This window comes from Carassius auratus, linkage group LG44F (assembly GCF_003368295.1).
Source record: "Carassius auratus strain Wakin linkage group LG44F, ASM336829v1, whole genome shotgun sequence".
NCBI lineage: Eukaryota > Metazoa > Chordata > Actinopteri > Cypriniformes > Cyprinidae > Carassius > Carassius auratus.
In genome coordinates this window covers 4821896-4893984 of record NC_039298.1, presented here as the reverse complement: position 1 = coordinate 4893984, position 72089 = coordinate 4821896, and the positions used below count along the sequence as shown (strand labels likewise).

General features: G+C 41.5%; 2 protein-coding genes across 3 annotated transcripts; both read left to right on the top strand.

Moving 5' to 3' along the window:
* The first annotated feature begins 24676 nt into the window (after positions 1-24676).
* LOC113068225 (sperm acrosome membrane-associated protein 4-like) lies at positions 24677-35870 on the top strand. The gene is made up of 3 exons (XM_026240884.1): positions 24677-24784; positions 34693-34803; positions 34892-35870. The coding sequence occupies exons 1-3, from the start codon at positions 24733-24735 to the stop codon at positions 35116-35118; spliced, it is 390 nt and encodes a 129-aa protein (XP_026096669.1). The 5' UTR covers positions 24677-24732; the 3' UTR covers positions 35119-35870.
* A 9635-nt stretch (positions 35871-45505) lies between these two features.
* Positions 45506-66702, top strand: LOC113068365 (chloride intracellular channel protein 1-like). Of its 2 annotated transcripts, XM_026241089.1 has the most exons (7): positions 45506-45849; positions 49200-49309; positions 49603-49728; positions 49860-49966; positions 51158-51339; positions 51413-51600; positions 66685-66702. In XM_026241089.1, exons 1-6 carry the CDS (start codon positions 45811-45813, stop codon positions 51572-51574), a joined length of 726 nt encoding a protein of 241 aa, XP_026096874.1. In that variant the 5' UTR covers positions 45506-45810; the 3' UTR covers positions 51575-51600; positions 66685-66702. The 2 variants fall into 2 exon arrangements, with proteins under 2 accessions (XP_026096874.1, XP_026096873.1); XM_026241088.1 differs by lacking the exon at positions 66685-66702 and having other exon boundaries at positions 45507-45849; positions 51413-52543.
* Positions 66703-72089: the final 5387 nt, after the last annotated feature.

Here is a 72089-nt window from a genome sequence, read left to right as displayed (position 1 = left end):
CTGGTTTCTCCCAAGGTTTTTTTTCTCCATTCTGTCACCGATGGAGTTTCGGTTCCTTGCCACTGTCGCCTCTGGCTTGCTTAGTTGGGGTCACTTCATCTACAGCGATATCGTTGACTTGATTGCAAATTAAAACAGACACTATTTCAACTGAACAGAGATGACATCAATGAATTCAATGATGAACTGCCTTTAACTATCATTTTGCATTATTGAGACACTGTTTTCCAAATGAATGTTGTTCAGTGCTTTGGCGCAATGTATTTTGTTTAAAGCACTATATAAATAAAGGTGATTGATTGATTGATTGATTGATCCACGGACACTCCAGCCGCACTGACCACGTGGCCCAAAAAGTTGACTTCTCTCCGTAGTAAGTGACACTTATTGGGCTGTAGTTTCAATCCGTACTTCTCCATGGCCCGAAAGACTTCCTCGAGGTGCCTCAGGTGTGAATCAAAATCTGGGGAGTAGACAATCACATCATCCAGGTAAACTAATACTGACTCCATTAACTGACCTCCCAAGCACCGCTGCATCAGCCGCTGGAAGGTGGCCGGAGCGTTACAGAGCCCGAAAGGCATCCGGTCCCATTCAAATAGTCCAAACGGGGTTGTAAAGGCAGTCTTCTCCCGGTCTGCTTCGGCCACCTGCACCTGCCAGTAGCCACTGGCCAAATCTAGGGTAGAGTACCATGCCGACTGCGTGAGGCTGGCAAGCGAATCTTCGATCCGCGGCAAAGGGAAGGCGTCTTTCTTAGTCACGAGGTTCAGCTTACGGTAGTCCACGCAGAATCTCCAAGCCCCCGTCTTCTTTTGCACCAGCACTATGGGGGCCGCCCACGGGCTGCTGCTTTCCCTGACAACTCCTTGCTTCAGCATGCCTTGCAGGAGTGTACGTACCTCGGTATACAAAGTGGGCAGAATTGGGCGATACCTCTCCCGGCTGGGCCCTGCATCCCCGGTAGGTATATGATGTTGTACCACCTGGGTGCATCCGTAGTCTTCATCGTGGGTGGCGAACACATGCTGCCATCTCCGAAGGAGGGCCTGTAACTTCTGTGTCTGTGCTTGTTCTAAATCCTCCCCTTGTAATGACTCACCCGCCAGGTGGCTCGGCACACTCCTCTCCATACCACCCCATGGGGTGTCTACTTGTGTCAGGGCCACCTCGATGACAGTGGGGCACACCTGACGAAAACTAATATCCCTCTCTTCCCTTACTTGGTGGGGTGTAACCGTTGTCAGACGGGCTAATCGTTGGTGTCGATGTAGTTGCACCGCGTATGGGTGTACATTCCGTATCCTCACGGGGACTCTCCCCCGCCGGACCGTCGCTAGTCCTCGTGCCACTTCCACTTGTGGACAATCCACATGGGGCTCCACCAGCACCCACTCTTCTGGGCCCGCTCTTCGGGGCGGTACTCGCACCCACACAACAGCCTCACTTTTTGCGGGGACAGACAAAGCAAAACGACACATCACTCTTCCTACCTCTTCCTGTTCTCTGCGGACTTGGCTCATTTGCACCCTTCGACAGTCAGCTACCACACACTCCCACTTGGGCCTCTCTGCAGGTGGTATCTTCGATACGGGCCTAGCCCGAAATAGCTCTTCCTAGCAATCAGCGAGGACATTCATGCCCAACAGGGCTCGATATGCACCCAGACAATGGTCTTGCACGATAATCACACCTTTCTGGGGGACCATCACTCCGTGAACCTCTAGGTCCGTCAATCGGTAGCCAATATATGGGATGTCGAGGCCGTTTGCGCCCTTCAGAGTAAGCCAGGGGGCCTCCGCCCCTGGTGCCCCTTGTTTCCCAAACACTTCTTCGGATAAACTCTCAGCAAATAACGTCACTTGGGAGCCTGTGTCTACCAGGCATTGAATCTCCTTGCCGCACACTCTCACCTTCGCCACGGGGCTACGCCCAATCATCTGGCTCCTAGAGCCATATCCTCTTCCAGGGTCTTCTCGAGGGGTCCCGGCCACAGTGGCCGGCCGACCTAAAAACCCCCTTCTGACGCCCTGCGGGGCCCACACTGGCGGCTATAGTGACCTGGTTTGCCACAGCGGTTGCAGATGGGTCGCCCTTGCTCGTCCCATTCAAAACGGGGCCGATTAAAGTGGTTCGGGAGCCTGAACGGCTCTCGGCCTCCCTCTGAGTACACTCGGTCTCGGGGCGCCGGCCGTGGTTCCTCCCGCGCCCGTCCTTGGCGCAATTCTCCTACGAGGGCTTTAGACAGTTCAGACATCTGATCGCGGACATCTTTCAAAAGTTCAGCCTTCAGTGCTTGCTTCCAGTCAGGGCCTCCGGGTTGTGCTGGTGCTACTTCACTGACGGCCGCACACACTGGGGGACCACTCACCTCAGTCTCATCACCTTCCAGGGCCAGTGCCTCTTTCTTCAGATCTTCGAACGTAAGACCCGGGTCCCTTCGAAACTGGATACGTAGGCTCTGTCTCACCGGACCCTCCTTCAGCCCCAGAAGAAACTGGTCCCGCAATAGAGTCTCTCCATCTCCCAACCTGTGGTCCTGACGGGTCTGTAGTCGGGCGAATTGCTCTCGCAACCTCAGGGCGAAAGCTCTAATCGGTTGACGGGGGCCCTGCTTACAATTGAAGAACTGGGAGCGAAGGACAGCTACGGGGGTGTGGTCACCATACTGTTCAGTGAGGAACTGGAACACGGTTTGGGCGTTGGCTCTAACGGCTTCGGGGGCGGCATGCACCTCTCGCCGCGCTTCTCCATCCAGGGAGTTTAACACAAATTGAAGCCGCTGGGCTGCACTAAGGCCCTGTAGGTCGGCCAGGTACTCTAGCTGGGCCTTCCATTCAGACAATCGTACCTCGGATTCTGTCCCCCCATACTTTTGGATCCAGGGGCTCCCCATAAAAACGGGCATAGCACGGGGTTGGGCTGAAGGCCCCGCGTCGTCGGTCATTGGACGACCTTGGTTACTCAACTCGAGGTGGAAACCCTGCCGACTACGCCAAATCTGTCACACCCAGGGGCGGCTATGCTTTGACTAAGCCACACCCCTTTTCAACTTCCACCTCGAGGAGGTCCCCAATGCCAACCCAATGGCCAAACAACACGAGAACAAGTAAGTGATAAAACAATCTTTATTTAAATATTTAAAAATAGCTTGGGGAATAGGGAAAGGGCAATTAAAACTAAACTCTGACTCGGCCCTCCAGATGGGCTATGGCCGGGAAGAGGTCAGGGAGCAAGGGGGCCACGGGGATCCGGGGCGTGGGACTCGGGGCCCGGCCAGAGTCTTAGGTATCCGTAGCGCCCTCCTTCTTCCTCCTCTTCGCTGAATACAACTCACGGTAAGTACTGGTTCACACAGTTCGTTCTCGGGGTGCTCACTCTCTTTCTCTTCCTCCACAGGCAACGGCTGGGACGCAAAGGCACAGTTAATTCGGCTTGGTATTGCTCTCACCTCTTCGCTGATTGCAGCTCACAGTAAATACTGGTTCACACAGTTCGTTCCTTGGGTGCTCACTCGCTTTCTCTTTCTCCACAGGCAGCGGCGTAAGTACAGGTTTCCTCGGTCTCTCCTCGTGTTACCCACTCTCTCTCCTCCTCTCTACAGGTATCAACTTGGACACAAAACACAGTTACTCTGCTTTGGATGGCTTTAACCTCTTCGCTGATTGCAGCTCACAGTAAGTACTGGTTCACACAGTTCGTTCCTTGGGTGCTCACTCGCTTTCTCTTTCTCCACAGGCAGCGGCGTAAGTACAGGTTTCCTCGGTCTCTCCTCGTGTTACCCACTCTCTCACATTTTCTCTCCACAGGTATCAACTTGGGCACAATAGCACAGTTAGTTTGCTTTGAATGGCTCTCACCTCTGGGCTGGACACAGCGTACTGTAAGTACAGGTTTCGCTCTATTTCTCCTCGCGTTATCCACTCTCTCTCCTCCTCTCTACAGGTATCAACTTGGACACAAAACACAGTTACTCTGCTTTGGATGGCTTTCACCTCTGGGCTGGACACAACGTACTGTAAGTACAGGGTTCGCTCTATTCCTCCTCGTGTTATTCACTCTCTCTCCTTTTCTCTCCACAGGTATCAACTTGGGCACAATAGCACAGTTAGTTTGCTTTGAATGACTCTCACCTCTGGACTGGACACAGCGTACTGTAAGTACAGGTTTCGCTCTATTTCTCCTCGCGTTATCCACTCTCTCTCCTCCTCTCTACAGGTATCAACTTGGACACAAAACACAGTTACTCTGCTTTGGATGGCTTTCACCTCTGGGCTGGACACAACATACCGTAAGTACAGGGTTCGCTCTATTCCTCCTCGTGTTATTCACTCTCTCTCCTTTTCTCTCCACAGGTATCAACTTGGGCACAATAGCACAGTTAGTTTGCTTTGAATGACTCTCACCTCTGGGCTGAACACAGCGTACTGTAAGTACAGGTTTCCTCTCTTTCTCCTTGTGTTACTCACTCTCTTTTTCCTTTTCTCTCCACAGGTATCAGATTGGACACAAAGCACAGTTAGTTTGCTTTGAATAGCTCCCACCTCTGGGCTGAACACAGCGTACCGTGCTATCTCCGGAGATCTGAAGCACGCTCACAACATATACTGTACTGAACTAGGCTAGAACCAGCAGTCTCCTTGTCCTCCCGCGACGGAGTGCGTGAAGGAGGGGGTTTATCTGACAGGACACACGGCAATACACAGCAACCCACAGCAATATACAGCACCACGTCAAAATTTTAGGTTTTCACAGCACGAAGACTCACCCACCACACTCAGTGTACGAAAAGGACACCCGTCTTCCTTCACTTCGCTTGGTTCGGATCTGGCGATGGAATATGCGGCCTAGCTAGTGATGTCGTCGTTGTGACTACTTCAATAAGTATTCCTTCGGCTCTCCCACCACGCTATATTAGGGGTAGGGCCGCCCTCCTCCTCCTGGGGAGATCTACACAACGCCAGGTCAATATACAGGGCACTTTCGGCTTGCTCTTAGTACTCACATCAATGCCGCTTCCAATCCCCTTTTTCACGTCGTCTCAATTCGCCGTATAATCCGTTCACTTCTCAACCTTTAAGGTTCGCGATGTCTTCACAATCATACAATTCCAGCCTGAGGGAGAGAGAGAGTTAGACAGCCACCAGCAGCGCACCAAGACGGGCACGACACAGTGCTTCACACACACCAGAAAGAGCTCCCAGACTGTGAAATAACTTGGCCTTAAGTACTGCCTTGTCCAGCGTATCCTCCAATCACCAACCGCTGTCCCTAACTAGGCACAGGTGCATCGAATTCCCTGATTTTCTCTCTTACGGCGCTACCGGACGTTCCGGTGTTCTGTTTTTCCGGTCCGGGCGGAACCAAACTTTCCCGAATTTTGGTTCCGCCCCTAAAGATCGTCACCTTGTGACACAAACACGTGCCACTCCCGCTAGTTCGGCAACTTGCTGTGTTGCATCGGGTCGCGTCACCCACTCATATTGTTGAACAGTCGAGTTTTCACTGTAATTCCCCTCAAGCATACGCTGGCACAAATGGTTTCTGTACTACTGGTTCATTTGATGGCTTTTTTTTCTTTTATGTTTGATGGCTTTGAAAACTAAATGAATACAAACCACATGAACTTAATATAAACTAAAACATACATTAGCAAACAAACAAACTTTTAGACCTTCAAAATACAAATATAAAATGACATACCTCAGATCTATGGGTCTATTATATCATTTCACTATATCCTCTATATATATATATATATATAGAGAGAGAGAGAGAGAGAGAGAGAGAGATTTCCTTTCTTGCTTACCCCTACTTCTAAAATACTTTGAGATATTTCTTCCAAACCAATTTCTCTTAATTCTCTGTATAGCTCTTGTCTTTGTTGGTCATACTTTCTACACGAAAGCACCACATGTTCCACTGTCTCAGATTCCAAACATGAACACAAGCCACTCTGATGTTTTCCTAAAATAAATAAAGTGCTATTCAAAAATGTGTGCCCAATCCTCATTCTAGAAATAATAACTTGTTCCTTACGACTAATCTCCCCTTTATTATAAATATTAACCGAGTCAGTTACTCTACTCGAAAATGAAAATAAGTGTCTCCCTTTGATTTCCTGCTCCCAAAACTGTTACCATTTTAACATTGTTTCCTGCCATACTATACTTTTACCCTTTGCCTTAGATAGATTTATGTTTACATCTATAGTCTCCTTTTGAGCTGCTTCCTTGGCCAATTTATCAACCTTTTCATTTAATGCAATACCTACATGGGCTTGAACCCACACAAATGATATCTCTTTTCACGTCTCTAATTGCCAGAAGAATATCATACACAAGATCTTGCCAACTCTTTGAAAACCTATACTATTTATAGCTGACACTGAGTCACTACATATTAACACTTTATGGTTCCTAATCTGCTCAGTTCAAAGTGAGAAACTTGCAGGCAGTCAGCCATTAAATACAACCATCGACATTTCAAAATAAAAGTTCCAAACCAAATAACAAAATTAATTCACAAATAATAAATGTAAATTACTTTCTTCATAACAAAAATCTTAGAAAAACGTAAACAACTTATAAACGTAATACATATACACACACAATATAATAACAAACACTTTCCATTCTATCTAATGAGGGAATTAACAGCCTTACTGCTTGTTGCTGTTTACATTACTCTGAACTCCAGCAACAGGAATGATACACTAAATGAACTGTACCAGCACATCAGTGAGCAGCAGACAGCCCACCCTGATGCTTTTCACATCATAGCTGGGGATTTCAAGCATGCAGACTTAAAGAGTTTGTTTCCTAAAATACACAAACAAATTAACTTTCCAACCTGAGGGAATAACATTTTAGTCTTAGTTTACACTACACAGAGAGGAGTCTACAAAGCCATCCCCCTCCCCCACATCGGTGCCTCGGACCACATTACTGTCATTTCACTAGCTATTGTAACGGGAAATGGAAATTTTTATATTGACCCTTGAGGTACAACAACAAAAGACATAGGTGTATAGGCTCAATTTATTTCAATCTCTCAATACATAAAACACATACTATATAGATGTATACACACTAGAAAGGGAGATTAATAGCGTAACCACGCTAGAGATCACAGATAAAGTGCAAACAAACAAGTAGCACTACTGCTATAAAACCAGTGGTAAAAATATGGCACCCTCTAGGGGGAAGTAAAGTCCCAAGGTCACAGTTATCTCAACGCTGATAGACACCCTTAATAATTCTACACTCGTGTACAAAATCACATCACACACATAATCACTTTCATGAAAACAAGGGTTGAATAACCATAATGTGAATAAAACATCTCACAAACTACTACCACGTAAAAAACACTGTTTACCCGAGAAATACCCTTTCACCATATTCACTGTTCAAGAAAGTATAGCGAGCAGCCAGACCTTACAACCTAACCATTGTCTGCCTAATAAAACCCCCAGTTTCTATACAAAAATTAATTAACAGCCCCACAACCACTCACGGCCGGTCCACAGTTCAAAATCACAATACAAGGGAATCGCCGCCGTCTCAGTCTCTTCGTTCCTTAAGATGATGCAGGGTATCTCGCACCTCCCGTCGACAGCGTTCCTCCACGGATAGTAACCGTGGAAACTCCACCCAGAACTGCGAGGAGGGGAAAGTGGATCAGTCAACTCTTCACAACAATATCGTGGGATAAAGCCCACTCGTTCTTAAGACAGTCGCAAAACCACTTCCCTTTCATACGAGGAATAGAGTGCGTTGGGATGATTCTTTCGCCGTCTTCACTGCGTCCCGACAAATAGTGGTCAGCTCGCGGCTATCTGAGGAATCAGAGGCGGAGTAATACCAGCCTTTCCGCTCTCGTGTGTTGCGGTGCGTGAAGTCGTGTTCGGGCTCCGGCTACCAGCCCAGGTTTTCAGAATCCATCAGCTTTTATCCTCTCCAGCCACTAATCATGAAGGCTGCTGATCGTCCCCATTATCAGCCGCACCTGTGCATAATCGTCTCACATACACACATATACAGACATGTGCACAACCCCAACCCCCAGACAGTTTAGTCGACATATCAATTACGTGTAACCCCGCTACACTATGACCATGCCACAAACAAGCTATGAAACTGTTAATTGAACAAAGAGTTGGGGAAGAGTAGAAAGAGGATAAAGGGGTCGAGGGAATAGGATGAAGGGGTCGAGGGAATATGATGATTGTCAGGTAGTTCAGGGCATCTTGAATTGATGGCTCAGAGAGACTCAGGGTGGGGGTACCGTTACTAGCATATATTTAGGCCAGACAATGAGGACCCTCAAAGTTGGGAAGAGCTGAGTTAAGCGTGAGCTCAGAATGCAGACTCTGAATAGTTCAGGCATTAGATGGTTAATGCAGGTTCTTGTTTTTGTAAGCCTTTAGAAGTACACATGTGTGAGAATGAGAGAAGCTGGGCAATCATAGCTAGTGGTTATTCAAAGGAATAGTTGATCCCCATGTAGGTTTAAAATGCACGTGGGGATCTGAGGAAGGAATGAGCCTAAACTATTAAGTTGTGAACGAACGGTGGGTCAGTTGATGGGAAAGAAAGCTTTAAAATTGTTCCAGCCAAGAGGTATTCTGGAGATCATGCTTGGATCAAGACAATTAAGAATGGCTTCTCGGGAAGCCTGTTTGGTGTTTGATCTGTGGTGATGTGGATTAACATCTACAATTGCAGTCCAAGATGGCGGTTGTCACAGCGAGCTGTGAAACGCTACTGCAGATTAACATAAAATAGCTGGTATTACAGATGTCTGCAGGTCTGTTTTTTACCATATTTATTGCGGTTATAGTACTATTGTTGTTTCACATGCTCCAATGCCATAAAGTACGGGTCAACCACTTTGACTGGACAACTTACAAAAGCCATCACCGGCACTCTTTAACAACTAAAGCACAACTTAAACCCGGCAAGGAGCCTTTACTGAATCAGCTAAACTGGGTCCTTCACTGTGTTGTTGCAGTGGCGTGTCTGTGTGGCTTAAAGGGGGGGTGAAATGCTATTTCATGCATACTGAGTTTTTTACACTATTAAAGAGTTGGATTCCCATGCTAAACATGGACAAAGTTTAAAAAATGAAAAAAAGTTTGTTCCCAAAATACTCCTTTCGGTTTGTCACAAGTTTCGGAAAGTTTTTTTTCCGAGTATGGCTCTGTGTGACGTTAGATGGAGCGGAATTTCCTTATATGGGTCCTTAGGGCACTTCTGCCGGAAGAGCGTGCGCTCCCGTACAGCGAGGCTGAGCACAGACATTTCACTGATCAGAGCGAGAGCGTCGCGAAATGTCACAAAAGAAGTTTGTTTTTGGTTGCCAGGGCAAGACAACCCTGCACAGATTACCAAAGAAAAACAGCATTAAGGGACCAGTGGATGGAGTTCATTTTTACAGAGCGTCAACGGAGTTGTGCAAGTGTTTTTGTTTGTTCCCTGCATTTCGAAGATGCTTGTTTTCCAAACAAGGCCCAGTTTGACGACGGATTTGCGTATCGTTTATTTCTTAAGGATAATGCAATCCCAACGAAAAAGGGTCACGATCGTGTGTTGGAACCAGTGTTAATTTTGACACTAAATTTTAATTTAGTTTTAGTCTTAGTCTTTTGACTATAATTATTTTTAGTTTTAGTCAAGTTTTAGTCATCTGATTTGTTTTAATTTTAGTCTTATTTTAGTCGACTAAAATTGCTTGGTATTTTAGTCAACTAAAATAAGACTAAAATCAATAACAGATTTACTAGACAATTTTTTACAGCTGGTATAGGAAACAAACTTAACCAAAATATATAAAACACAAATTCAACTTTATTTCAACACAACTGTGTCTTTATTTCGATTCAAAAGCTTTTATGCAGCAACAAACACTGTCATGATAATGTAAACAATAACTAGCTGCCAATTGACCATCAATAAAAGAAAAATAATGTTAGGTCCAGGACCTTAAAGCTTACAGGTGAGCTGAACAATAAGTGCATACATTTAAAGTAAATATTTAATAAGTTGGCAGCTAGGTGGATAAAAAAGTAACAAGATTTTATAATGTATTCATTTGTCTAGCAATATTGTATGTTTTAAATACTACATTATTGCTAGATTTGTATGTATAATGATAGGATGTGAACATTCATGTTTCACATGACTAATATAGAAATATTTGTGATATTGTCAACAAGTAGAACATTATAAAATATACTAAACATTAGTATTAATCAAATGTATTTATCATGATATTACGTATTAGTATTGTGCTCGCATCTAATTTGAAGAAGGGGCTATTTTACAGTACTTTTCAGTTCGTAATATTTAATGCTACAACATCTACGCACTGCACTATTCCAATTTTGCTTAGCTCAATAAACAAAAGAACATCGTTGTAAAATTACATTTCAGAAAATGTCCGGGTGGCTCGTCTGTTAATGTCTTTTCAAATTGGTTGTGTTCTTGCCACGAATGAGTGCTCTGCGTGCTTTACACTTTGTTTTGTTTTGTTCGTCGTCAAACGTGAAGTGAGCTGTGGATATTTTGTCGCTCTTTTAGACAGTAGGGACTTTAAGCAACAGCTGCGAATGGAACGGCTACAGCGACCGGAAGTTTGCCGCTGTAGCCAAGAACGTAAAAGTCACTAAGCAACGGTAAAACAGAACAGCGCAACGCAGCATTAATTCATTTATTGAGATCCAAAAAAATATATAATTTAAAAAAGCAGGAGAAGGATTGCTTTTGGCGTTAAATGACAATCTTTTGTCAGAAGAGGAGTTTTTAATATTGTATGATGTAAATAAGTCTAAAAACATAACATTTATTTACCTAACCTCTCACGTTGTAGCGACTCTGGCAAATCAGCTGTTCTCCCGTAGTAGACCGTTAAATTAGAACGTCACAAAGTAGCAGTTAAATTCGCGCATGCGCAATACAACGCCAGAATGGCGTTGCCGTTCCACCAGAGGCTGTTGCTTAAAGTCCCTATCACCTCTTCGAATGCCGACTTCCCGGGAGCTCATAAAAACTGAAAACCTTCGCTTCACGTCTCAATAAGTCAGGCTCTGATTGGTTCTCTTCTCTCATGCAGTCTGTTCTTTTTTGCCGGTTCTTTTGCTCATTCCTCGCATCTCTCCCGTCTGCTGATTTGATTTTCGTCACAGTCTATTTTCGTCTCGTCCTTTATTCGTTGACGATAATGTCAATCAATTTAGTCATAGTTTTAGTCTCCATCAGTGCCTTCTATTTTAGTTTTCGTTTCGTTTTCGTCGGCAAAAATATATTCGTGACGAAAATAATGACGAAAATATTTAGTCAACGAAATTAACACTGGTTGGAACCACAGACGGTGAGTAAAACTGCTTAAAATATCTCTGCCTCCTTGTTAGTGCGTCCCCTCCCATGCCGGAGACCCGGGTTAGAGCCCCGCTCGGAGCGAGTCGTTGCTGCTGATGCTCTCGTTCAGTTTCAGCCTCGGGATCTGATTCTGGATCATAAATAAACGGCTGAATCTGACTGTAAGACATGGTTTGTTTTGGATGATGGTTTTTCCCTCACGGTAATGTCACAGCTTCCACATGCTCTCAACGCAAAAGCCTACTGGCGCTTGTGATTCTTTAGCTCCGCCCACACGTCACGCCTCCAGCCGGCCGTGTTTTTCCGGGAAAATCAGTACAGACTATCTTTCTCTTATGAATATAATAAAACTAAAGACTTTTTGGAGTTATGAAGGATGCAGTACTACTCTATAGGTACTCAAGATTAACAGGATATTGAGTGAAAACGAGCATTTCACCCCCCCTTTAACAAGTGCCCTTGATGTTGTTCAAGTCCCTAGCCATCTTACTTGCCTCGAGAGAGAGTAGCTGAGCCTGAGTGGGGGTACCTGCCCTGGAGATGTGGCCGCAGCGGAGAGGTGGACTCAGCCTGGGAGGCTGATGGTCTGGTGCATGTGGTATGGCAGTCGTGTTATTGCATGTCCAGGGCCGTGTCAGGTGCGCTCTGTCCTGTTGCTTCTGCGGATTGCAGAGGGTGTGCGACCGGTCCAGGCGGGTTACGGTATGTGCCCAATGACCAGTTCGGAGGAGCCATATCTGGAGAACAAGCTATTCTTTTTGGCCGGGTTTGCATTGCTCCAGTTCTGCAGTACTTTTCCTTGTATATGTGACTGGAGGATAATACAAGATTTGTTTCTCGTCTTAACATCGCTCCTCAGTTTGAATGGACAATCATTTCGACCTGCGCTATCATCTTCCACCGGTGGGTAAATTACTTTAAGTTTAAAGGGGGGGTGAAATGCTATTTCATGCATACTGAGTTTTTATACTGTTAAAGAGTTGGATTCCCAAGCTAAACATGGACAAAGTTTCAAAAATTAAGTTGTTTGTTTGAAGGAGTATTTCTGTTCCAAAAATACTACTTCCGGTTTGTCACAAGTTTCGGAAAGTTTTTTTCGAGTATGGCTCTGTGTGACGTTAGATGGAGCGGAATTTCCTTATATGGGTCCTGAATGCGCGTCTGCCGGAAGAGCGCACGCTCCCGTATAGCAGAGCACTGAGAGCACAACAGACTTCACTGATCAGAGTGAGAGCGTCGCGAAATGTCACAAAAGGAGTGAGTTTTTGGTTGCCAGGGCAAGACAACCCTGCACAGATTACCAAAAGAGAAACAGCATTACGGGACCAGTGGATGGAGTTTATTTTTACAGAGCATCAACAGAGTTGTGCGAGTGTTTGTGTTTGTTCCCTGCATTTCGAAGATGCTTGTTTTACAAACAAGGTCCAGTTTGACGCCGGATTTGCGTATCGTTTATTTCTTAAGGATAATGCAGTCCCAACGAAAAAGGGTCAGGATCGTGTGTTGGATCCGCATGCGATGAGTAAAACTGCTTCAAATATCTCTGTGTTATTAACTTAGCGATCGGCGCGTAAGCACATCAAATAAAGTGGCCTCCAGCCACTCGTCTTTTTCCTGGAAAAATCGGTACAGACTATCTTTCTCTTATGAATATAATAAAACTAAAGACTTTTTGGAGTTATGAAGGATGCAGTACTACTCTATAGGTACTCAAGATTAACAAGATATTGAGTGAAAACGAGCATTTCACCCCCCCCCCCTTTAAAACTATGGGCATGAGAGTCACTACTGTGAATAAGCACTGACAGTCCTCATTAAGACTCTTACTCTCTGTTCTTTTATTTATTGGAAAAATTGAACTTAACCCTGGTCCTGGCAAAAATGCCTTTATGTCCACTTTTCTATATTCCCTGGGATTTGATTGGAGTAATGAGATGTCTTTGCAAAATCCTGAAAACGTTCTGTCAAATTTCCATAGAACATTGGAGACAATACGTCAAAAAATTACTACTACCTGTAAAATACATATAAGGCAAAATACAGTACCTTGGGTAACTTCTGACATTTTGCATCTTTTAAAAAAGAAGGCCTCCTCTTTGAAAGCCTACAGATCACTAAAAAAAACCCTGAGGCTAAGCTTATTTTCATACAGCTTAGAAATAATTATGATCATTAGAAAAAATAATGTAATTTTGAATTATACAAAGTTAAACAGATCTATTTTGAAAATCAAATTAATCGAACGGTCTCCAACCCAAGAACATTATGGCAAACAATTAAATCTTTAACTGGTGAAAACAAAATAAAAAATAACAACAGTTTACAGATATCCATAAATGGTACTCTTCTCACTGATCATGATAAAATTGCTTATTCTTTCAATGAGTATTTTATTGCATATGTACAAGAATTATCCTCTGGATTTACTGTTCCTCTGTTTCTCACATCAGTACCAACAGTTTTGCAGCAATTCTCTTTTTCTGAAACTGCACAAAATGATAAAACTATTATTTTGTGTTCTTTGAACACTTCCTATGCTTGTGATGTGAATAATTTAAACATGATTTTTCTTAAAACTCATGCAAGTACTCTTATACCGCTTTTTTATAATTTAGTAAATCTGTGTATTCGGCAATCAGTATTTCCTGCTATGTGGAAAACGGCCCAGATCACCCCGATTTTTAAGTCTGATGATCCAACCAATGTCTCCAATTACCACCCAATAGCAATTCTGCCAACTGTTTCTAAGCTACTTGAAAAAACATTATATAATCAACTAATCAGTTACCTTGAAGACCATAACCTGCTCAGTGATTGCCAGCATGGCTTTCGATCCTTGCGGTCAACCATGTGAGCTTTGCTGCTTTTTACTGAGCAGATACATGCATCTTTAAATAAGGGTCAGGTTACTGGAGTTATATACTTAGATTTTCGAAAAGCCTTCGATGCAGTTAATCATCAAATTTTGTCCTGTTCCGCAATAGATATTTTTACATCATATTTAAGTGATAGATCTCAGACTGTAAAAATCGACTCAGTAACATCACAGCCAAGAGTTTGTTCTATGGGAGTTCCACAGGGCAGCATTTTATGTCCTTTACTTTTCCTTATGAACATTAATGATCTTCCTTATGTGCTTAATTTTTCTAGTTCTTTGTTATATGCTGATGACACTGTTATTTTTTTGTCTGGTTCAAACATTGACACGATTAATTACAAACTTAATATAGATCTGCAGCATTTACATAACTGGCTGCAAGATAACCACTTAACACTTAATATTAAGAAAACAGAATGTATGTATTTTTATTCATCTAGGAGACCGCTATCTATATCCAATCCCATCAACTTTTCTAATCAAAAGCTCTCAATTGTGTCCACGTATAAGTATCTGGGAGTCTCTCTTGACTCACATCTGACTTATCGTGAGCATGTCCAAACCTTAAAAAGAAAGTTAAACCAAAAGTTATTTGTTTCTAGTAAAATTTAACCATATTTGTTGCTTCCTGTCTCTAAAACATATCTTCATGCTATCATTATGTCCACTCTGTCGTATTGTTTACCTGTTTGGTCACTCGCAACAAATGAAATTCTTGAACCAGTAACAAGACTCTATAATAGAGCCTATAAGATTCATAACAGGCTTCCAGGCTGGACTCACCACTGTATTGCACTATCTTTGTGTAATGCCTTGACATTTCAGAGCTATAAAATAAGCCATGGGATAAACTTGTATTATCAAAACTTAAATGGACACACTCCAGCAGCACCGTCCAAAACAAAGCTCAAGGTTTGAGCGGACTACGAGATCTGTTACAAATGGACTTCTGCCTTTACCGGCTTTTAGGAACTGCTATGGACAGAGATCTTTTTTTATGTGCTCACTAAAGCCTGGAAAGAGATTCCACAGTACATCAGAACTATAACATCAATAAGACTATTTAAAATAACATTTGTTCGCCATCTAATGGACCGGTATGTCTGTGACCACTGAGATGGCCTTATCTCTTGGTTTGTGTGTTTGTTGCTGTCTTGTCTAGGAGTTTTGTGTGGTATGTGGTATTTATGTTCTGCAGAGCAGGAACCTGCTGAAAATCAGTTTTATATGGAGTCAAAACCGATTGTCTTTAATCTTTTCCTATATAAAAATTTAAATCTAAATCAAATGACCGGCGAGGGATGCATGTTTATTTCGGAGTCAAGTCTAACTTCTGGAAATGGGAAATGAGACGAAGAGTCGGTTACGAGATTGAGGAGTTGGTATAGGAGTTGCTTGGAGGAGGAATTGCTGTTCAGTAGAGATTAAGTAGGCCAATGCATGAATTGCATAACTGCCATTCATCTTTTGTTTATGGTTTCAACTTTTGCTGCATTGTCTGAGCGGATGAGTAGCTACGGACCATTCAATCCCCCATGGATGGCTGTAATGACTATGGGATATGTTACATTATGCTGTGGAAACTGCTCTTGACTGTGGATTGTGGGAACTGAATTCCGGAGGCGGTTCAGAATCAACCCAGCAGTCACCATTCTAACCCTTTGGAATCGATTAACGTGTTATGAGGCCTTTTCTCCTGATAACCCCGAACAGAACTTAAATTACACTTTCAGTTTTGATCGTACAGATAAGAGCAATACATCAACCGAATCTGGGGGTCTACTTTTTAGTTTACAGACATAACAACAAAACTTTGTGCATTTACAAAATAAAGATAACATACAAGGTGTGCTCTTGGTTTGTCTGCAGCCTTTATCTGCGCTGATCTTCATTTACAAACACGTCATTAAAATGAACTGTAACTCCCTGAAAACTCAACGAAGAGACATGAGAGAGATATCTATAGAAAGCTTGACGTCTACTTTTAAACTAAACAAGTGCTGCCAAAAACAAATATTCTATGATAAAGTAATCCATATGAAAACAACGTGATGTCCGTTTTTCACGGCTCCCTTCATTATCTTCTAATGTGACCAAGCCCCCGCACTGAAAGCTCTTTTGAGATTCTAATGTTTCTCTGAAGCGCACGGTTTGAAAAGGCACATACAACAGAAAACAACGCAGCGAGACTGTTCATGTTTTTTTTTTTTTTTTTTTTTACTATTTGCTTCGCGATGAGAGGAATAAGATATAATTCACCCCAAAAAGATGTGATGAGGATTACCTCAGGATTTGAGATTTGGATTTCCTCAGAAAAAAGAATGAAGAGCTTTATTCAGCAGAGATCATAAACATGAGTAAGTCTCTTTTTATTTATTTATATACTTGTACTAGTTTTCACGTAACATGTAAACATTTTAGTAGATAAACTTTTTCCAAACTATAAGTCCTGACTAAATGTGTAATCAGGTGAAACATTATAAAGTTTCAATAACAATATACATTACCACTGTAGGTAAGGAATGTATATTGTCATTCCTTACCTACTTTTTTGTATTTTTTTATAATTATTTTTATTATGTTATTATGTGTTTTTTGTTCTGTCGCTGTCATTCTGTTGCACGGCGGAGCTTCTGTCACGAAAATAAGTTCCTAGTATGTGTAAAGATACCTGGCAGCAAAGCTCATTCTGATTCTGATACTATACCATTTCTATCAACTATTTAAAAAAACCCTGAAAAAATATTCTCAGCTCTTTTCAACATTAATAATGATAATGAAAATAATACTAATAATAATGATAATAATAACAATAGATTTTTTTTTTTTTTTTTTTTTTGAAAATCAGATTGTTAAGAGGATTTCTGAAGGATTGTGTGACTGGAGTAATGATGCAAAAAAATCAGCTTTAAAAGACAGCTTTGATTGTTTCAAATAAACTGTTTAACTGCACTCGCAAGAGAATATTAAATTATGTTGTGGGATAATTAAATATATTCTAAATAAACTACAAACCTAAAATCTATACATTTATTTTGTCGTCACATTCTTTCTTTTAACTCTTCCCTCTCAGTGACACAAGCTGACTGAGAGGCTCATTATGCAGCTCATTATGCAGCTCATTATGCAGCTCATTATGCAGCTCATTATTCAGCTCATTATGCGGGCCTTTGTCTTCTCAGGTTTAAATCACAATGAAATTTATGATAGTTGACGCCTACTGACATATGACTTTTACAAACAAGAAAATTTAAATCAATATATTGTTTTCTGTAAGTAAGTAAACAAGATGATTTTCACATCATTCTAGGCTACAGGGTCCAGTTCTCAAAAGTCCCAGGAACCAATTATTATTATTAAAGTGATTTAAAATTTTTAGTTTTTCACTAACCATGCATATTTTTATTTTTTTTCTCAAAAACATAATCAAGTAAAAACATGCTGCTCACATTATATATTATATTATATTATAGCCCAGTTTGTGCTGATTTCAATGATATTAGACTTTAGCCAAAAAAACACAAATGTCAGGGCATGACAAAACTTCTCCAGCCCCCCAAGCTGACGCTTAGTACATCTGTCTAGCTCAGATGAAGTGTGAGGCTTTGAGGTTTCTAGTCCGATAATGGAAGGCAGAGTTCATTGAAGACGTAGGCTGGTGTGTAGACCCTCATTATGGTGGTGCAGATGAAGGTGCAACTCTCTGAAGTCTTCAAGGATGTGAAGAACATGGTTGTTAGGAAGAATCCATTGTAGCTTCGAAAAGAGGGGGGGGGGGTCAAGGATAAGAGGATATAGGAGGAGGAGGTAGGGGGAGGTAGGGAGGGAGTGCAATTGGGATGTAAAGAGAGGGAAGAATAGACTGAAGGAAGGGTGGAAAGAGGGAATGTTTGGATGAAAGGATGTTTGTAAGTGAGGTGTGTTGCAAGATGCAGGGAGGGAGGGGGAGAATGGATAGAGATTTTGGAAATAGAATTTGAGGTTGAAGGAGACTGGCTAGTCTGTGTGAGCAAACACTATAATATATTCAATGCTCAATAAGGTCGCTCAATCACAAGAAACCCCACCCTCCGAATGACAGAGCCGAACAGTAAGTCCTTAGAAATTTCCCGTTGCTTTAGAAACAGTCAGTGCAGTGGTCTTAGACATGCACTTAGGACTGCGTATTCACACTGACTGATCTAGCCTGAAGAAGTTAGTGGTTCTGTTGTTAGCTGCAGGCTCGTCCACCTGAGGCACTGCTGTGGTGGTACAGTTACTTGCGGGCTCGTCTGCTGAGGCGCTGCCGTGTTGGTGCAGTAAGCTTTGTGGTTGTCCACCTGAGGTGCCGCCGTGGTGGTGGTGGTGTTAGCTGCCGTTTTAATAACGCTATTTGTGCAGAAGTTACAACATTATGATAACATTGTTGTCAGATTTGTTAGAGATTATTAGAGACTAGACTTGTGCCGGTATTCGGTAATGCGATATATCACGGTAATTAATATGCATGATATTGTTATCGTGGGCACTTCTAAATACCGTGAATAATTATATATAAAAAATTATTCAGAATTTGGCAGGCATTTTAAGAATACTATTCCCATCAACTGGTCAAAATGAACAACACCGCTTTATGCTGCTTGAAAGACTCTGTGTGCTCTGATGTAAACAAGCACGCATGAGAAGCACATGGAGAAACACGTAAGACACACATTCACTCTCTGACAGCAGAAGGTGATAAACTGCAGAAAATGCAGTCCTTACCCTTGAAACACCACAAATAAACCAGCTGCCCTACTTTCTTAAACATATTTAATAATTTTAATCAGATTTGTGTATTTGCTATGATGTTCATCATAGTGCCAAACACTTAAGTATTAAGTCTTAATATGCTATTTTAATCTGGACTACAACATGACATAGAAGTTGTTTGAAAGTATTTAGATTTGTTTTTATTGTTAATTTATATTTTACATTAGGGCTTCATTTTTAACTAGTGATGGGCATAGATACAATTTTTTTTAATCTAGATTAATCTCACTGTGATCTTGAAATTAATCTATATTAATCTAGATTAAAGTGGCTCATTCGAATTCTGCCGAAGGCATTCAGAATATGTGTGTTACCCAAATAAATTTGACAAACAGTAAGTCTTTGAGAAGGGGTTTATCAAGCTAGGTGGTGCATTAGAAAAGGGGCTCATCTCCTGTTTCCAAAATGCATCACAAAGTGCTTGAAAGAGCTGTAAACTAATTCCACATTGCACAACGTGCAAACAACCTTATGCCTGTTTCACACATACTCCGCCTGCAGTGCGTATGCGTTGAATTTTTTTTTAGACACCCATGTTAACGGATTCCAGTAGCATTCCAGGAGCGTTGCGTTTGCAGCAGTGCAGCGATCCTTTACGTACCGAGTAGTGGACTGCAAACGCGTCCTGTGTGAAAGCACATCGAGTCCGTGCTGCACCACATACGTAACGCACACGGACTGCATATGCACTGCAGACAGAGTATGTGTGAAACAGGCGTGAGCAGGGCTGTAGTTGGGGTTAGGGGGGACACGGAGAAGGTTGTACCAGTTGGCCCTGTTTGAAATTGTTTAATTTGTATGTTCGTTTATTTTTATTTATTTATCATGCTTTGTTAAGGATGCTGCTTTTTGTTTGTTCAAACTGGTATTTGCATTTATTCATAAGGTGCAGGAGGCACTTTGAGTAGAACTTCGCAGAAGAGAGCTCGGTTCAGTGTCGTTGTCTGTGATAAACGGCTCTCTCTCTCTCTCCGTACCGAGCACAGCGTGCGAGTAACCAGCTACTCTGTTCAGCTTTTCCGCATCTTGTGTTTGGATGCTTTAATGTTTAAATCGACAAGGGGTAAGGCTTAAAAACATGTGAAAAAGATAAGCTTTCGTGACGATCAACTGTCAACTGTCCTGAGCATCTTTTTAGGCTGGCCTCAGCCAGTCGGTTATTTAAAATATCAAGGTGAAAGTCATCATAGCTTGCTTAGTATAAACCCAGCTCCCAACACAATTTTGAGAATAGATTAACGGCGATATTTTTTTTTTATCGCCCGATAATAGTCTCCCGTTAATGCAGCACGTTAACGCCGATAACGGCCCACCACTATTTTTGACATTAGTTAATTCATTAGTTTATATAAACTGCCAATTAAAAATTCTTCTGAACATTCATTCATTTTAGGAATTCCAATATTTAATAACACGTTGATAAAATCTAAAGTTGCAGCTGTATTATTTAATGAGCTAACATGAACTGAAACATTTATTTTTTATTAAAAAGTGTTTATAAAGTGAAGTGACATTCAGCCAAGTATGGTGACCCATACTCAGAATTTGTGCTCTGCATTTAACCCATCCGAAATGCACACACACAGAGCAGTGAACACAAACACTGTGAGCACACACCCGGAGCAGAGTTCTTCATTTATGCTACGGCGCCCGGGGAGCAGTTGTCCGTAAGTCGTGGTATTGAAGGTGGAGAGAGAACTGTTCATGCACTCCCCCCACCCACAATTCCGTCCGGCCCGAGACTAGAACTCACAACCCTTCGATTGGGAGTCCAACCCTCTAACCATTAGGCCACGACTTCCCATAAGAACCACCCTGCCCCTCGTGAGGCAAAGATTTTTAACAAAGATTAATACATTCTGTAGCAAATGTAGCTATTGCTCATTGTGAATGTTAAAGGTGAACTAAAGAGATCTTATTGTAAAGTGATACCTTATGGGTCTTTATAGTTCTTTAGCACTTTAATCAGTGCAAAACTTTTAACTGGCAAAACGTTTAACTATTTTTCGGTATTGCTTTATTGTATTTAAATTAGTGCTGTCAATCGATTAAAAAAAATTAACTAATTAATCGCACAATTTTTTAAAATTAATCGCGATTTTATCGCGATTAATCGCAATTAACAGACTGAAACTTTTTGGATATGTAAATGTAAAATGTAAATAATTAATGTAAACTCAAGACAAAGAAACTATTTAAATTCAAAATATGATTGTTTATTGGAATTTTTTTTTAACTTGTAACACATATTTTCTCATGTAAACAACATACCTGCAATAAACCATCAATATCCTCCAAATTAACTGTTGGCTTGAAAGCCATATTTATTACAGAAATAAAAACATGTAAGTACCATTTGAATTTCAAAACAATCAATGCCAATAAAGAACTAAAATGATTTCCATGTTGAATTCTAAGTGGACTGCAAAAAAATTCCAAAGTATAGTCATTGCCAGTGCTTTAAGTGGGCCAGAGCACCAGTACTCAGTACCGCCACTTCCAAATATAGCTCTTGAGCGTACCGCCACCTCTCCGTGCGCCCAGAACGTGCTTGTAGCGTACCGGTACGCTCATTTGGACATCTGTTTTAATAGAGGTTTTAATCTTTTACCTGCACTGCCAATTTTCAGAGCGCCCTTCACAATGCAAGCTTCCTAATTCATCCCACCCAGAGCAGAAACTACATTACCCATTCACCCTTAAGTTATACAAGTGAATAGCGCATGTGTCGCTTTTCCCACTGTTAAGTGTCAACAACTCAACGTGGCCGGAGAAGGTGTGTGAAACTCGTTGTGAGTTATACTAAAGCAAAATCTTGAGTATTTATTGTCTGATAAACATTAAAAACTGTCTGCGGAGGTTGAGTCGTCCTGCAGCCCCCGCTGGATGCTGATTGGCTGCAGCATCTTTTTTCTAAGTTCTGAAAAAATACCGTAGACGGCAAGGCACAAATTTAGATATTCATTTATCTAATTAATCTATAGCCTATGCACAAAGACAATATGATCTTTTTGTCCCCTTTTTGTTTTAAAGCTTGATGAAGAGAGAGAGCGCAAGTTGCTGCAGCTGAGGAGGACAGTGATGCACGCGCACAGGAGTGATTGACAGTTCGCGGCACTGTGTACAAAAAATACTCCGCTACACAATTATTTCGTTATTTTCGTTTAAGCTTATTAACGTTAGCGTTACAGAAAGGTCTGATTTACGCACTGTTACAGTCATTGTTTTTTGTTTTTTTTTAAACAATGACATTTGAGTTCATGATTTTAATGTTGCTGTTTCTTGTGGCAGACTAAATGAAGAGTAATGTTTCTTGTGGCAGACTGAAGAGTAATCCGGCAGAGTTTTATACTGAAACTTTCCGTCTAAAAGTCCTTCCTTGGTTTTATCCATATTTCTTTGCACGTTGAACACACATAGGCCACAACTGGAAATAAAAAAAAACTGCAACCGCGTTAATTGCGTTATTTTTTTTTAACGCGTTAAATATTTCAAATTAATCGAATGCGTTAACGCGCTAATTTTGACAGCACTAATTTAAATGTTCAGTTATTTTTGTTATAAGAAAAACCTGTTATACTGTTTTATGAGCACCTTTTTAAACTAAATTTCAATACCGTGATAATACCGTTTACCATGATAAAAGTGTGAGCAATTAATCGCAACAGGAAAATTTGATACCGGTATATCCCTATTAGAGACACAGGGCCATATTCCTGTAAACAGCTGAAGTCAGTGTGGAAAAAATATGTTAGGATGAAAGGATGTTTTTTTTAGTGGGGGAGATTTTACCTCCAGAGACAGAAAGTAAAGCAGAATTTGGATTTGACCGTGCCTTGATGCCTTTTTGTCTGGGAATGCTGCCTCCGAAGCATTTTAGAGTTGTCTCATGCAGCCCAAGTTTTGTGTGTTAGTGCAGGACTATTACTAAACTTTGCAGGGCTGCAGCCCTTTTAAGAACTGAGTTTGACACCCTTGCTTTACACCAAGTAATAATTCCATTTACACTATACAAGAGCAGGATTTTGCTATTTATGCTAGTTATTTCAAATCGTGGCAATTATCTTCACTGCAATAGTGTAGCAAATTATACAGTATGCAATAATAACATATTGAGTGAAAATTATAATTTTAATTCCAGTTCTAATTAAAAAATGTAATCCACCTTATTGGGACAATAAAGCCCTCCCTACACCTATCTGATACTTTATTTTCAACTTTTCAATTATCGCCATCATTTTTATTGAAAAATGCCTTTTGGATGCGACATGAGATTTGAAAAGGGAGAAAAAAATTTCAGCAAAAGGCAAATTCGAACTCAGGTCGATAGCATCAAAATGGTTATGTCACACGATTTACCATCTACACCACTGGAGCTGTTGCTCACCATTAGTCTTTTGTAGAGTTGACTAGCCCAATCACATGAATGCTTTTGTCATGTCTAGTGTAGATCTACGATGTGACAGCAAAAACATGGTGAGTGTTAAGTAAAGAAAAGTGGACACTGAAAATAGATGATTCAAATGTGAATGGACTGAACAGTTTTGAGTGAGTGACTGATAAGTTACCATCTTTGTTAAGGATGTTGGTTCGCAGTGAGTTCACAGTTTTAATGTAAGTTTGTTTTAGAATCAATTATTTTCAAGGTTTGAGGAAAAATATCTCACTATTGCTAAAAAAGATTACGCAAAATAACATTTAAACTCACATTAGACACATTAAAAAATGAATAAAGCACATGATTTATCATAATCTCATAATCACTGTCATATTCTATATGTTGTTTCTGCCTTCTGCCTCTCAAAAAATAAAAAGCATTTCTAAAATAGAATTCCATGTTGCTTATTGTCACATGGGTGGTTAGGACAAAATATACGTCTGGTTAGGACACACTGTGTTACAGTTTGCCCCAGTCCCCCACAAAAAATAAATCGAAGTATAAAAATATTAATGCTGACAGATCTAATAATTGAATCTGCAACTAGGGAAAGTGGAGAGAAGAGATCCAGTCTAGGAACAGGCAGGAACAGTTGATTTGCATGGCAGACTTTTTGTTTGTTCATTTGCTTTTAATATTCAACAGCCAAAGTTCTTCTGTATCTAAATGCAAAAATGTTTATGATTCTTTGAACAAAACAGACTACTGGGTGGAAAATCTGAATATTTATCTTGTATTTATCTTTATTTATCGATTATGTAAAAAGCAAGATTTATATAATATTTGTATTAATAATAACATATATATATATATATATATATATATATATATATATATATATATATATTTATATATAATAGGTCAGTGGTCCTTGGCTTGGTATCATTGGCAGAATTCAACCCCCTGGTGAAAACTAATTGAGGAACCCTGATCAAGGGCTTTTTTTTTTTTTCATTATTCTTTTTTCAGCACCAGACTGCTGATCTTTTTTTCCCCTTTCTCTTTTTTTTTCCTTTGTTGTTTTAGTTTTTTTTTTTTTCTGGGCATAGTTGTCCATAAATTAGATCATTTGCAGTCAGCTGTAAGACTCAGGTAGCTGCAAGGCTGTGGTCCATACCTTCTGTGTTTGGAAATGTAATGGGTGGTGCCATATGGGTGTGGATCTATAAATATAGAGGATCACAGCAGTCCGACTAGACTGGAACGGTCCTCTACTTGAACTCAGCTCACATACAACAGGAAACATGAACAAAGTCTTTCTTGGACTGTTTGCAGTTGCTCTTTATTTCGCAGTGGGTAAGATACAGTTTTTGTATTATTTTCCTTTGTGTCAAAGTCTACTAAATTATGTTTCATAAGTGCACACTGTGAATGTGACTTTGATTAGCAATTATAACTGTAGATTATTTGTTGCTTAGTTCTGGTTGGTTTATTTGTGTGATGCATGAACTACATTCCTTCCACATTATTCCAGTCATTGTGGAACATGTGAATCTGTGAGTCATCAACATATTAAATTTAGGAGACTCTGGTTTACTGTATATGTGTATTGCTGTAAAGTATTGCCCCCTCCCCTAGTGCTTGTTTATGAGACAGACACAGGTTAACTTGAGGTACAGAGGCTCACCCAGTTGGCAAACGAACTTGGCAGAATTCGCCCACTGATGAGGCAGTCAGTTTGGCTTTAGACCAATATGGTTTCTAATACTGTTTTTATAATAGAAAATAATACAAAAACTGTATCTTACCACAGCGCTGAAGATCTGCCCCATCTCTCCTGTTATTTTGTAAAATGAATATATTGGAGAAACAATAAAGCAGGCAGTTAATTTACGTTGTACAGAGAGAATATATATTTCTAATATTGTGTAGTTTTAAAATCTTGGACCGATTAGATATTGTAATGTAATCTCACTTCGTTTTTTGGTGCTTGCTCCTTTTCTTGGGTGAAAGGTGACTGGAAAAAACAAACAAACACTGAAGGTCTCAGCTAAAAATCTACGCAAATGCTGGTTATCATGCACCCAAAAGCACATAACATTTCCATACATTAGGACTAAGTACACTTCATCATTTGCACTCCATTAGAACAAACACTGAGTCATTTTCAGCACTAGCCATTAACAGAGATTTGGTTAAAGGGTAAGTTCACCCAAAAATGAAAATTAGCCCATAAATTATTCACCCTCAAGTCATCTTCTTTCAGATGAATTCCCTTTGCCAAATAAGGAGACTTTGCTTCCTTTGCTCCTGTTAAAGGGGTCATATGATGCGATTCAAATTTTTCCTTTCTTTTTGTATTGTTACAAGCTCTCTGTGCATAAAGAAGATCTGTTGCAAAGACTAAAGTCTCAAATCTGAAGCGATATTCTTTATCAAAGTTAAGACCCCCCCCCCCCCCCAAAAAAAAAAAACCTTGTTTAAACATGCCCAAACATCTCTACATCACTATCTGGAAATATTTTGTAATGTCACGCAAATGTTGACACAAAGAAAGAAAGCGTGGTTTCAGTGACACAGTGTTGAAGCAGTCATGTCAGGGTGATGTTGTGTATATCTAGAAGAAAGCAAAAGCACTTTATTTGGCCTTCAAAAAAGTAGATGCATTTAGGAATCTTTAAGAATACTTACAACAGAACAGCAACGCATTTTATGGACGACTGGTTTATGAACCTAGGAGAGGAGGTAATTCTAACTTTGTTACGACAATCTGGCGCTTCTGAATCACCTACTGTAAGTATGTTTTGTTATTAGTTGAAGTATTTGCTGTATTTGAAGTATTTACTGTTTTGTTCATTGTGTGTGTGTGTGCATGAACGTGCTTATGTGTGAGAGAGAGAGAGAGAGAGAGAGACGAATGTTGGTTTTCACGAGCTTCACCGGTGCATGCACAGTGCCAACCTCGCACTCATCCTCCTGGAGTTGCTTCTGTGTACAACTGTTGATACAAGCTAGATTAAATGGATTCTTATGTTTTGAATATGGAAATGCAAAAATGCAGAGATTCGCTACAGGAGGCCTTTGTTCACCTTATGGAACTGTGTGAAACACTTTTTATTAAGAATGGGCAATTTTTATTTCACTTCTTTTGGACTGATGCATGTACAGTGCCCCTAAGGTGACATGGTCGGTAAACTTAGTTTTGTTGTGACCCTGACATAATTACATGATAATATGTTGTGGCCACAAAATATTAATTTGAGATAACTCATGGGAATGTGATATTATGTTGTGGCCACAAGATCATTTTGTAAGGTAACAAATTCTTTATGTCGTGAGCTCAAGATGTTATGCTGAGGGAACAACATCCATTTCTCATGAGTTTCTCACGGCTAATTAATAGACCATAACCCTTTAGTGATGGAGTTGTCCCTTCCAACTTTAGTCAGCACCACAACATTTCAGTAAATAGACCAACTGGTATGATGGATTAGAAGTGTAAAGAAAATTGACCGCTCATTCAGTCAAACTGAGGGATTGTTTGTAACCAACCTCATGGGAACATGGGTTTTAAATAATATTCAATATAATGATACAGCGAGTGATTATACTAAGGGCCCTGTTGGTTCGATTATGTTCCCTTAAGGAAAAAAAAAATTAGGAGTTTATCTACACTTTTTTTTTTGGAGCTGATTATTTTCTTGGTCTCTTCAGTAACCTAATAGCTGGTTTGTTGTATATGGAACATGTTGCCTCAAGGGATATTGCATCGGCTCAGTAACTGTAATTTGACAAATTGATGCTGCAATATTTGCTCACTTTATGTTACAGCTCTGTCATCATAGAGAATGGACTTTTAATCAAATTATTAATCCTGTTCCTTGAGATCTAACTTCCTGCAAAGTTCAGTTATAACCCTGTTCAAACACAACTGAACTGTCTAATTACCAGCTAACCTTAAATTATATGTATGTCTGCACTATGTTTGTACTTTCTGTACGAGAAGCTCCTGACACCAAGACAAATTCCTTATGTGTGTACAGTCATGGCCAAATGTTTTAGCAGTGACAGAAATGTTGTGTTTTGCAAAGTTTGCTGCTTCAGTATTTGTAGATTACTTTTCCACATGTTTCTATGGAATACTGACAAACAGTGATACCTTTTGAGGAATGCCCACAGGTTCTCTATGGGATTTAGATCCAGAGAGTTGACTGGACACGGATCCAAAATTTAAATGTAATGATCTTCGAACCACTTCTTTATCACTCTTGCTTGGTGACATGGTGGTTCATCATGCTGGAAAATGCACAAATCATCACCAAATTGCTCATGGATCGTTGGAAGAAGTTGCTCTTGCAGGATGTTTTAATACACTTCTTTGTTATTGGCAGTGTTTTGGGGCAGAATTATGTTTGAAAAGCATGGTCTCAGGATGCTTCACTGTTTGAATGTCACAGGACTCATGGTAGTGTTCACCTTTTCTTCTCCGAACAATCCATTTTCCAGATGTCCCAAACAATCGGAAGGGAGCTTCATCAAAGATAATTTCTTTTCATCAGTCTTCTGCTGTCCAATCTTTGTACTTCCTGCAGAAATGTAGTCTGTCCTTGCTGTTTTTCTTGGAGAGAAGTAGCTTCTTTGCTGCCCTTGACACCAGGCCCTTGTCCAAAAGTCTTGTCTTCACAGTTCGTGCAAATGCTCTCACACCAACCTGCTGTCATTCCTGAGTGAGCTCTGCACTGCTGGAGAAACGATTATGTAGCCGACTCCTCAGGAGGAGACAGTCCTGGTGCTTGCTGGACTCTCTTGGACGTCCTTAAGACTTCTTCACTGCAATCAAACCTCCCTCCTTGAAGTTCTAGATGATCCGGTAATTGGTTCTGTCAGGTACTTAATCAATTTGACACCACATGCACTACAAATATTTACAACAAAACCAATTTGTTTGCTTGTTAGCATTTGCAGCACCTGATGCAGCACCTGTTTTGTTTTGTTTTTTCTGGTGCCTTTTCTATTTGCATGTGTTTTCTGAAGTTGCAGCATGTTAAACTTTCTCTTCTACCATACATAAGGTCGTTTTGATGCTAAATGATGATGGCTGCACATGCTTCTTTTGAGGTAACCATTGCTAACAAGAACACAATGATTGGAAGTGCATCTTCCCTCCTTTTATAGCAATTGGTCTGCTCTTACAATCTTGTAAGTATGATAGTGATTAATCTGACAAGTACTCATTCACATTGCTGATTTGATTAGTCAATTAATGCCAGCTGGTCACTTTGTGTCAGGATCAAGGAACAGATCATTTTATTTTTAATTTTCTTGTGAAAAGCAAACTTTACAAAACAAAAAAATTATATCACTGCCAAAACTTTTGGCCATGACTGTAAACACACTTGACAACAAATTTCTTTCTGATTCTGATTCTGATTCTGATTCTAATTAAGATATTCAGGAGCATTTGATAATTACAGATCACTGTGTTAGATCAGGGTTGGAGCTGAACTTTATAGGTAGGTAGATCTCCAGAAACAGGACTTGACAGCCCTGGTGTAAACAATACTATAAAATCACAGCGAAAGCATTTGGTTTGCCTTCCCAATTCAGTCATCAAATTATTTTTTAAATGGACTCAATGTCAATGATAAATATGCTATACTCTGAAAGTGATCAAAGCATGGTGTCCCATACTCAGAATTTGAACCCATCCTAGTGCACACACACAGCAGTGAGCAGTGAACACACACACCATGAACACACACAGTGGGCAGCAGCTGGGGGTTCTGTGCCTTGCCCAAGGGCACCCAGTGATGTTATTGAAAGTGGAAAAAAGCGCTGGCCATCAAAGATATAATTATATATTAAACAAATTAGCTATATAGCGTTCATTCATATTTGTAATGTTATTTTTAATATATATTGTATATTTAATGAACAAGACTCGTTCCTCTCTTTGCTATGTAAAACCACAAATAAATGTAGCATCATCTGTAGCATTTATATAGCAATAAATGCTGCAAGCAGCCTGGGGTGACACACCTTCAGTCAATCTGCATTCTTCTCTTATCTTATAAAACATATTTCAGTGAGTTATGCTTCTTTTTCTTTTAGGCTCACACTGTTATTTTAATATAAATATCAGTTGCACAGCAGTGAGCAGTGAGCAGTGAGCAGTGAACACACACCATGAACACACACAGTGGGCAGCAGCTGGGGGTTCGGTGCCTTGCTCAAGGGCACTCAGTCATGGTATTGAAAGTGGAAGACAGCGCTGGCCATCTGTGTACTGTTACAAAAAAAAACGTTTTACACAATTATGAGCCCCTTCTCCTTGTTTACCCTGTGTTTTCTTTAAGCCATTTGAATGCTATTGTTTAATTGGTTGTTGAATAAGTCAGACCCCTATTAATGAACTGCGACTGGGATTAGAACATGGAAGTAACTGTCTTGGGTATATAATATGGGACATTTGCTGTAGGGTATGTGTATTTTCTCATTGTTTAGGCATGTGTGTAAGTACAAAAGTGTACAATACAGTTTAAGTACAAAAGTGTCATTCCTGCTTCCTGTTAGCCGTGCTGCTGGTTTGTGATTTGTAGCTCCATGTACAAACCTGATTTCAAAAAAGTTGGGACACTGTCCAACTTGTGAGTAAAAGTTTTTATTCACAATAGAATATAGATAAGATATCAAATGTTGAAAGTGAGTCATTTTGAAATGTCATGCCAAATATTGCCTTATTTTGGATTTCATGAGAGCTACAGATTCCTAAAAAGTTGAGACAGGTAGCAATAAGAGACCAGAAAAGTTAAATGTACATATAAGGAACAGCTGGAGGACCAATTTGCAACATATTAGTGTCACAGTGTCTGGGTTGTGTTCCCTGGGTATCCACTAGATGTCCTCTTTTCCCACGATGTCTGTCACTTCATTAACCACAATCCTCACATCTCTGCCTGAATCATTTCACCCAGCTGTCACTGGTTATTCTCTCCCTGTGTATTTAGTATGTGTGACGGAGTCCTTGTGAATTCGCCACTACCCAAGAAGTCTGCCAGCCCAGAGCCACTGCCCAAGATGGCCACTGGCCCAGAGCCACGGCCCAAGATGGCCGCCTGTCCAGAGTCATGGCCCAAGATGGCTGCTTTATCAGCGCCGCTGCACAGGATGACAGCCAGAGTTGACCCTCCAGAGTTGAGTCAGATTCCTGTTGACCTTCCAGAGTCGAGTCAGGCGCCCGTTGACTTTCCAGAGTTGAGTCAGGTTCCAGTTGACCCTCCAAGGTCGAGTCAGGTGCTCATGGACCCTCCATAGTTGAGTCAGGTGCTCATGGACCCTCCAGAGTCAGGGTTAGTCACCGTTGACCTTCCAGAGTCAGGGCTAGTTCCCGCTGACCCTCCAGAGTCGAGTCAGGTTCCAGTTGATCCTCCAGAATTGAGTCAGGTGCTCGTGAACCCTCCAGAGTCGAGTCAGGTGCTCATGGACCCTCCAGAGTCAAGGTTAGTCACAATTGAACCTCAAGAGTCAGGGTTAGTCACCGATGACCTCCATGAGTCAGGGCTAGTCACCGATGACCTTCCAGAGTCAGGGCTAGTCACCGATGACCTTCCAGAGTCAGGGCTAGTCACCGATGACCTCCCAGAGTCAGGACTAGTCACCGATGACCTTCCAGAGTCAGGTCTAGTCACCGATGACCTGCCAGAGTCAGGGCTAGTCACCGCTGATCTTCCAGAGTCAGGGATAGTCACTGCTGACCTTCCAGAGTCAGGAATAGTCACCGCTGACCTTCCAGAGTCAGGACTAGTCACCGATTACCTTCCAGAGTCAGGGCTAGGTACCATAGACTTTCCAGAGACAAGGCTAGTCACCGTTGACCTTTCAGAGTCGGGTCAAGTAACTGGTGATCTTCAAGGGCCGAGAAAAGTCACCGGTGATCTTCAAGGACTGAGTCAAGTCACCGGGGATCTTCATGAACAAGGGCAGGTCACCACTGACCTTCATGAACAAATGCAAGTCACCAATAATCTTCATGAGCAGAGTCAGGTCAGCACCGATCTTCTGGAATCCAGTAGAAACACCATGGGATTACCAGAGTTTCGTCCTCCCGTTGGTCCGACCACAAGGACGTGGTGGTCTTCTGCTCCGCCCTGGGGTACTCTGGCCTCGACCACAAGGACGTGGTGGTCTTCTGTTCCACCCTGGGGGGCATTTGTCCCAACCACACGGAGGTGGTGGTCTTCTGCTCCGCACTGGGGGGCTCCTGCCCTGACCACATGGTTGTGGTGGTCTTCTGCTCCGCCCTGGGGGGCTCTCGTCCTGACCACACGGTTATGGTGGTCTTCTGCTCCGCCCTAGAGGGCTTCCGCCTTGTCCACAGGGTTGTGGTGGTCTTCTGTTCCGCCCTGTGGGACTCTGTTTTGTGTTTACACTTCTGGTGTCTGTTCCCCATGAGCCTCCACCTGTCCGCCTCCTTCCTGGTCTCTGTTTTGTAGTCTTGTCGTGGAGCGTCTGGGAGCCGCTCCATGGGGGGGGGGGTATTGTCACAGTGTCTGGGTTGTGTTCCCTGGGTATCCACTAGATGTCCTCTTTTCCCACGGTGTCTGTCACTTCATTAACCACATTCCTCATGTCTCTGCCTAAATCATTGCACCCAGCTGTCACTGGTTATCAATCATTGCACTCAGTAATTTCCCCATTAGCATTTGTCTCTCCCTGTGTATTTAACCCGGTCTGTCTTAATATGTGTGACAGAGTCCTTGTGAATTCATGTCCATCATTCAGTCGTGCACTTGCCTTGTGTTCGTGTTTTGTTTTCATGTTGGATTATTATTCTGGTTTTGACCCATGCCTGGACTGTTTACTCTTTGGATAGCCCTTAATAAAGACATACTCGCATTTGGATCTCTCTCCGTGTATCCTTGTATCCTCGTCGTGACAATTAGGTCAATTGGCAACATGATTGGGTATAAAAAGAGCCTTTCAGAGTGGCAGTGTCTCTCAGAAGTCAAGTTGGGCAGAGGATCACCAATTCCCCGAATGCTGTGGTGAAAAATAGTGAAGCGATGTCAGAAAGGAGTTTCTCAGAGAAAAAAATTGCAAAGAGTTTAAAGTTATTATCATCTAATGTGCATCATATCATTCAATGATTCAGAACAATCTCTGTGCGTAAGGATCAAGGCCAGAAAACCATACTGGATGCCCATGATCTTCGGGCCCTTAGACGGCACTGCATCACATACAGGAATGATACTGTAATGGACATCACAACATGGGCTCAGGAATACTTCCAGAAAACATTGTCGTTTGAACACAATCAACAGTGCCATTCGCCATTGCAGGCTAAACTCAACAGGTCAAAAAAAAGAAGCCATATCTAAATATGATCCAGAAGCACAGGAGTTTCCTCTGGGCCAAGGATCATTTAAAATGGACTGTGGCAAAGTGGAAAACTGTTCTGTGGTCAGAAGAATCAAAATTTGAAGTTCTTTTTGGTAAACTGGGATGCCATGTCATCCAGACTAAAGAGAACAAGGGCAACCCAAGTTGTTATCAGCGCTCAGTTCAGAAGCCTGCATCTCTGATGGTATGGGGTTGCATGAGTGCGTGTGGCATGGGCAGCTTACACATCTGGAAAGGCACCATCAATGAAAGGTATGTCCAAGTTCTAGAACAACATATGGTCCCATCCAGACATCTACTCTTTCAGGGAAGACCTTGCATTTTCCAACATGACAATGCCAGACCACATACTGCATCAATTACAACATCATGGCTGCGTAGAAGAAGGATCCAGGTACTGAAATTGTCAGCCTACAGTCCAGATCTTTCACCCATAGAAAACATTTGGCATATAATAGGTAGATGTCTTCGATGTCCTCCACGGAAAGAGCCGACAGACACATGACTCACCAATATAGCCTTACCTTTTAAATAAATAAACCATGACCTGTAGACTTATATTTTCATTTTGAATTATTGAATATTGAATTCATTATTCTCTTTATGCTCTCCTTCTGTTTGCTTTGGTGTGTCTGATAAAGGACAGATGGTTAATGGCTGGTCTATGTGCTAATACAGTAGCCTACATCGGGCAGTACATCCAAAAGCCCACCTCAGTCATAGGCTTCAAATATAGTTTTTTTTTAATCTAAAAGATGTAACAACTGTACATGGCCCTTCAATCTAATGTTAACCTACAGAACTGTGCGCTATTGAAGTGTGTGTGGACACTGAACAGCAGCTCTCACGGCAGGACAGATGGAGGCACCAGTGCTCTCTTGTGTCTTTTAAAATACTCTGTAAATTTTGGTCATACAGATAAAAGTAATAAATCTTTCAAATTCGTATACATTTATTTGTGTGCATTCAGAATAACAAAGAAACGTTGTGCTTCTGTAAAATAATTAAGACAAACAATATGTGGTTTCTGCACATGACTGAGAAACTTTGAAACTCTGTGAATGAAAAATAAATCTAGAGGATTAAATGTCTATGTTCAAATGAATAATAATAATAATAATATTAATAATAATAAAATAAAATAGAAAATGTGTGTTAGCATGGATGATTTACATTAAATGTAATGTTGCGCCCAATGCACAATGTGCATTAAGGTGGCTTTCGGTTCAATAAAATAACAAAAAAAACACTACATATTTAATTTTTATCTAACTAAAGTGAGCATGCTTTGATCTGTACTGTATTTTTTTTACATTATTATTATTTTTTTATTATTTTTTTTTTTTACTGTAACTGACAGATTCCGGTAAAAAAAAAAAAAACAACAACAACACGGGAGTGGGAGGGAATGGGAGTGATTCTTCTGGGATTGAAATGGGATGGGATTTTCCTCCAGTGTTTTCGTGGGATTGGGACGGGACAGGATTTTTTTTTGCTTTAGTGGGACGGAGAGATTTAAAATCCACTACCATGTCACCCTCTATCTACCCCCGACCAGTACAGCAAGGTTTTATAGTAGTTTTTCAGCATTTCAGGTGTTTCACATGTCTCGTATACTTGCCAGAATCTAGAACACACATTGAGAGGAGAAAGGGTTGATGAGAAATGTTGAAAATTTTACCCATGTTCCTTATTTGGTCCATTTGAGAAACATGCAAAACTGTGCAATAATGCTCTTACCTGTCCATTGACACAGGCCATATTACTCTTTAATCTGTAGAAACTTCTACCCCTTTTTTATTTTTATTTTTTTATTGAAATGCATTTCATGTTTCTGACAGTTGAAATGTATTTTTGTGTCTCAGGTCAGGCACTGCAGTGTTATGAGTGTAATTTGGGTTTGTGGAATCTCTGCATTACAAGCAAAAAGACGTGTGATGCCGGACAGCAGTGCTTCAGCGGGATAGGGAAAGCTGGTGAGTTTATGCTCTTCAAGAGCTGTTGGACACCTTTAGTTTTATGTGTTTTTAAAGCTTAATCTGTTCTTCTTGCATCTCAATTTAGGTGGATTAGTGGATATTAAGATGAAAGGATGTCTTGAAGTGTCCAAATGCAACAAAACTGAACAGGTGAATTTCCCGTCCAACTCAAGCACCAATGTGTACCAGATGATGAAGACGTGCTGCTCTGCTGACCTGTGTAACTCCGCTCCGGCTCACTTTCATGTGTCTGCCCTCAGCATGGCCTTCACTGCCATTAGCTCGCTCTTCATGGTCAAACTCCTCATTTGAGGAGGATACACAGCACCACTGAGCAAATCATGCATACTAAACAAGCCAAATTTATTAGTTGCAAAATAATCTATGGAATTAATACATTTTCAGTAGATTGCCCAGTAGTGATACTTTCAACATACCATCATTTTCTGCATAGATACATAGCTTAAATCTGTTGAATATCAGCAATAAAGGCCATTCTGACTATAGATAAGCTCCTCACCCTACTAACATTAATTAAAACCAACAATACATAGTTAGGTGGTTTACACACATATGCACACACACACACACACACACACACACACACACACAGACATGCACATATGTCAGCATGCAATCTAACAGATTCTTTGACCTTTCTTTAGGGGCGTTTGAGAAATAAAAACCTTATTAAATAAACAACCTTCAGATGTTGATAGCAGCTTGCTGTGTGTTTGTATGATAAAATTTCTTCTGAGGTCCTAGTTTTTGTAACCATTTAATTTGAATGTTGGGGTTTCGTCTATAGTACTGTACATGTGTGCCAATTCATTTACACAGGACGTTCTTCATTTTTTTTTTTTGTATTCTGTTAATGTGTTTCTTTACATTGCTTACTGAAAGAAATGTATGTAAAATGCAAGAATTTAGGAAGAAAGGTTTTTTTGGTGGTGCTGGTGGTGGGGGGGGGGGGGGTCACAGAATGCAGCACTTGCATGTTCTGACAAATGACCTGTTTTAGTTGCCATCATGCTGTGTGAAAACAATGTAAATATAAGAGCAATAAAATAGTAGTTAATAAAAGTAAAATCAAGTCTCCTTTATTTAAATAGCACTTTATACAATATTGTGTCAAAGCACTTTTCAGTGTCAAACAGGACGATAGTGTGTTTATAATGCAAGAAGACAATAACAAAGAGTACACCTTTCAGTTAAAGTCAGTTTATTATTGATTCAGTGATGTCATCTGTATATATGAGTGTTCCTGGTTAATTAATGCAGCCTAAAAATCCTTTAACAGACTTGAATATTAGAAATGTGTTTGTGTGTTATGTGTAGACCAGATGAGTCCTGCAAGCACTGGGTTCTGTTTAATTATTCATGAATTCACAAATATGATCATTTCTTTATTAGACGTAACACTTACTCAGAGCAGCATGATTCACCAATTAGGTATTTATTACATCAGTGTTGTCAACCAGCATCATGACACACATGCTGCACAATTCAGCCCACAGCAAAACTCTTCAAAAATCCCCAGGAAATACATTCTAAAAATGGATCACATGATTACTTTTGTTATCAGTTACAAAGAAACTGGGAGTGGCTCATTTCCTTTCTTGCTCAACTTACCACATTCTCTCCTATAAGAAAAATCTCATCGATTATCATGACACCCATGACAGATAATGCATTTAAACTATTCAGTGTATAGTAACACAAGCTATGGAGGCCAGCTTAGCTTTACATAGTTTTTGTTAGGAAAATAGTTTAGGTTCTAAAAAGTGTGTACATGCTCTTTGTACAAATATCAGAGAAATAAAGACTCCTTATTCTCACCTCAGTGCATCTGAAGACAACATATAAGAGTGCACTAACCTGTTTAACTGAGATATACAGGTGTCAGTATTTCCTGAGAAAGTCAACAAATGAGCATCATTTACATCATTTAAAATAATTTGAAACATGAAGGTGATAAATCATGTTTTTTGTTTTTTTTAGGGGGCCACTTGTTGGTACATAGTCTTGACCATGTCACTAAACCGAAACCTAACCTTAACCATGACGAATCCCTAAAATCAGAGGAAATGTTGGATGAACGACACTGATGTACAAGCACCAAACACTGATCGCAAGCCTAAACTTCACAACCGCTATAAACTGATTCTTCAGATTTGATTGCTTCATCACTTGGTAAAATCAGGTTCTGCTGGGTACATTATGTTTAGATGATTATACGATTATATTGAGATGAATCAAAAGATGTCCATCCTGTAACACGCTACAAAATCACAGACGCTGCATGTCTAGAGTGAGTGAGTGTATGTGTGTACCTTTAATTGATTTATTGTTGTATTTTTCTTTCAGGGTGTGGGTTAGGGTTAGTTTACAACATTTACAAGTATAAAAAAAGACGCCTACAAAACATCCAAATTTATATAGCTACGTAAACGTGTGTGCGTGCATGTGCATTTGTGTGTGTCACCTTTATTTATATAGCGATTTAAACAAAACAAAAATACATCGCGTCAAAGCAAACTGAACAACATTCATTCAGTGTGTGCGTGTGTGTGCTCTTGCTTTTGTGACATATCAGGACACAACTCTGTATAATGACATGGGTATGACACAGGTATTACAAGGAGAGGGTGACTTATGAGGACATAACCCATTTCCCCATTTTTCAAAACGCTTATAAATCATACAAAATGAGTTTTTTTGAGAAAGTAAAAATGCACAAAGTTTCCTGTGAGAGTTAGGGTTAGGTGTAGGGTTGGGGTAGGGCCATAGAATATACAGTTTGTACAGTATAATAACCATTACGCCTATGGGGTGAACACACTTTTCGCAAAAACAGTGTGTGTGTGTGTGTGTGTCATTATTAAGATATCTCTTAACTCCCCCAACCAGATCGCTCTGTTCATTCTTCACAATCAAATGATTTTTCTTCACTGTCTGTCCTATGTCAAACCCTCACCTCTCTATCAGGCCGTATATCTGGACGTATCCAGAGCAGTCTAGTGTGCTCAGATCAACATGATGATCAGAACTGTGCTTGCAGTCATTGCAGCGATTGGATTAGTTACTCTCAGTAAGTCTACAATAGACTCCCCTTAGTTCATTTAATATTTCAGATTTCTAAATATATTTTTAAGAAGTATCCTCTGCTCTTCAAGGCAGCATTTACTTGAAAAAAATACAATAAAACAGTAGTACTGAAAACTATTATTACTATTAAAAATTTAATTTCTAATTGAATATATTTTAAAATGTAATTTATTCCTGTGATGGTAAAGCTGAATTTTTCAATTAAAGAAACATTCTTATTGTTATTAAGAACGTGATTTAAAAATATGATTCTTTAAACAGGGCATTCTGCTGAGACTTTAGCTTTGATAACGCTATTCACTGTTGGTCATCTAGATCCCTAACCCTAGCCAATCCTTGAACTTAACTACTACAATAACTACCTCACTTACTATCACTAACCAGTAAATAAGAGTTTCTAGAGAAAACACAATGAGTCTAACGTTTCTAAAGTGTGTTTGTTAAAATTACAGTAAAAATAGCATAAGCATAAGAAAAATGCTTGTGATAAAGGGAGGGAAAATGTTAGGTAAGATAATGTTAGGTTACTTTAGGTTAAAGGTTGACATTATGATAATCCTGTGCTGTTCTTTGTTTTACATTTATGTAGTGGAAGATAATTTACTGTCATTTAACAATGTGAACATTTTGGGCCCTATCATACACCCCATGCAATGTGACGCAAGGCACAGTGTCACGGGGTGATGGACGAAGAGGAACTATTATCCCGGGAAATGTTTCCGGATGGGAGCAGTTTAGCGAGACACCGGGCCGGTTCCGGGGTTTCCCCCATGTATTTTGTCCGGGCGCAGTGATTTAATGAAGAGACGAGCCTCAGCTGTGCGATAGGAGGAAAGTCAACGTCTATTGGGACACAGATTCCCTACTGAATGCACCACCTCAAGGAGTTTACCCAGAGACACCACAGACGGACAGCAAGGTAAGTATTAAAATTCAGTTTTATTAAGTTAAGATTTTAGTATTTAGGATCTTAACTTAATGAAACTGAACTTTTATTAATTACCTTCCTGTCCGTCTGTGGTGTCTCTGGGTAAACTCCTTGAGGAGGTACATTCAGTAGTGGCCTCTTCCGTCCCGTGATAACAGCACAAGTGTGTTTGTTAGTTTCAGTCCGGCACCATTCGCATTCACCCATCCATCGCTTGTCATTTAATTAACAAATGCATTTGCGCTAATTTTTGTGCCCATGGTCTAAAAAAGAGGTATGTTCATGTGCATTGCTGGTGCATTGCTATTTTAAGGAGCTGAAAATAGACTGTGCCATAGACCAACTCATACCTGGTCTAAAGTCTGCTGCAATGTTGTTTCTTTCTTATTTAGACTGAGTGTTAGTATAGGCGGGTCCACAACATTTGTACACGCTGCTTATTAAACACAGGGACGCACAGCAGCACACAAACATGCCGAATATTAATCTCTCTGTAATTAATCTCACTGTAATCTTGGAATTAATCTAGATTAAAATGTCTCATTTGAATTCTACCAAAGGCATTCAGAATATGTGTGCTACCCAAATAAAATAATGACTAAAAGTAAGTCTTTGAGAATTGGGTTTCTCAAGACATGTGGTGCATTAGACCAGGGGCTCATCTCCTGTTTCCAAAATGCATCACAAACTGCTTGAGAAAGCTGTAAACTAATTCCACAGTGCACAAGGTGCAAACAACCTTACGCCTGTTTCACACATAATCCGTCTGCAGTGCGTATTCGTTGCATATTTTTTCACGCACCCATGTTAACGGTCCGTCATTGTGTTCCAGGAGCGTTGCGTCTGCAGTGCAGCGATCGTTCACGTACCGAGTAGCGGACTGCAAACATGTCCTGTGTGAAAGCACAATGAGTATGAATCTGTGCTGCTTCAGCACCACATACGTAATGCACACGGGCTGCATACCCACTGCGAGGTTTCCTTTGGGAAGCTTCTTAAAAAAAAAAATCCCTGAAGCAAACCCAGCGGCTTCAGCTGCATCCATGTAAGCATGTCACGTTTGATGTGGTAATTTCACAGTAGTCATACACAAAGGTTCGAAGACTCATCCCCCCCCCCCCCCCCCCCTAAAGATTCGGCTAGGTATACATCCGCGCTAAAATATCAAGGTGAAAGTCATCATAGCTCGCCTAGTATAGACCCAGCTCTCAACCCAATTTTGAGAACAGATTAAAGGCGATATTTTTTTTAACGCCGATAAGAGTCTCCCGTTAATGCAGCACATTAACGCAGATAACGGCCCACCACTAATATATATATATATATATATATATATATATATATACATATATAACTTGTAAATAGTTACTGAATTACTCAATCAGTCACTCCATAAAAGCCATTGTGTTCTCACACCAAATCAGTGTCATTTTAAATGGATTACCCAGCACATTTCAGGGAGGGATATTTTATAAGTTTACAAGAATGCTCTGTTGTCCTTCTGATTCTCCAAGTGAAACCCTGATGTGTAATACCTGTAAAATGGGCATTCTAGGCAAATTTTTATTTAGCTCCCAAGTGTCCTGCGCTGCCTCCGAGCCCAGCTGCTACAACGCCAAAATAGGTCAGTCAACACACACACACACGCACGCACGCACACACACACACACACACATTTATTAAAGCCCAACCTGTGTTCTGAAAACATTATTATGTTTATTAATAGTATTATTTCTAAAGAGATGCTGAAATCTTGCTGTTTGTGGTCTCTAATTGTTATGTTTTAACTGACTAAAACATATATAAAACTCTTGGGGTAAACCATGTTCGAATAACAAAACCAACATTCAGGGATACTGATCTTCTTCTGGATTTATTACTTTAAGGAACACAACTCACAATTACAAGTGGCAGTGCCACCCACAGGCACAATGGGGAAATAACGATATTACATACATAACATTTCCTCCCCTCTTACTCAACAAACAAAAGAAAAACAATGCATTCTAAGCTACTCAAAAAATATGCATTTTTTTTTTTTTTTTTTTTTTTTTACTCTTGCCTCGAGCCAGTTCGGGGATTATTCTGCCCCTTGTCAGAACAGACTCACTAACATAACTAATTACATTTCAGTTCAACAGGAGTTTCTCATGGCTTTATAATGTCAGACGATTGGGCCGTTTAATCACTCTGGCTGGATAACGTCTGACCTGCACTGATGGAATGTCGAGTTTGCCTTGATTTATCTGAGACTCTGACGTGTCATTGTTAACATCCTGTTCCCTGGTTGGTGGTGCTGAAGAAGAGTCATATACAGAGGTCTGTACAGGAACAGATACATCACTGATGTCAGGTGGTTGTGTCACCTGTTTCAGCTGTTTGATTCAGAATGGACAAGAGTTGATCAGCATGGCGTCGCCATTCCGCAGAAGCTCCTACATCCACATTATAAGATACTGGACCATCTTGAGCCGTCACCACACCTGATGTCCATCTTTCTCTCCCTCTGTAATCATGAGCCAGAACAGCATCGCCGACTCCAAACTGTCATGGTTTTGAACGACCAGCACGGCGGAGGACCTGTGAGGTCTGTGAGAGTCGCACGGCAGCTGTCACACTGGGTTTCAAGGCATCCAGCCGTGTGTGCAGTTGTCGTCCCAAAAACAACAAAGTTGTTGGATGTGGTGTGTTGCGATACATCAGCAAGAATGTTTCCAACCATCTCTAAACAGTAGAAGAGCCTTAAGATGTCTTAAATGCTTGTTTTAGCAACTGAACAAACCTTTCAGCCTGCCCATTGGTTTCTGGATGATATGGGGCTGAACGGATATGCTTCACATGTTTGGCCTTCAGGAAAGTTACAAACTCCTGAGAGACAAATTGTGGTCCATTATCCACAATTACTTCAGGCAGTTCATAATGACTGAAAGGGTTCCGCAAAACTTCAATTGTTCTCCCTGCTGTTGTTGATCAATCAATTGCACCTCAGGCCACTTCGAATGTGCATCAACTACGACTGGGTACATGTGACCCTCACATGGGCCAGCAAAATCTACATGAATACGTTTCCATGTTGGGGTCAGGGCTAAATCCGAGTCTGTGTCATCATCATTAGACACTGCATCAGCATCAAGGCGGTGTACATTTCCCTTTTTTATGTAGCTTTTCTGCTTAAATGGGGGGAAGTCGTGTCCTAATGGTTAGAGGGTTGGACTCCCAATCGAAGGATTGTGGGTTCTAGTCTCGGGCCGGACGGAATTGTGGGTGGGGGGAGTGCATGAACAGCTCTCTCTCCACCTTCAATACCACGACTTAGGTGCCCTTGAGCAAGGCACTGAACCCCCAACTGCTCCCCGGGCGCCGCAGCATAAATGATGAACACTGCTCCGGGTGTGTGTGTGTGTGTGTGTGTGTTCACTGCTCTGTGTGTGTGCATTTCGGATGGGTTAAATGCAGAGCACAAATTCTGAGTATGGGTCACCATACTTGGCTGAATGTCACTTCACTTTCACTTTTCACTTAAATGCTATTGTTGGCCCTGCAGCTTTTGCTCTTTTCATAAACGTTACTTTTCCTGCAAACGCGACTGATATGGCCCTTTTTTCCACAAACATTACATTTTTTGTCTTTAAACCAACAATCATCATCATTATGGTTATTTTTTCCGCATCGTTTGCATTTTTTTCCGCAGTCTTACTCTTTGATAAAGCATTTACCGTCAGTGATCCGCTGAGTTGGTGTGCTTCACGTGACATTTTTTCCATGGAGACCGCCAACTCTACCGCTCTCTGAAATGTCAGCGTAGATTCAATCAACAAGCATTTTTGAGTAGCCTCACTTTTTAGGCCACACACAAATCTATCACGAAGTGCAACATCCAAATGTCCGCCAAATTCACAGTGTTCTGACAACCCTCTAAGAACTGAAACATACAGGGTCACCGACTCGCTCTCCTCATGATTCCTCTGATGGAAACGAAAACGCTCCGCAATGACCAAGGGCTTCGGCGAGAAGTGCTGCTGTAGCGTGTCTGTAATGTGCTTGAAGCTTTTCTCTCCCGGTTTGTCTGGAGTGATAAGACTTCAGAGTAGTCCATATGTTTGTCCTCCGATCACACTGAGTAGCACAGGCACTTTCTTTTCAGCCTCAATACTATTTGCTTCTATGAAGTGTTCAAATCGTTCAATGTATGAGGTCCACGGTTCGACGCTTTCCTAGCTAATCTGAACACTAAAGCTACGCAGAGAAAAGAAAATGTATGGTAACGTAACGCCTAACTAAGATCCACTATAAGTTAGTAGCGTCGTGGTCATTTTAATCCACCTCGTCACCAAATATGTTTTAACTGACTAAAACATATATAAAACTTTTGGGTTAAACCACATTCAAATAACACAACCAACATTCAGGGATACTGTTCTTCTTCTGGACTTTAAGGAACACAATTCACAATTACAATTACAAGTGGCAGTGCCACCCGCAGGCACAATGGGGAAATAACGGTATTACATACATAACACTAATAACTCTTGTCAGAGTTCAATGTGACTGGGTTTCTGAGTCTGTCATCGAGTGGCTGCACATCTGACTGTTACAACACGGCCGGGAGGGTCCTGGGAGTGGGGTACAGCGTGACCAAATCCAGCTGCGCCACAGACCTGTGCAACGGAGCGAGGGCTGCACATCTGTCCATGACTGCAGCTCTGCCCGCCTCCGTCTACACTTACATGCTGTAGATGTTACACCTCCTTCAATCAGAATCAGTCAAGATACAATATATAGATCCCATAGCTTCCTGGAACTTGAATTGTTTACTAACACAGTGTTTACTTGTCTCATTGCTAATATGTAGTGATATTTTTTCATAATCATTTACATACAATGTAAAACATATATTTAATATTCCAAACTCTTTGGAGTGAGGTGATGATATATACGAGGTGGGGCTTAATAAACAGAAACTTCTCAGCAATGAGAGGCAGGGTTAGGAACTAGCTTTGGGATATTTGATATTGATTTTACATGCCTAGTAAATGACAGAGTTTTAATCTTGTGTTGACTTTTTATTTATTCTAGCACATTGTAACATAAAAAAACTGTTAAATGTTCTTTAAGTTATGTCTTTGTTAGTATTAAAAGTGACACAGTATAACATTATTGTGAAGATATTTATATGTACATCTAATACAGCTTCTTTATGCCATCATAAACTTTCATGTAAGTCCAACATTTTTTTTTTTATTATAAGATTAAATATTATAATGATCTGAGTCTGAGTCCATGTTGGGATGTGTGAAATCATACGTCTGTGCTCTGAGACAGAGAATGGGGAAACTCTAACTCTAGTTTGTTAGAGGCGTGTTTGGAAAGCACAGAGAAGGCGCGTCTGTATGCTTCACATTTTCCTCTCGTTCTAATGACTTCAGCCGTCTGAGCGCTCTAACCACACTCTTAAAACAGCCCACCTTTCTTTTACACTCTTCTTGTGCTGTGTCTTCGTAGAAATAACACACACATTACATCTACAGCCTTGGGAGATGGCAGAAACTGTAAGAGTTGAATGCTATTCTGAATCAGACAAATAAATGTAGATAGTCAAGTCACCTTGCTTTTAACAATACAGATCGTGACAAAGCAACTAAACAGCATTAAACAGGAAAATAGTGTGTAAGAAATGCAAAAAAAGGTGTTCATCATTCATAGTGCTATACAATACAGCTTGCATTGAACAGAAACAATTTTTTATAGGTATATATCACCCCGTGTTTTATTTGAACCCTGCGCCTGGATCCACATCTATGCCTTCACATTTCATATTCTCAAGAATACACCAATCTCACTCATATAATAGACATGCCCAGTCATATCTAACTCATATATTACGAACAACAAACTAATCAAATCAAAGAAATAAACAACATTAATGCAAGCAATTAACTTTAAACACCAGAAAAGTTTTGATCTGAAACCTATTTTATGATATTTTAACAAATTATTGATTTCTAACATTCTAATCTAAATCTTCTAAAGCTTTTAATTATTTAGTGATAGTCTATATGAAGATGAATCATTCAGGAAGCTTAGCCACGTTTTATTATTTCTTCTTTTCCTGTGGGAAATACAGGCCTTTGCTTGTACTAATACGTACAGTATATCTGTCAGGAGATGGAGGATGAAGAAGGGCTTCCAGGTGTGTTTATCTTCATGCTAGAGCTGAGCAGGGTCTCTATTGCTCTGTGCTGGCCACTTCATGTGTTTAACACCAGAGAAGAGACACTTAAACTAATTCACTATGGTCATTTCTCAGGTTTCTACCACTAGATGTCAGAATTACGTTGGCAATAAAAGAGAAACACTTCTATTATATATAGCCTAATATAAACTTTACCTAAGCAAAAGTCTCATTAGACTTATAATGAATAGTTACTTATCATTAAAATAAGTTAAATTAATTATTGCTTTAAGACCAGTATAGTAGGACCAGTAAAAATACTGCTTTTAAACGACTTCATAATAACTAAAATATGCAGTGTTTATGCAGTACAGAAGTGACGAGTGTCGTCATGCATATTAAACAGTTGCCTAGTTATAAGCAACAGTTATAATGTTACAAGTGAGAGGAAGCTCAAGACTCGCGAAATCAGGAAATGAGAGAGAGAGAGAGAGAGAGAGAGAGAGAGAGAGGAAGTAAGGCTGAGCTTGCTGTAGATGTTACAGATTTCGACACAAGACGCTAACAGTACACGTTTGTACAGTTTATTAGTCACGCGGAAATAAGACACTTTTTGGCGGCGTTTATTTGGACTTCCTCCAAATTCCCCTCCCACTGCGAAATTCATAGCTCGAAGGGGAAAAGTTGCACAGTTTCCAACTGTTGAAGGCAGAGCGGAAGTGAGCTCGGAGAAAGCTAGGCTTCAGGAGCACGAGAGGTTGCTGCAGGATCCGTGTGTTACCGGAGGACCGTCGAGATGAGTGAGGAGAGGCCCGAGGTCGAGCTCTTCGTCAAGGCGAGTTTCATCAGAGGCATTCGGTCAGACCTTCACAGCTTTAGCCAACTGAATACCTTCACATCATGGAATAAACCAAACATTATTACTGTTATAAACGGGTTGTAATGTAGTAATTGCCTCAAAACGTGATCAAATTGTAATGTAATAACGGTTTTTAAATTATGAATTTCCTTATTTACCTTATGAAAAAAAAAAAAAAATATATATATATATATATATATATATATATATATATAATCACCGTTTTCTATAGAGAGAGGGAGAAAGAGAAAACAGTGATTTTCTTTTAATCTAAATATAGTTTTAAACTACCTATGAAACTAAACTACATATTAATGCATTTATTATTTCTCCTAGTATTTTTATTGTTGTGTATAATGTTAGTAGTAATAGTATTACAGCCAGGTCATCTGAACTGTATTTCTATAGCACTTACAGTAACACAGCACACTGTTTGAGAGCAGATTCAGGGTGATGAACAGGACAGTGAGGTGTTTGGGTGCCGCACATCTCCAGCGCTCCCCAAACCTCTGCTGGGGGAACATTCCTCCGTTTGATGTGTGATGATGTCTAACGCCTCAGTCCAAAATCTCCCATACAACTGTTCAACTGGGTTGAGATCTGCTCACTGCAGAGATCATTATATGTGCTTCATGTTCATATGCAGTAAAAAGAGTTCTCAGAGAGTAGCACAAGATAAAACAAAAGAAAAAAATAGCACCAATGATTTATATGACTAAAGTAATATTAATGAAGCAAACCGCACTTTCAACCATCATCAAACAGAGAACAATAATGAATCCACAGACTGAAGGGTGTGGCTATGGTACTTGTATCGTATCGTATCATCTTGTGTGAGCCTACACTGTTTCCATCATGAGGAGTGTGTGAAGAACTTGTGTTCGGTGAACTACAGGAAGATTTGGCTGGTAGAAATTAGTCAGAAAAAAACAGCAGATTAAAGTATGAATATGCAAAATATGTAGTTTTTTATGGTTACTTTTCTAATTATTATATTACATTTATTGTTGATTATATGTATTTATTAATCCATTGCATAAAACTTCAAATCTGTTTTGAGGCCATAGCTAATTAAAATGATGGAGCAGGTCAAACCACAAAATTTGTGCAATTTTTATGAAACTTCACAATGTAACCTAATGTGCTCATAATTTTATGTTGATAGAAAAATGTTGTTCCATATATATATATATATATATATATATATATATATATATATATATATATATATATATATATATATATATATATATACACACATACATACATATATATACATATATATATATATATATATATATATATATATATATATATATATGTATATATATACAGTATATATACATAGTGTGCTGCAAATAGATTATGAATCATGATTATTTTGCAATTAATTGTTATTAATTTTTCTTGTCATGTGTTTATAATGTAATAAGTGTTTCACAATATAATCCATTACATTATGTGAAAAACATATCATTGTGAGCACATATTTTCTAAATTCTCAAATAAATAAATTGAGAAAATTATTACATTATGAACATTTAATCATATTCTATGGCTAATTGTTATGCTAAGTGCTATAGAATGAGTTATTTTTTATTTATTTTAATTTTAAATTTTAAATAAGTAAATAAATCAAAGAGTCAGTTAAATAGATACATTATGGTTGATTTATTCCTTAATTCCTTCATTTGTATGTCCTAATATGCAGTATATGTTCAGTGTAGTCAATCTAAGAGTATGCTCTCCTCTATAGTGCTCGATATTTACCAATGTATGCCGCAGTCACTAGTGCAGCTCATGTGGGAAGGGAGCGTGGTTTACCCGAACAGCTCCTCCATTACACCTGCCCCTGTCTAAACCTCACACCTATCCAGATCATGGCCAGTGGTCACCAGTCAGCCAATCTATGTCACCCCATATCTGTCATTTTAACTGTTTGCTCAATGAGCATCAGAAGTGGCACTTCTGTGAGAATATGTAACGAACAGGCATGATAATGGAGATATTTCCATAGTCACAGATCCACTGAGAACAGATTGTGATAAAGACAGGCCAGGAGGAACACAGGCAAACAACAGTATCCAAAGTAAGACAAAGTGTAATCCACAAAACAGGCAACGTTCAGGACAGGCAAACAATCACAAAAAACAAAGGAAGTTCAAAGTCAAAAACACTGGCACAGCACGGCAAGAAAAACAGAGAAACCACTCAGTAGTGTCCACTAACAGTGTGTTTGAGTGCGGTTTAAATAGTCCACTGACAGGAAACAGGTGAGTGTGTAATCAGTTCAAGTGCTGAGGATTCTGGGTAATGGAGTCCAGGAGGAAAATGTGATGGTGACTGAGAGGAAGAGCTGAGACCCGATTCATGACAGAATATCAGCGACAGAGTTTCTATTCTCAGTCTCCATTCGTTTGCTTAACACTTCTGTCTAATAAATCTGACAGAAAAAATCTGTGTTAAAGCCCCGAAATGAAAAAAACCTGACCTTCAAACAAAATCCTTATCCTATTCAGTGCAATGCTCTTAATGCATTATGATGCCTATTTGAGCATGAATGTTTGCACATGTTGTGATAGTTATGAGTCCCTTTGTTGATCTCAGAATCATGCAGTCACTGCTGGAAAGGGTTCAAACATGCAGAACATGCTCTACAACTGGAGACTTTTCCTAAAGAACAGTCGTCTGCCCTATCGCCAGTGAGGACTTCCATTATAGCACGCCCACACACACACACACGCACACACACACACACACACACCTCTCCACTGTTCTGCTTTCCATCTGAGGTGAGACCAGGCCCAGAGAAGTCAGAAGCACTTCTGGACAGATGTCTGGCTTCTGCTTCACATATAAAGTCTTAACTTGCTTCTCTGAGTCCACGTCATGTCATGTCTGTTATGGACACATGCTAGTTCTTAAGAGAGTGTCATCTGAGGGAACAGAAATGGCTCAAATCCTACCAATCTGTCTGAACGTGCTGGATTATTTGCTTCCTTGCTCATGAAGGATAAGGTTTTTTAACTGCTTCTTCAATTTAAAGATGTTGTTTCACTTGTAATGTGGTTCAAATCACCTTCAACTCATCGAATTCCTAAAACTGTCTTAAAAGTCTCAACTTTTCTGGACTGTTACAGGTGTCAACATCTTTCAAAAGCAATGCAACTGATTATCGTAAAGATCACTCTTCATGCTGGACGCTACTGATTATCCACATTCACAGTTTGGGTGCAATATGATTCCTTGCTGGGCACAAAAACACAACTCAAAGTCCTTTTGTAATAGTTTTCTAAGCATGAATTGTGTCTCTGTTGTGTGTGTAGGCAGGAAGTGATGGTCAGAGCATTGGGAACTGCCCGTTCTCTCAGCGGCTCTTCATGGTCCTGTGGCTCAAAGGCGTGACCTTTAATGTGACCACCGTGGACATGAAGAGGTGGGGTTTCTGTGCAGTCATGAATCTAACACAGATGCATACATGTATGAATTCAAGTGAAACCTAGACTTGTACCATTTCAAACCAACAGTATGCTACATTGTATTCAAAAAAAAATTGGTGGTCCAATTTAAAAAAAATAAATTTTCATTCACACTGGAACTAGAAGGTCATGTTAAAGGCATTGCATTGTGGGATCTCCAACAAACTGCACATTATGCATTGAGCATTTTGCACAAGTAGCATGTGGAAAACAAGTAGTCTGCTATTCCTTTTCTCTGTGTTGTGAGTAGGAAGCCAGACATTCTCAAAGATCTGGCTCCTGGCGCTCAGCCTCCTTTCCTGCTGTACGGCTCCGAGGTGAAGACGGACACCAACAAGATCGAAGAGTTCCTGGAGGAAACCCTCTGCCCTCCTAAGTAACTCTCTTCATTAACGCATGCTTGATTTGCCTCCATATCACTGTGTTTGTGCTTGTATTTCGTTCCTACATTTCACAGCTGTAATGTTTACGATATCTTCCTCTTCATCCCTCCGTCCGACACAACAGATATCCTCGGCTGGCAGCTCGCAACCCTGAATCAAACACCGCAGGTCTGGATGTGTTCTCCAAGTTCTCCGCCTACATTAAGAATTCAAACCCGCAGATGAACGACAGTGAGTGCAAGAGTGCTGCTAATGGTGTTCACTCTTTTAGAAATGTGTAAAAAGACAGGCCTAGGCCTAACTGTCCAAGGTCTGAATAATAACCAGTTTCATTGGTACTGCAGACACTGCAACATTGCGTTATTACACAAATACATCATTTAACTTATAATACAAATATTCTTCTCCATTTTACTGGAGAAAACTGCAATCCTGCAGATTTTAAATGCGCATTTAATTCATTTTAGCCAAGAGGTGACAACATGAGCTATTCATATTTTATTGGTCACATATCTTTAAATGATAGGAATTCACAGCTCAGGAGTTCTCAATGTACAGGAAAACAGTCAAATCCACATGAGCTTGAGTTTCGTGGATTCACAGGCATATAATCAATGAAATGAAACGTGTGACCGGCTCTTGAGTGCGAGACACAGAGAAATGTTTGAGTTCTGTGATTGATTGTGTTCAGTCACATCCCATCTTTTGTGTTTCATGTGAACAAATTGGTTTTGCTGAAACCTTGTGGCTTTTCACCTGGTTTAGGCATGTTCACAGAGGAGAGTCTGAAGCTAAAGTTTGGATAAATAGTTTATTTTAAATGAACAAGAGTCAGTGTGTCTTTTCAGACTGTGTGCATGCTGTCAGTGCTACTGGATTCTTTACCAGGAGGTAATCTAATCTCTTTCCCATCGCGCCGATACGAGTGGACTTGGTGGTGCTTTCAGACTGTTCGGAAGAGGAAGCGTTTGGGCTCTCCGTACTCTTGTATTTGGTGTAGTTTGATAAACATCATAAAATAAAAATGAAAAAAATCTGCATGGATGTTTTAAGACAAGCTTATCTTAATTTCTTCTCTGTGTCAGGCAGGTGTCAGAAATAGAAAAAATAGAAAATATCTTATATCTGCATCCTAAACAGCAGATGGTGTTTCAGCTTTTCCACACTGCCACCTGATGTCAGACTAAACTGCATTCTTCATTCAGCATGTCTGAACAGACGAACCTCGTGTGAATATCAGACTGGACATTCATATTACTGTGAGGCCTATCAATCACACATAGAGAAAATATATAGAGCCCTGTAAATATGACAAGCCTCGACATGTGCTTGAACAGGAAATACGTCCACAGAGGGAAAGGAAAATGCACTTGTCAAACCATTTTGTGGGTTTTTAAATTGCTATTGTTTTTCCTGGTGCAGATCTGGAGAAGGGTTTACTGAAGGCCCTGAAGAAGCTGGATGACTACCTGAGCTCTCCTCTGCCAGACGAGATCGATGAGAACAGCGCTGATGATGATGTCACTTCCTCCCGCCCCTTCCTGGATGGTCAGCAGCTGACTCTGGCCGACTGTAACCTGCTGCCCAAGCTGCACATCGTCAAAGTGAGTCAGACCGAGCGATGCTTTAGCAGAAGAGCTGAGGAACGCAGCTGATCCTCTCTTTCCTGGCTCTCAGGTGGTGTGTCTGAAGTTTCGAGGGTTCTCCATCCCTCGCTCGCTGACGTCTCTGTGGCGATACCTGGACGCGGCGTATGCCCGAGAGGAGTTCTCCTCCACCTGTCCCAGCGATGAGGAGATACACGTGGCCTACTCCTCCGTCGTGAAGGCGCTCAAATAGAAGAACACACACTCACACACACACACTCATGTGCTTTATTACCGGTTCTCTTTACAGATTGTCCCCATGTTTCAATTGGTTCCTGTGTGTCGCGAGCACCAGAGCTTGTTTGCACTAGCAGAAGTCTCATCTTTCAACTAAACGTGGTTTTATAGTTCTTTTCTTTTTTTAAACAGCTGAACTGCAGAGGTCAAAGGTCATTTCTGCACATACTGCAGTGATACATTACAAAATAGGATCAAATGATTACCAGGCAGCAGTAGTGCTTGTTTTTCAGTATTTCTGTTCTCTGGTCGTGTGCTAGCAGTTACAAGCAGGATGTTGTCGCCTCATGTCTCGCTGTGTCATTATCTACAGTCTGTAATCATAGTCTTCAGTGACAGCTTTCTTCACGTACATTACACAAACTGGTTTACAAACTACAAAGTCATGGCTTCATCAATAAGTACTCCACAGGAATCCTGTGTGATGTTTCAGCTCGTCTAAATGAATGCATCATGGGAGAAGAAGAAACTGAAACACACGTTGTTATTCAGTGAAAACCGTATGAATCAGAATCCAATTTGACTCTTCATCTCTAAATATCACTGTCAGCGTGCTCTTTGAAAACACTCTTATTTATTGTGTGGGCAGAGTTCTGAAATATATGCACATTTGTAGTCTCTGAAAAAGAGTAAACCAGCGATGTTTTAAGTTGATTCAGGCGGTTTCTAAGAAGACCTTACTAAATGATCTTTATAAATGGTAAACCCTCAGCCCTACACACACTTCTGTGATCACTTCCTGTTAACCACTTAATAGTCTCCTAACCCACTCTACACTCAGATGGCCAACACAACACCAATGCAGATAATGATGTGAGGATCTTAGTGATTAGATGGATGTTACGGCAAAGCCATTTTCTTCCTGCATTTCTATTGTTATTCAGCAAAACACTTTATAATAAAGTTGAAATAAGAAAAAAGGAAACTCTGAGTAGATTTATTGAATGCTTCAGGTTAAATACAACTTAATATTTCAAAATAAATTGTTTAATTAATGTACAACATATTTAAGATTATTTAAATGAATGGAGTAAAACAGATATAAAAACTGAAATAATGAAAAAATGACAGAAACATTGTGTGGTGCTCTATAGGTAGGAACAGCCTCTAGAACATGACCTGTAAATATGAAAAACATCCATTTATTTTTCTAGAATTAGCAAAAACAAAAAAGTTACTGTTGTTAGTGTTTACGGCTAAAAAATAAGGCAAAGCAAATTAGCTGTCACGTTTAGAAGCTGTGGGTTTAAGCTCACTGTTTATATTTAGAAGAGTTTCAGTATTTTGAGCATTGAGTAACTATATGACTCATTCCCACGAGCCTTAACTCGTGTGTGTGTGTGTGTGTGTGTGTGTGTGTGTGTGTGTGTGTGTGTGTGTGTGTGTGTGTGTGTGTGTGAGTGGCTGCAGGCACTTCCTTTCAAACGGCATTTGCCAGAAAGTCAGTCTGATGCATTGCTTTCAAACGGATGGTGTTGGTACGTAGTGCTGTCTCTGAATATAAGAGTTTCTGATAATGTAGTTAGGATCAAGAGCTGCTCGTCCCAGCTGGACTAGGGTTAGGGTTAGGGTTAGGCTCAGCACTGCTCCGGTCCAGCGGGGGGAGCTGATGGCCACCGCAGGGTTGCAGACATCCGTGTCACAGCACTCATTCTGTAGTTTCCCTCCTCAGGTCACACTGTGATGACAGGCCACAGCTCCACTCGTACAGGACACACACAAACATCACATCTCAGTGCTGATGCAGGACGTCCCAATCAAGGGACTAAGATCACAGTTTGCTGTTCACTACAGTCTCAGCACCCGAGAGTACTTCAGATCAGCGATGGTGGAATCATCTGATCACTATTAACACCAACAAAATACAGAAGAAATAGTCCAATCGTGTACGTGAATTACAATTACATTACTTATGATCTGTTTTCAGATTGTGTTTGTGTCTTGGTTATTGTTCTGAATTCCATAATTATAAATGCATCTTTTCAGCATGGATTGCTTGCATGTTCAGTGATGAAAAGGAAACAATAAAAGCAGTGTCTTTTTTTTTCTGAGATCTGAGACTTTTTAATTAAATGATGAACTGCCTTTGTCATTTTGCATTATTGACACAATGTTTTTCTAATTCATGATAAAAAAGGATTAAATTAATCTTTTTTGTTTAAAGCGCTCTATAAATAAAGGTGACTTGACTTGACTTTTTAAAACTAAACTATGTCCTTTGAGCATCACGTAAGCCTCGGTGAAGTCTCTAGTAAGAAAAGTCTATGTAATGAAGTACCAGGATTGCAGGTCTTTTTCCAGTCCACTGGAAAACAATGTTTCCAGGCCATTGTGATGTGTGCTAAGATATTCAGGTGTTTCAGTTGAGGCAGTTATTATCAAGTTAACAAGTATATTCACATAACAGTCAACAGCACATAGGAAAAATTATTTATGTCATTATTTGAACAAGCTTCAACATGCTGCATACTGATCTATTGTGCCTTCAACAGCCACAGGCTTTCCTGCCACACACATGATGAGAAATGAATCAACTGCGCTTGATCATTGTACATATTTGTCAGATCATCATTTTCCAGGACACATGACTTGGGGGGGGGGGGGAGGCGGGGGCGCTTTTATATTTTTTTAGGGAGCTGAATCAGAATGGGGGGGGGGGTGTTGCTGTTAAAAAAAAAAAGTCAAGTGAATATATTCTTAAGGTAGTACTTTACAATAGTAATAGATTTCATTACATTAACTAATAGAACATTATAGTAAAGTATTACAATTACTTGTTAATAAAGTATTTACAATTTACATGTTCACAAATATGCTGTTAAATTAATCAGAAAATCAAGCAGTTGAGCATGACTTTGCGTGGCTCCTAATACAAATAATAACTGTTTTTTTTTACCTAAATCCTGTGCTTGGACCAGATCCGTTGCAGTATCACGTGCTTCTGAAATTATATTTTTCTATATAATGTTTTATACAAGTTAGCTTTCTCCGAGTTTTATATAAATTATGAATAAAACATTGTAGGCTATACAGCATGCAAAGACTGCGCCCTTTAAATTTATTAAAAATCACTCATTCATCGTAATCTAACACAGTTAAAAAATAAATAAAAATACAATGAATACAATCTACACGATGAAACTTTTAAATGTCTTTGTTAGAAAAAAGCATGATAGAACCTAGCACTGGACAAAAAACGGTGACTGGAGTGAGTGGATTCCAACCTAAATTCCTCTGATTGGCCATGGCATTTTAGAAGTCAACAAACATGTCTGTGACTGGCTACACTACATTGCTCACCTCTGCGAAAATGCATTGTAAAATTATTTGACGTTTTCCAAAGAAAAGGATACACTAGATTGTTTGCCAAATCTATTTCGTTATGCTATTATTACAAAGCATGTTATGCTTTTCCATCTGAAAGCAAGCAGATTCAACAGCAGACAGTTGTATGAATAAGACTATAATACACACTAATCTCAAGTCCGACCATCCCCCTCGGTCCAGAGGGGGGCACAGGGATGTCACAAGATGACAGCCTCAAGTGACCCCCCAGAGTCGGGTCAGGTCCCCCTTGACATTCATGAGTTAAGCACTACCACAGTTAGACCTCAGGAGTCAAGTCACCGGTGATCATCATGGGCAAAGTCAAGTCACCAGTGATCTTCATGGGCAAAGGCAAGTCACCAGTGATCTTCATGAGCAGAGTCAAGTTACCATTGATCTTCATGAGCAAATGCAAGTCACCATTGAGCTTCATGAGCAGAGTCAGGTCACCACTGATCTTCAAGAGCAGAGTCAGGTCACCAATGATCTTCATGAGCAGAGTCAAGTCACCATTGATCTTCCTGAATCCAGTCAAAACAGCATGGATCTAACAGAGTCTCTCCACGTCTCTGCTGATCTACCAGAGCCTCTCCATGTCTCTGCTGAAACTACCAGAGCCTCTCGAAGTCTCAGCAGAACTTCCAGAGACTCGTCACGTCTCAGCCGAACTCTCTGAACGCTCGACTTATCCTGTCGTGGCCACGGAGGCCACCCTTAACCTGTTCATGTTCTCTTTTTCAGATTTGCCTAACCAGACTTGATCTCCTGTGTCATCGATCCCACTGTGGTGGTCTTTTGCGCCGCCCTGTTGAGCTCCTGTCCCGACCGCACAGCTGTGGTGGCCTTCTGTGCCGCCCTGGTGGGCTTCTGTCTTAACCGCACGGCTGTGGTGGTCTTCTGCGCCGCCCTGGTGGGCTTCTGTCTCAACCGCACGGCTGTGGTCGTCTTCTGCGCCGCCCTGGTGGGCTTCTGTCTCAACCGCACGGCTGTGGTCGTCTTCTGCGCCGCCCTGGTGGGCTTCTGTCTCAACCGCACGGCTGTGGTGGTCTTCTGCGCTGCCCTGGTGGGCTTCTGTCTCAACCGCATGGCTCCAGTTTCACCTCGCTCCACCCTGGATTCCTGCCCTGTTGGTTCGGCCCTGGGCTCCTGAACTTTCTGTTCTCTCCTGGCCTTGTGTTTTGTTGTTTTTGTTTGGCCTTACTTGCTGGCGCCGATACAGGATGGCTGCCTCCGTGACGTGCTCTGCATATGTTTTAGTGTTTTTGTTAGTTTGTCCTGTCTTTAGTTATATTCCTGCCATCAGTTTCACCAGGGATGAACTGCTGAACATTCGGCAGAACGCACCACAAGAAGTTTTTCCAGATTTTAATTATTCAGACGTTTTACTGAACGTTATTGTCAGAGGAGCAGCGGCGCTGATCAAACGCTTCAGGACGCGCAGACGGGGGAAGCAAGCGGGAGCGCTCGTCAGACTCAGGAAGCGCAGATTTTGAACGCCGTTGCCTAGCATCCATCTGGCAAATCTCCGCTCTCTACCCAACAAAACGGATGAACTCCTTCTGCTTTCTCGGAAAAATAAGGATTTCACACACTCTGCTGCTCTGTGTTTCACGGAAACCTGGCTGAATGACACCATACCGGACAGCGCGCTCCATCTACCGGACTTTCAGCTGTTTAGAGCGGATAGCGACGCAGAATCAATGGGGAAATCGCGTGGCGGCAGGACATGCTTTTATTTCAATGAACGGTAGTGTACAGATGTATCTGTGTTAAAGAAGACGTGCTGCTCAAATCTCAAAACACTCTGCAAGCAGTTCTATCCGCCGTGGGAGTTTCACTCGTTCATTCTGGTCAGTGTTTACATTCCTCCACAAGCGCATGTGAGCTCAGCTTTACAGAAACTCGCTAATCAGATCACAGAGACAGAACAACAACATCCAGACTCTGTTTTAATAATTCTTGGGGACTTTAATAAAGCCAATCTCTCCCGTGAACTGCCAAAATACAGACAGCATGTTACTTGTCCCACAAGAGACAGTAATATATTGGATCACTGTTACACCACAATAAAGGATGCATATCACTCTGTTCCATCAGCAGCTTTGGGACGTTCTGATCACCTTCTGGTTCATCTTATACCGTCCTACAGGCAGAAACTAAAATCAGCTAAACCTGTATCAAGGACTGTAAAAAGATGGACTAATGAAGCAGAGCAGGATTTACAATCTTGTTTTGACCTGACTGATTGGAGTGTTTTTGAAGCTGCTGCCACCGATCTGGATGAACTCACAGAAACCATAACATCATATATCAGTTTCTGTGAAGATATGTGTATTCCTACAAAGACTCAACTAATTTACAACAATGACAAACTGTGGTTCACTGCAAAACTCAGACAGCTCCGTCAGGCCAAAGAAGATGCTTACGTGAAGGGGGGCAATTGTGGCGGAGTTACTGTGACGGGGCGGAACCAAAGATGAGGAAGATTAGTTCCGCCCGGACCATATATCGCAAACACCGCCACTTCCGGGAATGCCGGCGAACCCAAATCGGCGTGTTATTGGGAACGGGTGTCTTGTTGAGCGTGGCGATCACTGATTGGGCAATTCGGTGAAGAGGAGACACATAAATAGGGCATCAGAAACACAGGAAGTGGTTGGTGATTCCCAGTAGTTATTGTGGGTGCAACGGAGCGGAGGAGAGAGTTGGAGAGAGAGTGTATGGTGTACTGTGGAGCTTGGGCAAAGAGAGATACACACACAGGGCTGAGTATACGAATATCTTTATTGGAGCATGTTCAGATGCATTGTGTGATGTGAAGTTAACACACATTGAAGATCTGCTAGGATTGCAGGAAGGAGATCGTGCTGCCAGTTGTGTCGGATGTCGGTTATCTGGAAGAGAAGTGGAAAGATCAAGTGTTAATTAAAGTGTGAGTACACTGAAATATTCATTGAGTCAACAGTTATTTTGCAAGTGTGGAATATCCATATTCCTCTTGTGAGTTGTGACCAGTGTGAGCGGCTCCACCGTAATAGGATTGGTGGGTGAGCCGGAACCAGCGAAAAAGGAGTCTGGTGCCTTGTCGTGGCTGTGACGTTTCCTCTGGCCGTCTGCTGCATCAGTGCCCCCAACGTCCTGGAACTAATCCCCGGTCCTATGTGGTTTTGACCCTAATTCACTGTGAGTGTGTGGAGTGCAGTGGGTGAGTCCTTTTCTTTGCTGTGTGTACACTTGAAGTCTGCAAGTGTCGTGCTGTGTCATGTTGTCAGTAATCACCCTCTAGGCTGGGAGAGAAAACCCTGTGGAGAAGAACGTGCACCGGTGTTGTGAGACGACCGTCTTTTATATACATGCCCGCTCGTGGCTTTGGACCCCTACTCCGCCGAGTGGTGACGTGTCAACAATAGCAAGTAAGGAACAGTGTGCATATTGTGGGGGATGACGACTGAGAGAAGTGTTGGATGCTATATGAACATCCAACTGTGTAGCCCTTGTGTATGAATACCTGTTTGTGGAGTGCTTTCAGAGGTTCGCCCCTGTCTAGATCTCTGGTCCGTTGTCTGGAAGAGAGGAGAGGTAAGCGTTCGAGTCATTCCTGAGGTACATACCCGGTGGCACCAACCTACCTGAAGTCACCCAGCGTGGTGGCACCAGCTGAGGCCGTGGAAGGCCCAACGTGCACCAACTTCAATCTGTACTTCTATCCACTCTTGGTCAAATTCGAGAGGTGGTGTGTCTTTCTCCATATATTCACTGAAGCTAAGTAAATTTGTGAAGGAACTCTGTCTGTTACCAGTCCTACAGGTCTGAGCTTGAGGATCTGAGTCGTCGTGGAAGTGTTTCCACGGTTGGAGGTGACCGTGTTGAGTGTTGGTCTGGGAAGTCTGCCCCGGTGAAGAAGACCACAGTTGTCGTGACATATACACCTTCTCTAGACTCCCGAGCTGAAAAGGGCTAAAGCCTGACGTCCACCTCTTCCAGGGTCTGTGAGTTGTATCCATTCAGTATTGTCATTATATACCCACCTGCATGCCCAGAGCAAAGCTCCAGTTGCCCCTGTATGCCCATCTGTACGCCTCAAGCTAAGAGCCAGCGTATTGCCCTTGTATACTTACCTGTATGCCCAAAGTCAAACTCCAGTTGCCCTTTGTATACTCTTCTGTACGCCCACAGCTAAGAGCCAGCATATAGCCTTGTAAGCTTACCTGTCTGCCCGAAGTCAAACTCCAGTCGCCCTTTGTATGCCCTTCTGTACGCCCACCGCTAAGAGCCAGTGTATAGCCCTTGTAAACTTACCTGCATGCCCGAAATCCAACTCCAGTTGCTCTTTGTATGCCCCTCTGTACGCCCACAGCTAAGAGCCAGCATATTGCCCTGGTATACTCATCTGTACGCCCAAAGCTAAGAGCCAGCATATTGTCCTTGTATACTTACTTGTATGCCCAGAGTCAAGCTCTAGTTGCCCTTGTATACTCACCTGTACGTCCAAAGTAAAGACCCAGTTGTCCTTCTGCATACTTACCTGTATGCCCCGAGTGAAATACCAGTGCATCGCCCTTGCATACTCACCTGCAAACTCCATCCGTAGGGTTTACCTGGACGAAAATCGAAGTTAAGGATTGTGTATCTTTCTTGCATACTTACCTATACACCGAAGGCCAAGACCTTATAAGAATATATTCAACTGCATACTTACCTGTGGACCCAGAATTCATCAGAATTACTTACCTTCTTTACTCTGCATGCAGGGACTGGAAGGGCCCCACCGACGGTTCTCCTGCAGGAGAAAGACAAAGGCACTACTGAGAAAAACCCTGTTGAGTCACGTGAAGGAAAGGACACAAATTACCTACAGGCTTACCTGAGAGTCCCTGTGACAGAGTCAGAAGCGACTCGGACCTATACTCTCTGGCCCCGAGAGTGGATTTTAGATTCCCTTTTCCCTTCCCTTCCCACCTTTTAAATAATTTAAATAAAGTTTGTTTTAATTATACTCAGTCTCTCTCGTGTGTCTGGTCATTGGGGTGTTCTTGGGACCTCCTCGAGGTGGAAACTTGGGAGGGGCGAGACTCACGACATCTGTGGTCCGCTCCGACCTGTGACACAATGTCTTGTATAAACAGGCTAAATACACACTGGAAAAAGAGATCAAAGTGGCAAAGAGGAATTATTCTGAAATAAAAGGACTCAGTTCACTTCCAATGACTCCGCATCAGTGTGGAAAAGTCTGAAAGAGATTACCAACTAAAAGACACCACCCCCCAGCACTGTGGAGAATCAACGACTGGCAGACGATCTGAACGAGTTTTACTGCAGGTTTGAAAGAACACCCATCACCTGCCCTGAATGCCTCCCCACACAACCATTCACACCATTCACAACTCCTGCAACAAGCCCTGAATGCCTCTCCAAACAACCGTTCACACCATTAACAGCTCCTGCAACCCATCCTGAACACCTCTCCAAACAAGCACTCTCACCATTCTCACCTCCTGCATCCCCCCTCTCCCCCACAATTTAAATCAGCGAGGATGCGGTGCGCCAGGTCTTCCGGAAGCAGAAAAGGAAGAAAGCACCTGGCCCAGATTGTGTTACACCAGCCTGTCAGAAATCCTGTGCTGACCAGCTGGCCCCCGTCTTCACACAGATCTTCAACAGATCGCTGGAGCTGTGCGAAGTCCCTTCATGCTTCAAACGCTCCACCATCATCCCCATTCCTAAGAAAACCAAAATTACAGGACTAAATGACTACAGGCCTGTGGCCCTAACGTCTGTAGTTATGAAGTCATTTGAAAAACTGGTGCTGGTCCACCTGAAGGAAATCACTGGGCCCTTGCTGGATCCTCTTCAGTTTGCCTACAGAGCAAACAGGTCTGTGGACGATGCAGTAAACATTGGACTGCATTATGTTCTGCAACACCTAGACAGACCGGGGACTTATGTGAGGATCCTGTTTGTGGACTTCAGCTCGGCCTTCAACATGATCATCCCAAACCTCCTCCTGCCCAAACTAAATCAGCTCTCCGTGCCCACCTCCATCTGTCAGTGGATCAACAGCTTCCTGACAGACATGCAGCAGCTAGTGAGGTTGGGAAAATACACATCCAGCACCCGTACAATCAGCACCGGAGCTCCCCAGGGCTGTGTTCTCTCCCCACTGCTCTTCTCCCTGTACACTAATGATTGCACATCTAAAGACCCCTCTGTCAAGCTCCTGAAGTTTGCAGACGACACCACACTCATCGGCCTCATTCAGGACGGTGACGAGTCTGCTTACAGACAGGAGGTAAAAGAGCTGGCTGTCTGGTGCACTCTCAACAACCTGGAGCTTAACACGCTCAAAACAGTGGAGATGATCGTGGACTTCAGGAGAAACCCCCCTGCACTCCCCCCACTCACCATCATGAACAGCCCTGTGACTGCAGTGGAGTCATTCAGGTTCCTGGGCACCACTATCTCTCAGGACCTGAAGTGGGACATTGACATTGACTCCATCATGAAAAAGGCCCAGCAGAGGTTGTACTTCCTTCGCCAGCTGAGGAAGTTTAACTTGCCACAGGAGCTGCTGAAACAGTTCTACTACACCATCATTGAACCCATCCTCTGCACTTCAGTAACTGTCTGGTTCAGCTCAGCTTCTAAATCTGACCTCAGAAGACTACAGAGGGTAGTCCGGACTGCTGAGCGAATCATCGGAACAACCCTCCCTTCTATTCAAGAACTGTACTTATCCAGAGTGAGTCAATCCCTCAGGCAATCCATCTTATGAACAGCTGATAATAACTGCGAACACACTACACTTTATATTTATATACACATACACTTATTTATCTAACACACATACTTAGTATACACTTAAATTTTGCACATAATATACGTACATACATAACTGCATTTTGTAATATACCTGCCTACCATTGTCAATTTGTATATTGTCATTCACTATCTACTTTGTATTTTTTATTCTTTTATTATGTGTTTTATGTTCTGTCGCTGTCATTCTGTTGTACTGTGGAGCTTCTGTCACGAAAACAAATTCCTCGTATGTGTAAACATGCCTGGCAATAAAGCTCATTCTGATTCAGATTTTTGTTTGCTCTCTGTTTCCCTCTATTACCTGGCCCTCCGTCCCTCCCCCTGGTCCTCCGCCAGTCCACCTCCCTCCTGGTCTCTGTGTTCCTTGGCTTGTTCTTGTGTTTGGGTGGAGCATCTGGTAGCTGCTCCGTGGAGGAGGGGGTAATGTCACAGTGTCTTGTCTGTGTTTCTCCGGGTGTCCACTAGTGCTCTCACTTCCCCATAGGCACCTCACCTCAGGCACTACAATTCCCACAAGGCCTTGTTCCTTCATCACAGTAATTGCACACCTGTTAATTGCACTCAGGTGTCTTCACTTTCATAGTCATTTTCCTGCCTATTTAATCCAGTCTGTTTCTGTCTGTGTGATGGAGTCTTTACTTTCCGTCACCAGTTTTCCTCGCGTTCCTAGTATTTCGAGTCCTCTTCCTGTTTATTTGTTTGTTTGTGTTTTGGACTGATTTTTGGTTTTGACCCCCTGCTTGTTTGATTCTGATTTTGGATTACCCATTAAACTCACACTGCTCATGGATCTCTCGTCTCCTGTGTCCCCGATCATTACAACTGGTCCCCCAGCTGCTCCCTGGGTGCCGCAGCATATATGGCTGCTCACTGCTCCGGGTGTGTGTTCACTGTGTGTGTGGGTGTGTGTGTGTGCACTTTGGATGGGTTAAATACAGAGCACGAATTCTGAGTATGGGTTACAATACTTGGCTAAATGTCACATCATGTCATTTACTTTTTTTTTTTAGGGAACACCCTTTTACTCACTCACATGTGCAGAACTTAAAAACATGAAATTCCTCTAATTCATACTCTGAAAAACCTTCACTACTTCACCTTCACACATCTGGTTTACTATCTATGTAGAGACTCTCCATAGATGTAATGTTTTTTTTTATACAAACTGTATATTCTGTCGCCCTGCGCAAGCGGACAGGGACAGAAAACATGGACACAACATACAAGACACAAGGTGTGGGAAAGTAAAATAAACCAGTATCACACATTCCCACAGACTGTGCTGATTCATTCTTCTGCTCCGTTTGTTAATCAGCCAGTAGAATAGTACAGTGACTCTCTGTGCAGTGTTTGTTCAGCTGTGCTGGTAAGACATCGCTGGCCCACGGGACACTCCCAGGGGAACTTCAGACAGTCCAGAGGAGGGATGACTGGAAACATGCATGTGAAGCATGTCCAGGACAAGGTTGTGAGAAAGAGCAAGAATGATCAGTGAATGTCTCAGAATCAGCCTCTGTGGCTGGTTACATGAAATGCTTAGACTAGTCTTGCATGTTGCGAATACCAGTAAATGGACTAACACAAACCTTAGTAAATCTTGTGGTCTGATTCATTTAAATGCCCCTGGTGGCAGAGCTGTGGTTCAGTTGACTGTGTATCCAGGAGACACAACCTGCTCATGAATTGAACCCGGGTTGCCGGCATGGGAGGCAGTTGCACTAACAAATATTTAGATCTTTTGATGACTTCACTTATAGGCTACATCTTCATCGAACTCAAAGAATAATTAAGTCAAGTCAAGTGACCTTTATTTATATAGCACTTTAAACAAAACAGATTGTGTAAAATCAACTGAACAACATTAATTAATCAGTAATGCAAATTAACAGTTAAACGCAGTTCATCCTTGAATGCAGTGAAGTCATTATCTCAGTTCATGGAGTTAATTGGTTTTAACAAGGTTTGGGAGCAGGGGCACGCCCCAAACAATCACCTGACTTCTAAAAACCTCCATATATATATCAGGCCACCTCATACCGTACTGCTTGTCTTGTTCTCTTGAACCCGCCCTTTCTCATCCATTCAGCCAAACTTATCCCACATTATCTTTCTATCAGGTTGTATCGTGGGTTCCTCATTTTCTGGCCTAAATATATGAGACGGTATAAATATAGAGACGGTACCCCCACCCTGAGTCTCTGTGAACCATCAATTCTGGATGCCCTGATCAACCTGACCATCATCCTAGTCCCTCGATCCCTTCATCCTCTTTCTACTCTTCCCCAACTCTCTGTCCAACTAACAGTTTCATAGCTTGTTTGTGGCTTGGTCCTAGCTAGTGAAATAGTATCTGTGCAATCATTTGCAATCAAGTCAACGATATCACTGTAAATGAAGTGACCTCAATTTAGCAAGCCAGAGGCGACAGCAGCAAGGAACCGAAACTCCATCGGTGAAAGAATGGAGAAAAAAAACCTTGGGAGAAACCAGGCTCAGTTGGGGGGCCAGTTCTCCTCTGACCAGACGAAACCAGTAGTTCAATTCCAGGCTGCAGCAAAGTCAGATTGAGCAGAAGAATCATCTGTTTCCTGTGGTCTTGTCCTGGTGCTCCTCTGAGACAAGGTCTTTACAGGGCATCTGTATCTGGGACTCTAGTTGTCCTGGTCTCCGTAGTCTTTCAGGGCAGTAGAGGTCCTTTCTAGGTGCTGATCCACCATCTGGTCTGGATATGTACTGGATCCGGGTGACTGCAGTGACCCTCTGATCTGGATACAGACTGGATCTGGTGGCCTCGGTGACCTCGGAACAAGAGAGAAACAGACAAATATTAGCGTAGATGCCATTCTTCTAATGATGTAGAAAGTACATAGGGTGTTATGTGAAGTGTTTCCGGTTCCGGTTTACCTAATTAATGCAGCCTAAAAATCCTTTAACGGATTTGGATATAAGAAGCATATTAGTATGTTATGTGTAAGCCAGGTTAAAGAGATTTTTAATCTAGATTTAAACTGCAAGAGTGTGTCTGCCTCCTGAATAATGTCAGGTAGGTTATTCCAGAGGTTAGGTGCCAAATAGGAAAAGGATCTGACGCCCTCAGTTGATTTTGCTGGAAATGGAGAAATAAGCCATAATTTTGTTTTACATGTAAATCTTTGGTTGATACATTTATAATTTTTATTGCATTACTACTAGTACTTTTACTGCTACTATAAAAGATCTCCAGGGGCCCAAAAGTGTGTGGGCCCTTAGAATCATCCTAACGTAGCATGCAATTAAGGTATTGAAATCTTTAGCAACTGTCATGGAATAGAGTTGTGCTTTACTCATTCTGAACATGTGAACTGGAAAGATTGCAAAATACGGATGAATTTAGGAATATATCCTAATCTTAGTCTGTATTAGGGGCAGACTGGCCATCTGGACGTTCTGGAGAAGTCCAGAATTGCCATCCATTTAACAGCCGTTTGCCTGCTCGTTCATCATCAAAGAAAAAGTGTTAGAGAAATTTATGTTTACAGCCGACACTAGGGGGTGCTAAAGCAATCTATTTTTCCTTAGAAGAGACCGAAACCATATAAGGCCCGATCATTTTAGACTCGGATGATCAATTTTAAAATATTTGAAATGTAAGTCACGTTAAAGAATGCTTTCAGTTTAATGCTTTCTCCAACCAAGAGAGGTCACTAGTTTCCAGCCGTTCCCCATATTAATTTCAGTGTAGTAGGACGTGCCCCTCTAATGTAAACATTCAATAACATGAGCAAATAATACATGAAAAACTGACGATGAAAACAGCATTTTCCAGTCAAGATGGTAACCAGATGATCTTTTTTGAGAAAATCCAGGGCCGTTTTTCACTCCCAGTCCGTCCCTGGTCTGTACTCTCACTCTGTAGACCCTGAATGGCAAAAACTCAAAGTGAGGCTTTATATAATTAGAAAATGGTCCCAGCTCAAAGCAAATTACAGCTGAGATCTTTTCTACACTGTTCTAAAGCTAGATTCAACATAATCTACATTCGGCACTACACCAGCCCAGCATATTATCTTCAGCAGTTTGCAGGTTTCTTTGGTTGAAACAATAATTTGTTTTTAGATTAATCCTACCTGCTAAAGGCAGACAGCCAGTGAGGATGAGAAAGAATCCTTTAGATTTCATCATGATGGTGGTGCATTTCCCTCTGATCCCCTTTGGCTACAAAGAAGCCAGGAGAGTCAGCCTTTTCTGTTCAAATTTAGCAGTTTGGCTTTCCATATTCCAGGCATGTAATATTGAGTATGATGGCGTCAGTAAGTAATCTAAGCAGATGCCACTATCAAACTCCTACAGCTTTTGGTTTGCTGTTGTCTAGAACTAAAAACACAATGTGATTGTGGTGGGCTTTGAAGCACGTTCACAAGAGTTCGAACAGTTTGGACATTGCGTTAATCAGCGGTAAAACTAAAACTATATAAATACTGTTCAGTTTCTTGCACAGGCCGATCGTTGCCAATCATTGTACGACTGAGAGACTGCAACACCTGAAGCTAAAAATCATAAATTATGTTCTACCAAAGAAACAGTCACCTATATATTGGATGGCCTTGGGGTAAACCGATAAACATCACATTTTCATTTTTGGGTGAACTATCCCTTTAAGACTTCTTTCTTTCCTCTAGTACATGTCTTTCTCAGCAGCTTTGTGGATAGGTTTTAGAATAAAACTCTTAGCTAAAATTTTTTACTGCTATTTAGGAGAACTCTTAGTGGTAAGATAAAATGTTTAGTGGATACGAAAACTGGTCTTACTTCTTTTCTCTGTAAGGCACAGCCAGTTTGTTCCAAGTTACAAGCATGCAGAGCAGCAGGGAAATCAAATGACAGCAATCCAGGTGTGACACACAGTCGGATAAACGGTTTACTAGTGATTATGCCAAAGGTACACACACACACACACAAACACACACACCAATGCAAATCTCAGACAAGATCTTTCAGAGTCATGTGATTCCAACCCAAAAAGGATAGGAATGTGGTGGATTTGTTTGAGAAATGAGGGACGGACAGATGGTCTGTTCTTTAATCCTGTCTGTTCTCTGCTAGCCTCTGTCTCTCTCTTTGTCAGGATTGTGTCATTCTGAGTTTCGTTTCGTATCTCAGTGGCCTCATCACAGCCACATTGTTAGGTCTGACGTCATGCGTCACAGCTCTCGGGTTCAAACACTACTTCAGAACCTAACAAACTGGAAACAGTGCTAATCTACACTCACCGCTGCTCTGCTACAGAAAAATATGAATCCTGTTCCATTAATTTTTTTATGAATTCTTAAAAAATTGGTGTCCAGAACACTGTGACTCTGGTGAACATTTTTAAATGCTTGGCGTAAAGTGTGTTATAGATGACTAGTGCTCATGAACAACTATTGAGATAGCATTATTCGATATGTCCCAGCTTCAGACCAACAGCACGAGTCTTAACAGTCCGATAGAAAAGTCAAGTCACCTTTATGTTTTATAGCACTTTTAACAATACAGATTGTAACAAAGCAACTGAACAGCATTAAATGGGAAAACAGTGTGTCAGAAATGGACCTTTCATTTAACAGACTGACAACCTGTCTGGAATGAGCAAATGCAGACAAGTGGAGGGATGCAAACAGTAAAATGTCCCGTTGTTATTGGAATCTACTGGATTACTAACTGTTGTGAAATGGAAGTTGTGACCTAGTGGTTATAGAGTTTGACTCCTAACCCTAAGATTGTGGGTTCGAGTCTCAGGCTGCCAATACCATGACTGAGGTTCTCTTGAGCAAGACACCGAACCCCCAACTGCTCCCCGCGCATCGCAGCATAGATGCCCACTGCTCTGGGTGTGTATTCACAGTGTGTGTGTGTGTGTGTGTGTGTGTGTGTGTATATATGTGTGTGTACTTTGGATGGGTTAAATTCAGAGCAAGAATTCTGAGTTTGGATCACCACACTTGGCTGTATGTCACGTCACTTAATACAGCTTTTTCAGTAACGGATTCATTTCACTGAAGACCCTTTGCAATTGCTAAAAATATAAAGATTTATTTCCTGCAGTTTTTTAATATATATATATATATATATATATATATATATATATATATATATATATACAGTTTTTATATTTGTTGCTGCTTGTCAGTGGCACATAAAATTACTGAGAGGGATGTTCTCATTTAAGAGAGCTTTTATTGTGCATCATTTTGGACAGACCTGTGAGTGCGTGAGAGTCAGCAACATTTTCAGGGAGAGTAAATCAGAATTAAGAAATGTGTTACCTGCTAAAAGCTTTCTTTGTCAACATAGCTGTACACCTACACATGGGAACTAAAAGCCAGAGAAGCCATAAAGGAATTTCATGGGGTCTGTAAACTTTACATTTGCGCTCCCCATTCTGAAAAAACACCCATTTTATGCAGGATCCAAGTGTAAACCCAGTCTTTATGTGTAAGAACTAATGCATTGTAATGCACAATGAAAGAGGACCGTTTTTACACAAAGTTTTGTGTATTTAGGACCTCCAGAGTTTCCTAGACTATGGAGACCCCTCTAATTTGTCCCGTTACAGTTTCATAATGAACCAAACTTGTTTTGGAAGTTCTTATGACATGAAAGTTTTCTAACATTGTTTTTTGTGATGTTGGTCAAAATCACAATAAAATGAACTTCTAAAAAGTAAGGGGTTAAAAGAAAACCGGAATAATACCGGATCATAAGCCGGATGGCTGGTGCTGGCGAATGTTTAGTAAACATTGAAACTGAGCACTGCAAAGGAAACTCACAGAGTTTATTAGTAGACACATAACCACCAGCAAGGGTAACATACTCACCCACCCTCCTGCGCTGGAGCCCCGCTCAAGGGGTGCCTCCTTTTAGTCCGGACCATCAGTCAGGTGGTTGCTATGAACATAGAACCAGCCAAAAACATTATAGGTCCAGCATAGGAGACTGTTATACAAGAGGTTTCCACCTAACCTCGATCAGGTGGAGAGCTGGTGGTTAGGGGAATTAGGAAGGGGACGATAAAAGCAGAAGTTAAAAATCCCCAAAGGAAATGAGTAGATATCTAGGTATCGCTCTGATTCAGACGATAACGCTGCCTTGTCTGGAGCACATCCTTTAGGTTCTGCTTACTTCCTGAGATGATGAATGTTCAACATTGGATAAAATGCTGCACTCATCACTGTCACTTTCTAGTCAGCTAACCAATCAGAGTGCAGGAGGGGCGGGGCAAATTTCACACCGAACAACTGTCGCAAATGTCATTTTGTTATAAATACGTGTCAACAAGCGCAAAATCGAGAAAATGGAGGATAAATTAATATTGCTGGTTTCTGAACATCCAGAGCTTTTTAGTCAGAAACAAATTATCTACCAAATCAGATAAAAGTAACAGTTTAGCGGATATTCCATATCATAGCAACCAAAATGTCTCAACTAAAAAAAAAAAAAAAAAAAAAAAAAATGCTGTGCAACAAAAAGTGCTCTCAAGCGCTCGCAGGTGGGCGTTTTCAGCTGATTAAAAATGCTTTGGTGGACACAGGGCCTAAAAGTAAAATACGCTAGGTGTTATCGAACATTAAACACTGTCCTGGTGATTTGCATATTTTTGATCAGTTTATTTTGTGACAGTCACCATTTTTACAGAGTGACCACTTTGCTAGGATTTATGAATGTGATACTGATGACATAAAACATGAACTGCATCAAGCGAGGAGGTTGTTAGTAAGGAAATTCCAGACTGGAATTGAATTGTCTAGTCTAGTTTACCGTCTTCCTTTCAAAGTGTTTTATCAGCTTTTTCATTTGTGCTGCATAGCTGTGGCCTTACCAGCCAGCAGTGCAAGTTGTGAGTGTCACGGTTCATGAATTCACTCTCTCTCTAGTGTTGTTATGTGTGTGTCTATGGGCGTGGTCACTGATCAGCAATGATCAGCAGCGCCAGCTGGTTTCAATTGTTTGTGGCCTATATAAGTTCAGTAACTGGTGTTTCATGTTGTCAGATCGTTGTTTCTCCCCGGTGTGCTCCCGTACCTGTTTCCTGTGTTCCTAGTTCCTGCCTGAGTCTTCCTGTGTTGTCGTTGTTCCTGGATCTTCACCTAGCACTGGATTGCCGTTCACCATCACGAGGACTGCACACTCACCGGGATTCGAGGGATCATCACTGAAGCAAGCACCATCATCTGTTGCCCACCAAGGTCCCTGTGTCACCGTGCCATCAGCCTTGTGTCTGCCCCCTGTGTTACCCTGTGAACTGGTCGTGCTTTCTGACTTTTTGAGCTTTTGTCAATAAACACGCCTTGCGATTACATCCTGTCTCTGTGTTAGTAACAGAACGATCTGACCATCATGGATGTAGCAGGCGCTTCCACGTGGAACGAGTTTGCGGCTCGAAGTATCGCTAGAATGGACACTCAGGAGGAAAACATCTCGGTCACAGGAAGGGCGGTCCAAGCGCTTGTGACGCAGGTGTCTGAGCTCACCCAGCAGATTCAACAGCTACGAGTCTCCACTGCACCACCCACACCGCCGATTCCACCTGGCCCCTTCAGAGCCGCAGCCGCGGCGAGAACCAAGACTGCCTACTCCAGAAGGTTATTCAGGTGAACCAGAATTTTGCAGAGCATTTCTTACTCAATGTTCTATGCACTTTGCTCTACAGCCTCAGACGTTCAACCAAGAGCGATCCAAGGTGGCGTTTGTTCTGACGCTACTATCCGGTAGGGCGGCTCTCTGGGGAACGGCGGTGTGGGAGAACCAAGACCCATGCTGCGCCTCATTCCAGGCACTCTCCGAGGAGATGAAGAGGGTTTTCGATCGGGCAGCGACGGGTATGGAGGCGGCCAGACTACTCGCCGATCACGGTTCGGTGTCAGAATAGTCCATCCAGTTCTGCACCCTGGCTGCAGAGTGCCGATGGAATGAGGAGGCGCAGTGGGACAGATTCCTGCATGGGTTGGCTGACCGTATCCAGAGGGAGATTTACATGCTGGACCTTCCCACTAGTCTCAATGGACTTATTGAATTAGCACTTCGAGTGGATGCTCGCCTGAGCAAGATTGGCCGTTTCCAACAAGACCATCCAGTTCGCGTCATGGAGACCAGACGTCCGGAAGTCCTGGATACGGTCAGTCCCTCTTACGATCCGGAGCCCATGCAGGTGGGTAGAGCTCGGCTTTCCCGGGAGGAGAGGAGAGGGAACGGCAGAAATCCCAAAGACTATGCCTTTACTGCGGGGGGGGGGGGGCCCTTCATTCACTCGTGCCCGTTAAAAGATCAAGCACGGTAGTAACAATGAGGCTACTATCGGGTGGGATCTCCACCGGGAAGACCTCATCCTCACCATCATCAGCTACTTTCCTTCCGGTAAGACTAAGGTGGGCAACCAACACTCATGACATCCGGGCTTTATTGGATTCAGGGGCGGAAGGTAATTTTATTGATTTTGAACTGGCTCACCACCTCCACGTTCCTATCACCCCCCTTACACACCAGATTTCTGTCAGTGCTCTTAATGGACAACAGCTTCCTAACGTTAAACATACTACTGAACCCATCACCCTCATCACGTCTGGCAACCACACGGAAACAATAACATTTCCACTCATGCATTCACCTCTGGCACCCATTGTTCTGGGACATCCTTGGTTCACACGTCACAACCCCAGAGTCGATTGGGGGCACAATTCCATCTCCATGTGGAGTAACAATTGTCATAAGTCATGTCTAGTGTCTGCGTGTTCGTCTGTACCTGTGTCTGTGTTCCAGGAGGAGGTGGTGAATTTGTCTAACGTGCCCAAAGAGTACCAGGACCTGAGAGAAGTGTTCAGTAAGTCTCGTGCTGCTTCTCTTCCTCCTCATCGTCCCTATTACTGTGCCATAGACTTAGTTCCAGGTGAGTCTCCCCCTCAGGGCAAGTTATATTCACTTTCTGTTCCAGAGAGGGAGGTTATGGAGAAATATATTTCTGATTCTCTAGCATCCAAATTTATTAGACCTTCCTCATCTCCAGCGGGGGCGGGGTTCTTTTTTGTGGGGAAGAAGGATGGGTCTCTGCGACCGTGCATTGATTATCAAGGGTTGAACAACATCACGGTAAAGAATACTTATCCTTTGCCGTTGATGTCTTCAGCTTTCAAACGGTTGCAGGGAGCATCCGTCTTCACAAAATTGGATTCACGTAACGCTTATCATTTGGTTCGCATAAGGAAGGGAGATGAATGGAAGACCGCATTTAATACCCCCAGAGGGCACTTTGAATACTTGGTTATGCCCTTCGGGCTATCCAACTCGCCCACGGTCTTCCAAGCACTCGTTAA

Coding starts and splice junctions, on each gene's coding strand:
- LOC113068225 (XM_026240884.1), top strand. CDS start 24,733: ATGAACAAAGTCTTTCTTGGACTGTTTGCAGTTGCTCTTTATTTCGCA. Junction 24,785..34,692: donor TGCTCTTTATTTCGCAGTGG/GTAAGATACAGT, acceptor TTTGTGTCTCAG/GTCAGGCACTGCAGTGTTAT. Junction 34,804..34,891: donor CAGCGGGATAGGGAAAGCTG/GTGAGTTTATGC, acceptor ATCTCAATTTAG/GTGGATTAGTGGATATTAAG.
- LOC113068365 (XM_026241089.1), top strand. CDS start 45,811: ATGAGTGAGGAGAGGCCCGAGGTCGAGCTCTTCGTCAAG. Junction 45,850..49,199: donor AGGTCGAGCTCTTCGTCAAG/GCGAGTTTCATC, acceptor TTGTGTGTGTAG/GCAGGAAGTGATGGTCAGAG. Junction 49,729..49,859: donor GAAACCCTCTGCCCTCCTAA/GTAACTCTCTTC, acceptor CCGACACAACAG/ATATCCTCGGCTGGCAGCTC.